We start from the raw sequence: 72,089 nt of genomic DNA, 5'->3' as shown, positions 1-72,089 counted from the left end.
GCCACCTATATTAAATGTCTAACCCCCTAATGTGAGCCCCCTACACCGCCGCCACCTACATTAAAATTATTAACCCCTAATGTAATCCCCCTACACCGCCGCCATCTATATTAAAATTATTACCCCCTAATGTGAGCCCCCTACCCCGCCGCAACCTATTTTAACTACATTACCCCCTAATCTAATCCCCCTACACCACCGCCACCTATAATAAATGTATTACCCCCTAAAATACTAAAATGTCCCTACCCTAAACTAAATTACAAATAGCCCTGAAAAGGGCCTTTTGCGTGGCATTGCCCCAAAGTAATCAGCTCTATTACCAGCCCTTAAAAGGGCCTTTTGCAGGGCATTGTCACAAAGTAATCAGCTCTTTTACCTGTAATCTGATCCCCCTACACCGCCACCACCTATATTAAATATATTAACCCCTAATCTGACCCCCCTACACCGCCGCCACCTATATTAACTATATTAACCCCTAATCTGACCCCCCTACAATGCCGCCACCTATATTAACTATATTAACCCTAATTATATTAGGGTTAATATAGTTAATATAGTTATTATATCATATATATTAACTATATTAACCCTATCTAACCCTAACACCCCTAACTTAATTATTATTGCAATAAATCTAAATAATATTAATCTTATTAACTAAAATATTCCTATTTAAAACTAAATACTTACCTATAAAATACACCTTAAGATAGCTACAATATAATTAATAATTACATTGTAGCTATTTTAGGGTTTATATTTATTTTACAGGTAACTTAGTATTTATTTTAACTAGGTACAATAGATATTAAATAGTTAATAACTATTTAATAGCTACCTAGTTAAAATATTTACCAATTTACCTGTAAAATAAATCCTAACCTAAGTTACAAATACACCTACACTATCAATAAATTTATTAAATAAACTACAATTATCTAAAGTAAAATATAATTAAATACACTAAACTAAATTACAAAAAAACCCCCACTAAATTACAAAAAATAAAAAAATACAAGAATTTTAAACTAATTACACCTAATCTAAGCCCCCTAATAAACAACAAAGCCCCCCAAAATAAAAAAATGTCCCTACCCTAAACTAAATTACAAAAAGTAATCAGCTCTATTACCAGCCCTTAAAAGGGCCTTTTGTGGCGCATTGCCCCAAAGTAATAAGTTCTTTTACCTGTGAAAAAAAAGAGCAACCCCCCCATTACAACCCACCACCCACACACCCCTACTCTAATACCCACCCTATCCCCGCTTAAAAAAACCTAAGTCTAACCCCAAGTGCTCCTTACCTGTCCTGAAGACCGGCGGAGAAGGTCCTGTTCCAGGCGGAGAAGTCTTCTTCCATGCGGCGACCTCTTCTTCTTCCAGGAACCAGCTGGCGTGGAGCGGAGGAGTTGAAGACCAGTGACCGCGGATCTGAAGACCGTCCTCCCTGGAACTGAAGACCGGCGATGCAGGAACTGAAGATCGGCGAGGCTGGATCTGAAGACCGGAGCCATGGAGCGTGGAGGATCCTCTTCATACGATCGCCGTCGTCCACTGAATCGGAATTCAAGGTACGCGATTAAAAATGGCGTCCCTTGAATTCCTATTGGCTGATTTGAGCCTTGAAATTCAAATCAACCAATCGGATGAGAGCTACTTTAATTCTATTGGCTGATTTGATTAGCCAATAGAATAAGAGCTACTGTAATTCTATTGGCTATTCTATTCGGGACCTTGTATTAGAAACTAAAAAGCATCCATGAGTTTAAACTTAAATAGAAGTTTTTTTGCTGTACATTTCTGTTAGCAAAAATGCTTCTAGTAAAATATATTACTGTTTATGTGATGACTTACACAGGACATATGAAAATGTGATCTTTATGTCCTTAACCTGATAAATTATATCCCTGAAACGGTAAAATCCCAGCTGATCATTTTTAATATTAAAATGCATTGATTTGCATTTCAGTTTTGACTACAATGTCCATTTATCTATAGACTTTATTCCCTCAACTTTGGCTTGCATTAGAAATCAACAAATTTCTGAGAGAAGTAATTGAATCTGATATATACACCAGTTGAGAGCCAGTGCTTTAGAGTATACTAGTCTTATCATAGAACACACAAAGTATTAACAATTCCAAATGGTTATTATTTGAAATAAATGTTCAATTTGCAATGATTCTTCACTGCATTATAATTTATAATAGCATAGAAGATAATATAATGCATTAATGTAATGTCTCTATGGCCCTAGTTGAGAATATGTGCTTTTTCCTATCCCAAATTCTAGCACATAATGCATTTATTTTGTGAGCTAATCTAATGTTTTTTAGTTAAATAATGTTAAAAACATCAACACAGAAGACATCGGAGACACAGAAAATGGACACTTTTATCAAAAGATTCTATGTGCATAACCAATTTCTATTAGAATTCCACTATCATGTCAATGCTGAATAGTTCAAATCCAGCCCTACAATCTAATGTAATTTGCATATGGTATTGTTGAAAATTTATCACAGCCATGCATATGAAGTAACCTGATTGATTAGTTGATGTGGGAGTCATGAAGTATATGCAGAATATTATAATTTAGCAAGCAATGCCTACGGCTCAACTGCTCTGTTCTTCAATAGTATTATAATTGAACATTTCAGATCAAATACTTTCATAGAAAAAGAGATTTTTTTTTATTTACCAGGACAAGACTTCTTTTGCTTTTCTGTAGATTACAGTCTTTAAAAATATAATGCTGTTAGTTAAAGGTTTATGTATACTATACAGCATGTTTATTTGCCAAGTATAATTGAACTGTGTGCACCCATAACACGGACATTCTCATTATGCACTCATTCTAATCACTTCTAACTGGTTCTCAAAAATACCCCAAAGGAAAAGAAGAAGAAAAAGTATTCTAGCGAGCACATTACATTTTCTTTTCTTTGTGAAATTTCAGATATATAAAAAAATGAATATGAAGGCGTCTAAGTAACTGAATATAACATTTTCATTTTTAATCCTATTGTGTAAGGAAATTAAAAATACCTAAATGCAAAACATAAATTATCTTACTATATTTTTATGTATTTTGCCCATAAAATTAGTTTACAAATTTTTTGGCGCCCGAACAGGGAAACATTTTTTTTATTAAACGTCTTGAAGGTTTAGCCTGTTTTCAATAACTATGCTCTTTTTATAAATTATGTTTTCTACAAAAAGAAAGAAAAATGTCACCTACAAGTACTGTGGATGACAAAGGATGTCATATATTGTTACTATAAAAAAGTTTTTCACATTGTGCATTCAAGTAAATTGATACCATTTATTAATTTAATTATATTTAAAAATGTTTCTCCCTTGGAGAAGGTGAATCTAACAGTTGAATCTGTGCACAACAGATTATAGTTTTGCTTTTAGCACTTAAAAATAGGAAGTAAATATATCATTTAGTAATCTTCCTATTTCCAAAAGAATAATATTGAGCAAAAATTGTATCAGAATAGCTGACTGAAAGTTACTCATCACAGTGAAGAACAGTTATCACAAGGTCTAATGTGTTAATATCACAAGGTCTAATGTGTTAATAAACGTGTTAAAAAATCTTTTAACATCTGGTAACATTAAATGGGTGATTTAAATTACATCTTTGGTGACAAACAATCCCATCAACTTCTTAAATCACATATATTGAATTATTACTTTGCCAATAAAGGGACATAACAATAAGAATCAATATTCACATCTTTGTTTTGTATATAAGTATTTTTGCAATATACTTGTATCAGAAAACATGATTCTAGCAAAACCTGCCACTTTTTCACATTCTCCATGCAGCAGTATTCGAAAACATCACTTACATGATATATGCCACTGATGGCTATCTGAGTAGACACAAGTGTTTAAATGATGGTGCATGTAGCATATGTGCATTAGCCATTGAAACAAATAAACGGCTAGATTACGAGTCTTGCGTTAGGGTTTAAAAGCAGCGTTGAGAGGTCCCAACGCTGCTTTTTAATGCCCGCTGGTATTACGAGTCTTGCAGGTACAGGTGTACCGCTCACGTTTTTGGCTAGATTCGGAAATACCGCAAATCCACTTACGTCAATTGGGTATCCTATATTTTCAATGGGACTTGCATAGCACCGATATTACGAGTCTGACCAAAAGTGAGCGGGACACCCTCTCCTGTCAAGTCTGGTACTGCATTTGAAAGTCAGTAGTTAAGAGTTTTACACTACAACTCCGTAGCATAAAACTCTTAACTAAAGTGCTAAAAAGTACACTAACACCCATAAACTACATATTAACCCCTAAACCGAGGCCCCCCCACATCGCAAACACTAAAATACATTTTTTAACCCTTAATCTGCCGAACCGGACATCGCCACAACTATAATAAATATATTAACCCCTAAACCGCCGCACTCCCGCATCGCAAACACTAGTTAAATATTATTAACCCCTAATCTGCCGTCCCTAACATCGCCGCGGCCTACCTACATTTATTAACCCCTAATCTGCCGCCTACAATGTCGCTGCCACTATATTTAATGTATTAACCCCTAAACCTAAGTCTAACCCTAACCCTAACACTCCCTAACTTAAATATAATTACAATAAATCTAAATAAAATTACTACAATTACCTAAATTATTCCTATTTAAAACTAAATACTTACCTATAAAATAAACCCTAAGCTAGCTACAATATAACTAATAGTTACATTGTATCTAGCTTAAGGCTTATTTAAATTTTACAGGCAACTTTGTATTTATTTTAACTAGGTACAATAGTTATTAAATAGTTATTAACTATTTAATAACTACCTAGTTAAAATAAAGACAAATTTACCTGTAAAATAAAACCTAGCCTAAGTTACAATTACACCTAACACTACACTATAATTAAATAAATTACCTAAATTAAATACAATTAATTACAATTAAATAAAATGATCTAAAGTACAAAAAAAAAACACACTAAATTACAGAAAATAATAAAATAATTACAAGATTTTTAAACTAATTACACCTACTCTAATCCCCCTAACAAAATAAAAAAGCCCCCCAAAATAAAAAAAGCCCTACCCTACACTAAATTACAAATAGCCCTTAAAAGGGCCTTTTGTGGGGCATTGCCCCAAAGTAATCAGCTCTTTTTACCTGTAAAACACTAACACTAACTCCTTGAAGATCACCCTACCGTGAGACATCTTCACCCAACCGGGCAGAAGTGGTCCTCAAGACAGACAGAAGTCTTCATCCAAGCTGGGCAGAAGAGGTCCTCCAGACTGGCAGAAGTCTTCATCCAGACGGCATCTTCTATCTTCATCCATCCGGCACGGAGCGGGTCCATCTTCAAGGCATCCGACTCGGAGCATCCTCTTCAAACGACGGGCGACGACTGAATTTCCCTTTAAATAAGTTAAAAGGATATCTGTAGCTGTACTTCATAGAGAAAACACACATGAAAGGTTTAAAAAGTTTCTGTTGTTTATTGTACTCAACCCCACCACTGCCGGCCCACTGTGAAGATATCTTTTATCAAGCAGTAACGTATTCACCGATCATCCAATACTTGTGTAAGCCATACGGCGAGAATCAAGCCTGGCCTTAAAAAAAGCGATATTTACAGTGTGCCGGCAGTGGTGGGGGTGAGAATAATAAACAACAGAAACCTTTTAACCCTTTTAGGTTCTTTTTTCTATGAAGTACAGCCACAGATAAAACACATTTTTTACAAGGATTTCATATTTAGGGCCAGAGTTTGAGTGGAGCACAAATGTTTGCACTTGCACTGACAAGTTGAACGTAAACACGATCGCTTGAGCGCAATCACATTTTACACTAGAATGATTACAGCGACTTTAGAGCTCTGGTTAACTCTTTTTGCAAAACTTAAAAATTGTACAAAACACATAAATACATTACAAAGTACAGTTACACTCATAACACCATCTAAAACAAATTATTAAAAAAATGATTGCACACAAAAGTTATAAAGGCTCAAACATCTCAAGTGTTAGGGAAAAAAAGGCAGACAAAGGGATTTAACATAGAGATACATACATATACATGTCTAAAGATGTTTTTATATATATATGGTGTGTGTGTGTGTATACATGTATTTACTGTATGCATTTATATGTGTATATGTATTTATAGACATATATACACATATAAACACATAAATACATATGTACAGACATAAAACATATATATATAAGTGTAGTGGAGCCTTTTGCAGTTAAAGGAACAATCAACACCAGGGGCGCGATCAAATATACGGCACAGGTTTCGGCGCAAGCATGGGAACCCGCGCAGCCCGTCATTTCACCTCGCACATCGGGGTATTACATATACTGTGCCGTTAGATGCTAAACTGGCGTAAGTAGGACAAACTGGCGATCTTCTGAAATGCGCGCAAATACACATTTTAGTCGTCGCAGGTAACTTACACCAGTATTTTTTCCACGGAAAGTGTCAATATAGAGTAGTTTTATGCAAATTAGGCTAACACACGTAAAAATGAACCGCGATTTCATATGAAAATGCGACACGTAATTACGCTATTCAAAATTCATATATAAACCCATATATAAAGAGATGAAGGTAATACAATTATGATTTCCCATTGTTCTCTCCTCCAAGTATTGTTGATTATTTTGAGAACACATTTTAAGTAAATAAGCAAGTATATGTCCACAATGTGATAAAGTACATACAAGCTCAATCCATTTGATTATGATGTGGCTTCAAACTATTTCAAATACACAACTAAACCTTAAAAAAACAATATCATAGTATACTGTCCCTTTAACCTTGAGATGCTGCTTAAATGTATGTGTTTGTTAAGGCTTCCAGTGAGTTACGTTGCTTTTTTAGTGGCGAGATGAGAATGGAGTAGATTTTCTGAATTCTGCACGCGTAAGTCCTTCCGCTGTATATTGGATACCAAATTGCGCGTCTGTTCTATGTTAGTCTATAGGTAAAAAAAATATGTCCGAAGGGTGAAATATACACGCGTAACTTGTATGCTACGCCGTACATGTAATACCAGAATCGCGTAAAATCTGGCGTCGCCGGCTTTTGCGGGCGATGCTGCATATGTAATGGAGGCCCAGAATATTTGTTGTTTAAAAAGAAAATCCCTTTATTACCCATTTCCCAGTTTTGCATAACCAACACAGTTATAATAATACACATTTTACCTCTGTAATTGTCTTGTATCTAAGCTTCTGCTGACTGCCCCCTTATTTCAGTTCTTTTGACAGATTTGCATTTTAGCCATTCAGTGCTCACTCCTAGGTCACTTCACGTGTATGAGCTCAATGTTATCTATATGAAACACATGAACTAATGCCCTCTAATGGTCAAAATGCATTCAGATTAGAGGCAGTCTTCAAGGTCTAAGAAATTAGCATATAAACCTCCTAGGTTTAGCTTTCAACTAAGAATACCAAGAGAACAAAGCAAAGTTGGTGATAAAAATAAATTGGGAAGTTGTTTAAAATTACATGCCCTATTTAAATCATGAACATTTTTTTTAGACTTGACTGTCCCTTTAAGTAGATGCAATATTCATATTTAATAAAGTGTTATACTGTGTATTTACTGTAAATATTTCACATCCCTATATTCCGCACATAGCAGAATATGTTCTAAGTCTTTCTAAATAGATATTACTATAAATATCTGTATACATCTATACCTAAATATAATCGTGTATATATAATATATAGGTATAAATATATATTGTACTAAAAAACATCAGATATATATAGAAATATTTATATATAAATAAATAGAACATATTCTTCCATGTGAAGAACGTTGGAATGTTAAATATTCATGAACTATTTGAACGAAAACAGCTTACTTTCAACTTGCAAAACCCAATGAGCGCAAAAAGCATACTTCTTTTGCAATTAAAGCCTGAGCAGGAGCGTTGATTAATGCTCCACTTGTAATCTGTCCCTTAACGTTTTCTAAGACTTAGTTTACAATCACTTTAAGTAATATTTCAGTCTACAATGCACGTTTGTCAATAATTTCTTTTCTTTTTTTTTATATTTACTTTTCATTGAGAGCTAGATATTTAAGGCTAACTCTAGTCTTTGGGACATCGGGCTATAAGTACATACAAATACATCATCAACGTTCATGCCTTTTTTTTCTTTCTGTATTGTGCTATGCTTAATACTGCTTCAATAAACCAGGTGGTTTACCCACTCATCCGGTTCCTGTTTCCTACTGTGTAGACCTTTGTGCATTAATCAACAGAACATAATCTGGGAAAGAGAAGTTCACAGGTTATTGTTCCATAGTGTGTAATTCTATAAACATTATTAAATTGATCCGCAGGATCAAAACACAAGTATCAATGTAAGCGGCTTTTATTCTATGTTATAAGGTACAGTGTCTTCTAGGTCAGCCTGGGCTAATGAATCTGAAAGCAAAGGAACAAAGAATATTTTCACAGAATAAATCAACCTTACTTGAAAATACCTGAAAATAGATTATTTTAGATCTGTACAAAGAAGGTATTGCATGTGAGATACAGACACACCATGACCAACATTACAAGCCCACACCACCAATGAAAGAAGTATGTTATGGTAACAACAATTGTGCATAATCCATATCTCTTGTGGTATAGTATAGTGTGCACTAAGCAATTCATGTTGAATAAGGTGAATGCATCATTTCTTTCATGTAATTGGCAAGAGTCCATGAGCTAGTGACGTATGGGATATACAATCCAACCAGGAGGGGCAAAGTTTCCCAAACCTCAAAATGCCTATAAATACACCCCTCACCACACCCACAATTCAGTTTTACAAACTTTGCCTCCTATGGAGGTGGTTAAGTAAGTTTGTGCTAGATTTCTACGTTGATATGCGCTTCTCAGCTTTTTTGAAGCCCGGTTCCTCTCAGAGTGCAGTGAATGACAGAGGGATGTGAAGGGAGTATTACCTATTGAATGCAATGGTCATCCTATCTATTTCATGGGTTCTCTGTTATCGGTCGTAGAGATTCATCTCCTACCTCCCTTTTCAGATCGACGATATACTCTTATATACCATTACCTCTGCTGATTCTCTTTTCAGTACTGGTTTGGCTATCTACTTTATGTAGATGAGTGTCTTTTGGTAAGTATGTTTCCTTTATTTAAGACACTCTCAGCTATGGTTTAGCACTTTATATTTAAAGTTCTAAATATATGTTTGTACTTATATTTGCCATGATTCAGGTTTATCAGTATATTTCCTTTTTGCAGACTGTCAGTTTCATATTTGGGAAATGCATATATAAAAAAAAAATATTCTTACCTGAAGTTTTCAAATTGACTCACTTTTCTAAATTGCGGGCTGTTAGGCTCGCGGGAGCGCAAAATGCTATAATTTATTGCGTCATTCTTGGCGCGAGACTTTTTTGGTGCGAGAATTACGTTTGTTGACGTAATTTCGTAATTTCTGGTGTCTTAGTTGGCGCTGAGTTTTTTCACGTAGTTGCGTCATCAACGCAAACAACGTTCGTGTTTGTTGCAGACGTTTTTGGCGCCAAAAAATATTTTGTCAGTTGTGGGCGTCATACTTGGCGCCAAACTTTTGACATTATTTAAGACTTCATTTTTTTTTTTGCTTCTGGTTTCCAGAGGCTTATTTTGTTTTGCATTTCTTTCCCATTCCTGAAAATGTCATATAAGGAAATTGATAATTTTGCTTTATATGTTATTTTTTCTCTTACATATTGCAAGAGGTCTCAAACTGACCCTGTCTCAGAATCTACTACTGGAATCCTGATGTTGGTTCTACCACAGCTAAGTGCATATGTTCTAAACTTGTGGTAACTGTTCCTCTGGCTTTAGTTTGTGATAGTTGTCATGACAAACTTTTACATGCAGTGAATGTAGTCCAGCGCTAGATTAGCACGGGTAGAGTATTTAGTTAAATTCTATAATTCGAATATATTGTATTTTGTGATTGGATAAATGTTTAATGTATGTACTGCAATGTTGTTATTATATATTTATTGTAGGTAATCCTAAGTATTTATCAACATTCAGTTAATAAAAAGATAGAAACAGGTATATACAACTGATATATATATAAACTTGTTGTCTAATGTGAACTTCTTATCTATATATATAAAAACTAATAAAACATTTGTATAATTAGACAGAAATTTAATAACTTGTTAAAAGCATACATAAAATAAAAAGGGACGTCTCCCTTATAACATCGATTTCATCAGAGAAAACAATTGAATAACTGTAGTATATATTTCCGCTATTTGATAATCAGGTACCTGTTATATAGTGTAACAAATGATAATGTCCAGAAATTGGATTAAAAAAACTTAAAGATCCAAACGAGATCACCTCCCCGCTATTGTGGCGGGTGTGTGTTACCGGTCCGTTAGTGAGAGACTGGTATTTAGAAATATGTCATGTGACTTTTCCTACGTCACACTTGTGATCGTAGCTGTTTCAATATAGTTGTAATGTAACCAGTGATCCTTGATATTCTGTCAAGTGCTTATTATGTTGCAATTTTTTTCAACTTTAATCTGTATGTGTATCAGAAGGTGTATTCCCCTATTTCGTGTGTAATTAGGGAGTCTTGGGGGAGATTGCAACTTACGCTGGTCTCTTGGCACACCTGATTTCTCTTTTAGTGTGGTCTTTGCGGTCACATTCAGTGACTTGGATGTTAAACTTTGCGGTCACGTGCAGTGACTATAATGCAATCCTCGCAGTGTGGACTTGGCGGTCACTTGTAGTGGTGGGAATTTAACTCGTGACCTTTAGGGTAAGAGAGGGAGATCTTAACCATTAGGCTATGTGTATCTCACTTTCTGTGTTAGCTTAGTGGACTTGGCGGTCACTTGTAGTGACTGTAATGAGGTCTTTGCGGTCACGGAGGTGACTAGTGGTGGGGTCTTTGCGGTCACAAGTGGTGACTAGGAGTAGAATCTTTAGCGGACATCAGTGATGTTATAAAGCAAGGTCTTTGCAGTCACAGATTGTGACTTGCATGTATTAACTTGCGGTTGTATCTTTGCGGTCACAGATTGTGACTTAAAAGTGGTCTTTGCGGTCACTAACAGTGGTGACTTAGAGGAAATCTTTGCGGTCACTAGTAGTGACTAACAGAATGATCTGTATCGTTGGAGATCAAAGTAAAACTTGGCAATCTCTCTGTGCAACTTAGTAGAGCTGATTAGAAACAAATGCAGGTTGTAACAACGTCCAGCTGCAATGTTGCAGGAGGTAATCAGCAAAGGAAGTCTTGTAGTAGTTTTCTTTCCTTTCTTGGCAATTATAACAGCAATCAAAATAAAAACATAAAGTGCAGAGTGACAACAGTGTCAAGGTCAACGTGTTTCGCCCTTAGGCTTTATCAAGACATGTTTGTCTGTGTCACCTGAGTCTATATATAGGGCTTAACTGGTTTGGATTGGCTATTCTATGTAATTTAATTAAAGGTGGAAAGTATAGATATATGGAAATTCAATATAAAGGTGGAATTATATAGTTGTGTGTGTCTACAAGAAGCTTATTGTTCTTCATTTGTTTTTGTTCTTTGTGTTGTAATAAATGAAAGAGAATGAATAGATCCTAGAAAGGTTCTTGTAAGAATGCAATAAACATTATTTAGAGAGTTCTAAATATATCTATATAATGTATAATGTATGTATTTGTATTGATTTTGATGTGCTTATAGTTGCTTGAATATTGAGCATATGTTAATTTTTAAATATATAAAACAAATAGAAATTATAAGTAAAGATTTTTTTAAAATAAAAAAGTTATGACTTAGTGAGTAATTTTTCAAAAAAAATAAAAAAATAATAATAATAAAAAAATTTAAAACTGTTTTCAGTATTCCCTTTTGTGATTGAACTCATGACCTTTTGGTAATTGAGCCGAGGGATCTTAACCATTGAACTCATGACCTTTTGGTAATTGAGCCGAGGGATCTTAACCATTAGGCTATGTGTATCTCACTTTCTGTGTTAGCATAGAATGGAGGTATTTATATATATTAGTATGATGTAAAATTATTATAAGAAAGGGGAAATATCTAGCTCTGAATTTAAGCCAGTTGGAAATAGTGTGTCCATATTGTAGATCATTTTTGCTTCTAACTTCAATAATTGATTTTCTAAATTTCCCCCTCTCCAATTAAGTTTTATCTTGGCTAGACCCCAGAATTTAAAATGTTTGAGATTGTTATTGTGAATGTCCCTAAAATGAGAATAGAGATGTGTGTCAAGAGTGCCTCTATCAATGCATGACAGATGTTCCCTAATTCTATCTCGGAGGGTTCTTGTCGTTTCACCTATATAGTACTTTTTACATGAACATTCAATTATGTATATAGTTCCTTTGTCTTGACATCTGATTGTTTCATCAATTCTGTATTTAAAGTTATTCACTTCTATTTCTTTTAGTTTGCTGCTGTATTTACAGGATCGGCATCCAAAGCATGGAAAGAAGCCTTTTATTTTATTTCCTTCTAAGCTTATATCTTGATTTCTTGTTTTTAGTGGTTTCAATTTGCTTGGCGCTAGTTTATTTTTTAAATTTTTTGCTCTTCTGTATATGATTTTTGGAAATTGTGTTACTTTATCCCCTATTATGGGATCCGTCTGTACTATGTGCCAGTGTTTTTTAAGTATTTTGTTTATTAATTTGTTATTGCAGTTGTAATCCGTAATAAATGACACATTTACCTCATTCTTTGTATCACCATGGCCTCTACTTTGTTTATTTCTATAAGATAGTAGATCTTTGCGGTCTATTTTATCTACCTCTTCCCTTGCTTGGTGTATTATTTTATCCTCATACCCTCTTTCTTTAAATTTATTTTCTAAGATTGTTATTTGTCTTTCATAGTCTAATTGTTTTGAACAATTCCTCAAAAGAGAAATCATTTTGTTCAAGTATAAATCTGATACCATTTAATATGAACTCTTGTTGTTCTTTCTTTAGAGTGGTATCTTTATCAAGATATTTTCTAACAAGAATCTGTTAGAAAATATCTTGATAAAGATACCACTCTAAAGAAAGAACAACAAGAGTTCATATTAAATAGTATCAGATTTATACTTGAACAAAATTATTTCTCTTTTGAGGGCAAGTTCTATAGACAAAGGACTGGGACAGCTATGGGTACAAGATTTGCACCCAGCTATGCCAATCTCTTTATGGGATATTGAGAAGAATCTTCCCTAGGCATGAGCTGGGTGCAAATCTTGTACTCTACAAGAGGTACATAGACAATGTTATTTTTATATGGAAAGGGGAACTGTCAGAATTAGAAATGTTAATCAATGACATGAACAATAATGATATGAATATTAACTTTACATATACTTTCAGTAAACAAAAAATTGTCTTCCTAGATCTAGATATAGAAATTATTGATAACCAATTAAATACGTCTACCCATTTCAAAGAAGTAGACACTAATAATTTCATACACTACAAAAGCTGCCACCTAGAAAGGTGGAAAAATAACATACCCAAAGGTCAATATCTGCCTATTAAAAGGAATTGTTCAAAACAATTAGACTATGAAAGACAAATAACAATCTTAGAAAATAAATTTAAAGAAAGAGGGTATGAGGATAAAATAATACACCAAGCAAGGGAAGAGGTAGATAAAATAGATCGCAAAGATCTACTATCTTATAGAAATAAACAAAGTAGAGGCCATGGTGATACAAAGAATGAGGTAAATGTGTCATTTATTACGGATTACAACTGCAATAACAAATTAATAAACAAAATACTTAAAAAACACTGGCACATAGTACAGACGGATCCCATAATAGGGGATAAAGTAACACAATTTCCAAAAATCATATACAGAAGAGCAAAAAATTTAAAAAATAAACTAGCGCCAAGCGAATTGAAACCACTAAATACAAGAAATCAAGATATAAGCTTAGAAGGAAATAAAATAAAAGGCTTCTTTCCATGCTTTGGATGCCGATCCTGTAAATACAGCAGCAAACTAAAAGAAATAGAAGTGAATAACTTTAAATACAGAATTGATGAAACAATCAGATGTCAAGACAAAGGAACTATATACATAATTGAATGTTCATGTAAAAAGTACTATATAGGTGAAACGACAAGAACCCTCCGCGATAGAATTAGGGAACATCTGTCATGCATTGATAGAGGCACTCTTGACACACATCTCTATTCTCATTTTAGGGACATTCACAATAACAATCTCAAACATTTTAAATTCTGGGGTCTAGCCAAGATAAAACTTAATTGGAGAGGGGGAAATTTAGAAAATCAATTATTGAAGTTAGAAGCAAAAATGATCTACAATATGGACACACTATTTCCAACTGGCTTAAATTCAGAGCTAGATATTTCCCCTTTCTTATAATAATTTTACATCATACTAATATATATAAATACCTCCATTCTATGCTAACACAGAAAGTGAGATACACATAGCCTAATGGTTAAGATCTCTCTCTCTCTAACCCTAAAGGTCATTAGTTCAATTCCCACCACATTCCTTTGTTGGTTCAGGTAAATGCTACTAAACATCCTTTACTACCACTAAAAACTATCTATATAGATTTTAGTCTCTTATGAATATCATCACTTCTTTCTCTATGGTCTTCATTTATACAAACAAAACCATATTGTAAATATAAATGTATATAAACATATATGTGTGTGTATATACATATACTTTCACTAATACATGTATTTCACTATATATAATGTTGAGGTAGATGTGGTTTAGTGGATAATACCCTCGGCTCAATTACCAAAAGGTCATGAGTTCAATCACAAAAGGGAATACTGAAAACAGTTTTAAATTTTTTTTTATTATTATTATTTTTTTATTTTTTTTGAAAAATTACTCACTAAGTCATAACTTTTTTATTTTAAAAAAATCTTTACTTATAATTTCTATTTGTTTTATATATTTAAAAATTAACATATGCTCAATATTCAAGCAACTATAAGCACATCAAAATCAATACAAATACATACATTATACATTATATAGATATATTTAGAACTCTCTAAATAATGTTTATTGCATTCTTACAAGAACCTTTCTAGGATCTATTCATTCTCTTTCATTTATTACAACACAAAGAACAAAAACAAATGAAGAACAATAAGCTTCTTGTAGACACACACAACTATATAATTCCACCTTTATATTGAATTTCCATATATCTATACTTTCCACCTTTAATTAAATTACATAGAATAGCCAATCCAAACCAGTTAAGCCCTATATATAGACTCAGGTGACACAGACAAACATGTCTTGATAAAGCCTAAGGGCGAAACGCGTTGACCTTGACACTGTTGTCACTCTGCACTTTATGTTTTTATTTTGATTGCTGTTATAATTGCCAAGAAAGGAAAGAAAACTACTACAAGACTTCCTTTGCTGATTACCTCCTGCAACATTGCAGCTGGACGTTGTTACAACCTGCATTTGTTTCTAATCAGCTCTACTAAGTTGCACAGAGAGATTGCCAAGTTTTACTTTGATCTCCAACGATACAGATCATTCTGTTAGTCACTACTAGTGACCGCAAAGATTTCCTCTAAGTCACCACTGTTAGTGACCGCAAAGACCACTTTTAAGTCACAATCTGTGACCGCAAAGATACAACCGCAAGTTAATACATGCAAGTCACAATCTGTGACTGCAAAGACCTTGCTGTATAACATCACTGATGTCCGCTAAAGATTCTACTCCTAGTCACCACTTGTGACCGCAAAGACCCCACCACTAGTCACCTCCGTGACCGCAAAGACCTCATTACAGTCACTACAAGTGACCACCAAGTCCACTAAGCTAACACAGAAAGTGAGATACACATAGCCTAATGGTTAAGATCTCCCTCTCTTACCCTAAAGGTCACGAGTTCAATTCCCACCACTACAAGTGACCGCCAAGTCCACACTGCGAGGGTTGCATTATAGTCACTGCACGTGACCGCAAAGTTTAACATCCAAGTCACTGAATGTGACCGCAAAGACCACACTAAAAGAGAAATCAGGTGTGCCAAGAGACCAGCGTAAGTTGCAATCTCCCCCAAGACTCCCTAATTACACACGGAATAGGGGAATACACCTTCTGATACACATACAGATTAAAGTTGAAAAAAATTGCAACATAATAAGCACTTGACAGAATATCAAGGATCGCTGGTTACATTACAACTATATTGAAACAGCTACGATCACAAGTGTGACGTAGGAAAAGTCACATGACATATTTCTAAATACCAGTCTCTCACTAACGGACCGGTAACACACACCCGCCACAATAGCGGGGAGGTCATCTCGTTTGGATCTTTAAGTTTTTTTAATCCAATTTCTGGACATTATCATTTGTTACACTATATAACAGGTACCTGATTATCAAATAGCGGAAATATATACTACAGTTATTCAATTGTTTTCTCTGATGAAATCGATGTTATAAGGGAGACGTCCCTTTTTATTTTATGTATGCTTTTAACAAGTTATTAAATTTCTGTCTAATTATACAAATGTTTTATTAGTTTTTATATATATAGATAAGAAGTTCACATTAGACAACAAGTTTATATATATCAGTTGTATATACCTGTTTATATCTTTTTATTAACTGAATGTTGATAAATACTTAGGATTACCTACAATAAATATATAATAACAACATTGCAGTACATACATTAAACATTTATCCAATCACAAAATACAATATATTCGAATTATAGAATTTAACTAAATACTCTACCCGTGCTAATCTAGCGCTGGACTACATTCACTACATATCAACCACTGTTTTCTTAGAGGGGAATACATTAGTCTAGCAGGGTCAATTCTCCAGCGCCTCATCTTTCTCACTACCAGTTTAAACTTTTACATGCAGACAATATTTCCATTAGTAGTAGCCCATTACCTGTTGCTGGTCCTTCAACATCTAATGCTTAGGGTATTCCTGTTAATGTGAGATAATTTGTTTCAAATTCCATTCAGAAGGCTTTGTCTGTCATACCGCCATCTAATAAATGTAAAAGGTCTTTTAAAACTTCTCATAAAGTTGATAAATTTTTAAATGACCGACAACATCCTGATTTATTTATCTCTGATGAGGATCTATCTGGTTCAGAAGATTCTGCCTCAGATATTGACACTGACAAATCTTCATATTTGTTTAAAATGGAGTATATTCGTTCCTTATTAAAAGAGGTGTTGATTGCATTAGATATGGAGGAGACTAGTCCTCTTGATATTAAAACTAGTAAACTTTAAATTTGGTTTTTAAACCTCACGTAGTTATTCCTGAGGTTTTTCCAGTTCCTGATGCTATTTCAGATGTGATTTCTAGGGAATGGAATAGACTGGGTACTTCTTTTACTCCTTCTTCAAGGTTTAAAAAACTGTATCTTTTTCCGACTGATAGATTTGAGTTTTGGGAAAAGATCCCCAAAGTTGATGGGGCCATCTCTACTCTTGCAAAGCATACTACTATTCCTACGGCAGATAGTACTTCTTTTAAAGATCCTTATGGATAGGAAACTTGAATCTTATCTAAGGAAGGCTTATTTATGTTCAGGTCATCTTCTTAGGCCTGCTATTTCTTTGGCGGATGTTGCAGCTGCTTCAACTTTTTGGTTGGAAACCATAGCGCAACAAGTACCAGATCATAACGTGTATAGCATTGTTAAGTTAATTAAACATGCTAATAATTTAATTTGTGATGCCATTCTTGATATCATTAGAATTGATGTTAGATATAATAGATATATGTCTTTAGCTATATTAGCTAGAAGAGCTTTATGGCTTAAATCTTGGAATGCTGATGACTTCTAAATCAACGTTGCTATCTCTCTCTTTCCAAGGTAATAAATTATTTGGTTCTCAGTTAGATTCAATTATTTCAACTGTCAATGGGGGAAGGGAGCCTTTTGGCCTCAGGATAAAAAATTTAAGGGTAAATTTAAGGCTGCTAACCATTTTCGTTCCTTTCTACAAAATAAGGAACAGAAACCTGATTCTTCCCCTAAGGGAACGGTTTTCAATTGGAAGCCTTCTTCAGTCTGGAATAAACCCAAGCCATTTAAAAGATCTAAATCAGCCCCCAAGTCCACATGAAGGTGTGGCCCTCATTCCAGCTCAGCTAGTAGGGGGCAGACTAAGATTTTTCAAGGATGTTTGGATCAATTCAGTCCAAAATCATTGGATTCAGAACATTGTCTCTCAAGGGTACAGAATAGGTTTAAAATTAAGTTTGAGAAGTTTCTTTCTCTCACATATTCCAGTGAACCCAGAAAAAGCTCAGGCTTTCCTGAAGTGTGTTTCAGACCTGGAGTTATCTGGGGTAATTGTGCCAGTTCCTTTTCAGGAACGGGGTCTGGGATTTTATTCAAATCTGTTCATTGTCCCAAAGAAGTAGAATTCTTTCAGACCAGTTCTGGATCTAAATATTTTGAATCATATGTAACAATACCAACATTCAAGATGGTGACTATAAGGACTATTCTGCCTTTTGTTCAGCAAGGGCATTATATGTCCACAATAGACTTACAGGATGCATATCTTCATATTTCGATTCATCCAGATCACTATCAGTTTCTGAGATTCTCTTTTCTAGACAAGCATTACCAATTTGTTGCTCTTCCTTTTGGCCTAGCGACAGCTCCAAGGATCTTTTCAAAGGTTCTCGGTGCCCTACTCTCTGTAATCAGAGAGCAGGGTATTGCGGTGTTTCCTTATTTGTACGATATCTTGGTACTTGCTCAGTCTTTACGTTCTGCAGAATCTCACACGAATCAACTAGTGTTGTTTCTTCAAAGACATGGTTGGAGGATCAATTTACCAAAAAGTTCTTTGATTCCTCAGACAAGGGTTACCTTTTTAGGTTTCCAAATAGATTCAGTATCCATGACTTTGTCTCTAACAGACAAGAGACGTCTGAAATTGGTTGCAGCTTGTCGGAACCTTCAGTTTCAATCATTCCCTTCAGTAGCTATGTGCATAGAGGTTTTAGGTCTCATGGCTGCAGCATCGGACACGATCTCTTTTGCTCGTTTTCACATGAGACCTCTTCATCTTTGTATGCTTAACCAATGTTGCAGGGATTATACAAAGATATCACAATTAATATCCCTAAATCCCAATGTTCGACTATCTCTGACCTGGTGGTTAGATCACCATCGTTTAGTTCAAGGGGCCTCTTTTGTTCGTCCAACCTGGACTGTGATCACAACAGATGTGAGTCTCTCAGGTTGGGGAGCTGTCTGGGGATCTCTGACAGCGCAGGGGGTTTGGAAATCTCAAGAGGTGAGATTACCAATCAATATTTTGGAACTCTGTGCGATTCTCAGAGCTCTTCAGTTTTGGCCTCTACTGAAAAGAGAACCATTTATTTGTTTTCAGACAGACAATATCACAACCGTGGCGTATGTCAATCATCAGGGTGGGACTCACAGTCCTCAAGCTATGAAAGAAGTATCTTGGATACTTGCTTGGGCAGAATCCAGTTCCTGTCTAATTTCTGCGGTCCATATCCCAGGTATAAACAATTGGGAAGGGGATTATCTCAGTTATCAGACTTTACATCCGGGAGAGTGGTCTCTTCACCCAGATGTGTTTTTTTTCAGATTGTTCAGATGTGGGGGCTTCCAGAAATAGATCTGATGGCTTATCATCTAAACAGGAAACTTCCCAGGTATCTGTCCAGGTCCAGGGATCCTCAGGCGGAAGCAGTGGATGCGTTGACACTTCCTTGGAATTATCAACCTGCCTATATTCTTCCAAGAGTGATTTCCAAAATCATAATGGAGCGTTTGTTTGCACTGCTGGTGGCTCCAGCATGGCCACATAGGTTTTGGTATGCGGATCTTATTCGGATGTCCAGTTGCCAAACTTGGCCAATTCTGTTAAGGCCAGACCTTCTATCTCATGGCCCGTTTTTCCATCAGGATCTCAGTGATTAATACTATGTTGCAGGCTCGTAAATCTGTTTCTAGTAAGATTTATTATAGAGTTTGGAAGACATATTTCATTGTTTTCTTCTCATAAATTCTCTTGCAATTCTTTTAGAATTCCTAGAATTTTACAGTTTCTTCAGGATGATTTAGATAAGGGTTTGTCTGCAAGTTCCTTGAAAGGACAAATCTCTGCTCTTTCTGTTCTGTCCACAGAAAAATTGCTAAACTTCCTGATATTCATTGTTTTATACAGGCTTTGGTTCGTATCAAGCCTGTCATTAAATCAATCCTCCTTGGAGTCTTAATTTGGTTTTGAAAGCTTTACAGGCTCCTCCGTTTGAGCCTATGCATACTCTGGACATTAAATTACTTTCTTGGAAAGTATTGTTCCTTTTGGCCATCTCTTCTGCTAGAAGAGTTTCTGAATTATCTGCTCTTTCTTGTGAGTCTCCTTTTCTGATTTTTCATCAGGATAAGGCAGTTTTGCGGACTTGGTTTAAATTTTTACCTAAAGTTGTGAACTCCAACAACATTAGTAGAGAAATTGTTGTCCCTTCTTTGTGTCCTAATCCTAAAAATTCTCTGGAGAGATCTTTGCATTCTTTGGATGTGGTAAGAGCTTTGAAATATTATGTTGAAGCTACTAAAGATTTCAGGAAGACTTCTAGTCTATTTGTTATCTTTTCTGGTTCTAGGAAAGGTCAGAAGGCTTCTGCCATTTTTTTGGCATCTTGGCTAAAGCTTTTGATTCATCATGCTTTTTTGGAGTCGGGTAAATCCCCGCCTCAGAGAATTACGGCTCATTCTACTAGGTCAGTTTCCACTTCCTGGGCTTTTAAGAATGAATCTTCTGTTGATCAGATTTGCAAAGCAGCAACTTGGTCTTCTTTGCATACTTTTACTAAATTCTACCATTTTGATGTTTTCTCTTCTTCAGAAGCAGTTTTTGGTAGAAAAGTACTTCAGGCAGCTGATTCAGTTTGATTCTTCTGCTTATAATTTAATTTTTTTTCATTATAAAGATTAAAACTTTTTATTTGGGTTGTGGATTAATTTTTCAGCGGAATTGGCTTTCTTTTGCCTAGATTTAGAGTTTTGTCAGTAAAGATCGGAATTAAGGTAGGAAAAATCTGATTGGCTGATTCAATCAGCCAATCAGATTGAAGTTCAATCCGATTGGCTGATCCAATCAGCCAATCAGATTGACCTCACATTCTATTGGCTGATCGGAACAGCCAATAGAATGCAAGGTCAATCCGATTGGCTGATCCAATCATCCAATCGGATTGAACTTCAATCTGATTGGCTGATTGAATCAGCCAATCAGATTTTTCCTACCTTAATTCCGATTGGCTGATAGAATCGTCATTTAAAGGAACCGTCATTCGTTGGGAAGTCGTCGGCCAGGATGGATGTTCCGCGTCGGAGGTCTTCAGGATGCTGCCGCTCCACTCTGGATGGATGAAGATATAAGATGCCGTTTGGATGAACACTTCAATCGGATGGAAGACCTCTTCTGCCCCGCTTGGATGAAGACTTCAACCGGATGGAGGACCTCTTCCCCGCTTGGATGAAGAATTCGGCTCGACTGAGTGAAGACGACTCAAGGTAGGGAGATCTTCAGGGGGTTAGTGTTAGGTTTTTTTAAGGGGGTTTGGGTGGGTTTTAGAGTAGGGGTATGTGGGTGGTGGGTTGTAATGTTAGGGGGGGTATTGTATTTTTTTTACAGGTAAAAGAGCTGATTACTTTGGGGCAATGCCCCGCAAAAAGCCCTTTTAAGGGCTGGTAAAAGAGCTGATTACTTTGTAATTTAGGATAGGGTAGGGCATTTTATTATTTTGGGGGGCTTTTTTATTTTATTAGGGGGCTTAGATTAGGTGTAATTAGTTTAAACTTCTTGTAATTTTTTTCATTTTCTGTAATTTAGTGGTTTTTTTTTATTATAGTTTAGTTTATTTAATTGTATTTTAGTTTAGCTAATTGTAGGTAATTTATTTAATTAATTTATTGATAGTGTAGTGTTAGGTGTATTTGTAACTTAGGTTAGGATTTATTTTACAGGTAATTTTGTAATTATTTTAACTAGGTAGCTATTAAATAGTTAATAACTATTTAATAGCTATTGTACCTAGTTAAAATAAATACAAAGTTGCCTGTAAAATAAAGATAAATCCTAAAATAGCTACAATGTAACTATTAGTTATATTGTAGCTATATTAGGTTTTATTTTATAGGTAAGTATTTAATTTTAAATAGTAATAATTTATTTAATGATAGTAAATTTAGTTCGTTTTATTTAAATTATATTTAATTAAGGGGGGTGTTAGGGTTAGACTTAGGTTTAGGGGTTAATAACTTTATTATAGTAGCAGCGACGTTGGGGGCGGGAGATTAGGGGTTAATAATTGTAGGTAGGTGGCGGCGATGTTAGGGAGGGCAGATTAGAGGTTAATACAATTTATTATAGTGTTTGCGAGGCGGGAGTGTGGCGGTTTAGGGGATAATACATTTATTATAGTGGCGGCGATGTTCGGTCGGCAGATTAGGGGTTAATAAGTGTAGGTAGATGGTGGCGATGTTGGGGGGGGCAGATTAGGGGGTAATAAATATAATTTAGGTGTCGCCGATGTTAGGGACAGCAGATTAGGGGTTCATAGCTATAATGTAGGTTGCGGCGGTGTCCGGAGCGGCAGATTAGGGGTTAAATTTTTTTATTATAGGGTTTGCGATGTGGGGGGGCCTCGGTTTAGGGGTTAATAGGTAGTTTATGGGTGTTAGTGTACTTTATAGCACTGTAGTTAAGAGCTTTATGTTCCGACGTTAGCCCATAAAACTCTTAACTACTTACTTTTTTTTGCGGTTGGAGTCTTGTCGGTGGAGGCTCTACCCCTCACTTCCAAGACTCGTAATACCAGCGTTAGGCAAATCCCATAGAAAAGATAGGATACGCAATTGATGTAAGGGGATTTGCGGTAGCCTCGAGTCGCGGAAAGAAAGTGAGCGGTAGACCGTTTCCTGCCTGACTCTAAATACCAGCGGGCGTTAAAAAGCAGCGTTAGGACCCCTTAACGCTGCTTTTTAACCCTAATGCAGAACTCTAAATCTAGCCGTTTATTTTCTCTAGTGACTCTTGCGTGGAGTTCCACATCTTGGGTATTTGCTATTCCATAAGTCACTAGCTCATGGACTCTTGCCAATTACATGAAAGAAAACATAATTTATGTAAGAATTTACCTGATAAATTAATTTCTTTCATATTGGCAAGAGTCCATGAGACCCACCCTTTTTATGGTGGTTATGATTTTTTTGTATAAAGCACAATTATTCCAATTCCTTGTTGATGCTTTTTGCTCCTTTCTTATTACCCAACTTCTTGGCTATTCATTAAACTGATTTGTGGGTGTGGTGGGGGGGGTGTATTTATGGGCATTTTAAAGTTTGGGAAACTTTGCCCCTCCTGGTAGGATTGTATATCCCATACGTCACTAGCTCATGGACTCTTGCCAATATGAAAGAAATTAATTTATCAGGTAAATTCTTACATAAATTATGTTTTCCCTGTGATTATACATTTATTTGGGGCGTGCACTAAAATAATTTATTCTGAATATGTGCAAAATCCTGCTCAAGTTGTGAAGTTTTTAATTTAGTTTTTTGCTATACATTTTCACTGTTAATTATTTTTTCATGATTCAACAAAAACATGCAGTTTTAAACAACTTTCCTATTCCCTTCTATTTTCTGATGTGTTCTCTTGGTATCCTTTGTTGAGAATTATACCTAGGTAGGTATGTATTACTGGGAGTCAGCTGCTTATTGGTGGTGGCACATATATTTATTTTGCAATTTGCTCCACAGGTGCGTTCAGCTAACTCACTATGCACTGCTTCTCTTTCAACAAAGGATACCAAGAGACTGAAGCAAATTTGATAATACAGGTAAATTGGAAAATTGTTTAAAATTGTATTCGCTATCTGAATCATGAAAACAATAATTTTGTGTTTTATTTCCCTTAAACACACGCGCACACACAGTCACACACTCCTTTGACCCGTTCCCATTTCCGCCCATTACCATATACATTATGTTCTTAAACTTACCGAAAACCATTTTTATTAATTAACCTTTGTTTTACATTTATTAAGCCATAACACATAAATTCATTTATTCATACAGTATTTAATGTACAATAGCAAGTGTTAAGAACTAGTACCAGTAGTAGTAGCAGGTTTCATAATAAATATGGGCAGAGTGATGCTGGCTGCTCGCTGCAATCATAGATGGTTATGTTCTCTGGTTGGGTTCACTAATACATTATTTGGTTTTAGCTTCAAACGGAGACCAGTAACTCTTTAATTTAATATATTTGCTAGTTGAGAGCTTTCTCTGCCTGCACAATTATAAATGGAGTTCATGAAATAAAATCATGACGTATATCTAACAATTACACATCACTGGCCAGTTTACAAGTGGCACGCTAATGATAGTGTGGGCCACGATACCCAATATTGCAGGACCGCGCTAACATTAATGCTCGACTTAATATTACAAGTCCACAGTAAACCACATTTATCAGAGAACGGTTAGCGTGGTCGACATCACTCTAGCAAAACCTATACTTTCAATGGGGATTGCAATCATGCTCATATTACAAGTTAAAAGTTATAGTTTGTGCTTGAGTCAAAACCGAAAACAGCACTAGAATATTTAGCACGGTGAGATCTGACGTAAAAAAGATGCACAAAACACATCAAAAACATATTAAACTAGAGTTTTATACTCATACATACACATTTATTAAAAAATATAATTTAAATATTAACAAAAAGGTTTTAAAAGGGTAAAAAAAAGGATATAAGGCAAAATATTTGACTGGAAAGGGCATATATATATATATATACCAGTTTGTCTACAGATACATTCACCAATCCAAAACACAAATACCGGGGTACTGTGTAATGTAATACAAGTTCCAATCCATTCACTCCAGAATAGACACTGCATTCACTGGATTCTGTAAATCATAAAACGTCACTTTTATTGAAGTTGGTTAAAATAACATATTCCCATATTTTAACCAACTTCAATAAAAGTGACGTTTTATGATTTACAGAATCCAGTGGGTGCAATGTCTATTCTGGAGTGAATGGATTGGAACTTATTATATATATATATATATATATATATATATATATATATATATATATATATATATATATATATATATATATATATATATATATATATATGAAACAAAAAAAGCGTGTATGTCAAAGGGTTAAAAAACCTCTCTTTCAAAACACAGAACTGCGCTCTAAATAAACCTATTTTTTTAAAATACAATATAAATATCTGGATGATGCCAAAATCAAAACATTCAAATAATCAAATAATATTGATTCATTGAAAATATGTAACAGAATGAAATATATAATGATAAGATAATAAATCACAATAAAAAGGATAAGTTGGTTGGATCCCACATAATAGTGCAGATCAATTGTAGGTGTCGGCTGCTGTATCTTATTAATCCTCCGGAATCTCACGGAGTAAGGTAGAAATCTAAAAAAATGAGAAAGAAAGCGCACAAAGGCACCTACATAGTGCAAATCAATTTAATTTAAACAATAATACAGGGGTATATTAAAACTGCTCCCCGTAGGGTATCTACTCACAAGAGTCAACCTCAAACTTGTGAGGTATGTTTGAGCATGTAGTTTGAAAGTTCCGCTCAGAACCGCTTGCTATGAAAGTGCTTAATCAAAGAAGTCAGGACAAATCCAACCTGAATGCCGGGTGTCGCTGTCTGTAACTCGAGATCTGGACAAGTATTTCTCCCGGCCTCTTATTCCACTCACATCCCTTTTTGGTAGGAGTTTTTTTGGGATACAATCTTTCTTGAGCAAAATGGTCCGTGCAGATACAAACACAGCTGATCGCAAATAGTGCTGGCAGAATGGTGAACCGCTGAGGGAGAGAGCTGAGATCCCAGGAACAATTAATGAGGATTCAGAATTCAGTCTGTGCTGATCCAAAGTGAGGCTAGAGTGATGATTCTCTGAGAATCATCACTCTAGCCTCACTTTGGATCAGCACAGACTGAATTCTGAATCCTCATTAATTGTTCCTGGGATCTCAGCTCTCTCCCTCAGCGGTTCACCATTCTGCCAGCACTATTTGCGATCAGCTGTGTTTGTATCTGCACGGACCATTTTGCTCAAGAAAGATTGTATCCCAAAAAAACTCCTACCAAAAAGGGATGTGAGTGGAATAAGAGGCCGGGAGAAATACTTGTCCAGATCTCGAGTTACAGACAGCGACACCCGGCATTCAGGTTGGATTTGTCCTGACTTCTTTGATTAAGCACTTTCATAGCAAGCGGTTCTGAGCGGAACTTTCAAACTACATGCTCAAACATACCTCACAAGTTTGAGGTTGACTCTTGTGAGTAGATACCCTACGGGGAGCAGTTTTAATATACCCCTGTATTATTGTTTAAATTAAATTGATTTGCACTATGTAGGTGCCTTTGTGCGCTTTCTTTCTCATTTTTTTAGATATATATATATATATATATATATATATATATATATATATATATATATACATACATACAGTATATATATATATATATATATACAGTATATATATATATATACACAGTATATATATGTGTGTGTGTATGTGAGTATATGTGTATTTGTGTGTTTATAGCTGTAAATATGTATGCGCACACACACGTATATATATATATATATATATATATATATATATATATATATATATATATATATATATATATATATATATATACATACATACAGGGAGTGCAGAATTATTAGGCAAGTTGTATTTTTGAGGATTAATTTTATTATTGAACAACAACCATGTTCTCAATGAACCCAAAAAACTCATTAATATCAAAGCTGAATAGTTTTGGAAGTAGTTTTTAGTTTGTTTTTAGTTATAGCTATTTTAGGGGGATATCTGTGTGTGCAGGTGACTATTACTGTGCATAATTATTAGGCAACTTAACAAAAAACAAATATATACCCATTTCAATTATTTATTTTTACCAGTGAAACCAATATAACATCTCAACTTTCACAAATATACATTTCTGACATTCAAAAACAAAACAAAAACAAATCAGTGACCAATATAGCCACCTTTCTTTGCAAGGACACTCAAAAGCCTGCCATCCATGGATTCTGTCAGTGTTTTGATCTGTTCACCATCAACATTGCGTGCAGCAGCAACCACAGCCTCCCAGACACTGTTCAGAGAGGTGTACTGTTTTCCCTCCTTGTAAATCTCACATTTAAAGATGGACCACAGGTTCTCAATGGGGTTCAGATCAGGTGAACAAGGAGGCCATGTCATTAGATTTTCTTCTTTTATACCCTTTCTTGCCAGCCACGCTGTGGAGTACTTGGACGCGTGTGATGGAGCATTGTCCTGCATGAAAATCATGTTTTTCTTGAAGGATACAGACTTCTTCCTGTACCACTGCTTGAAGAAGGTGTCTTCCAGAAACTGGCAGTAGGACTGGGAGTTGAGCTTGACTCCATCCTCAACCCGAAAAGGCCCCACAAGCTCATCTTTGATGATACCAGCCCAAACCAGTACTCCACCTCCACCTTGCTGGCGTCTGAGTCGGACTGGAGCTCTCTGCCCTTTACCAATCCAGCCACGGGCCCATCCATCTGGCCCATCAAGACTCACTCTCATTTCATCAGTCCATAAAACCTTAGAAAAATCAGTCTTGAGATATTTCTTGGCCCAGTCTTGACGTTTCAGCTTGTGTGTCTTGTTCAGTGGTGGTCATCTTTCAGCCTTTCTTACCTTGGCCATGTCTCTGAGTATTGCACACCTTGTGCTTTTGGGCACTCCAGTGATGTTGCAGCTCTGAAATATGGCCAAACTGGTGGCAAGTGGCATCTTGGCACCTGCACGCTTGACTTTTCTCAGTTCATGGGCAGTTATTTTGCGCCTTGGTTTTTCCACACGCTTCTTGCGACCCTGTTGACTATTTTGAATGAAACGCTTGATTGTTCGATGATCACGCTTCAGAAGCTTTGCAATTTTAAGAGTGCTGCATCCCTCTGCAAGATATCTCACTATTTTTTACTTTTCTGAGCCTGTCAAGTCCTTCTTTTGACCCATTTTGCCAAAGGAAAGGAAGTTGCCTAATAATTATGCACACCTGATATAGGGTGTTGATGTCATTAGACCACACCCCTTCTCATTACAGAGATGCACATCACCTAATATGCTTAATTGATAGTAGGCTTTCGAGCCTATACAGCTTGGAGTAAGACAACATGCATAAAGAGGATGATGTGGTCAAAATACTAATTTGCCTAATAATTCTGCACTCCCTGTATATATATATATATAAAGTTGCAGGGAAGCGGCACACGCTAACAACTCAGCCACCTGGTGCTCCGCAAATTATAAGTATACAGAATCACTGGATAGTTCCCACGGATGGCATCCGTATCTCCTGGGGTATCCACAGAGCAGGCACAGACAGGATTTTTTTAACAGCCTTTAATAGACAAGCAACGGCCAGACACCAAACGTTTCAGCTCTCGCAGGAGCCTTTAACAGACATAGTGTACACAACCCAGAACCCCCTCATATATACCATCCTCCAAACCCATGTTAACCAATCAGGCAGCCCAGGCAGTGCACACCCACTGAACACATCCATCACAAACAACACACGCTATCGGCAAAGGCGACCACGGGTGACGTCATCAGACTGCAAACATCTAGGCCAACATTGACGCAACCGGTTGTCATGGAGACAACCGTAAACAGCAATAACAAAGCTGTTCAAAAGTAGGACGGAGGAGGCGTGTCAACGCTGTCAGATCGAATCATAGACAAAAAACAAAGTGACCACATCTAATGCTCATAAACATCCATAAGGGACATTATAAAAAATCCATAAGGGACATTATAAATAACAATATGTTAAACAGTATTACTCATAGAAGTGCAACAAATAAGGGCTATGATAGTAATGCACTGGGATACCCTCTATACCCACACGGTATCAAGGTAACTCCAGAGTAACCAGAGCCAAAACTCTAGACATTTCATATCAGAATCACACATCCAAGGAGGGGCAAAAAGCCCACATTTCATATCAGAAGGAATAAAAAACTTTAATTGACGACTCCCAGTGGCCTCTCATTAGGCCCTATAGCAACAGTCAAAGTCAATATTAGTATTAAGTCCACGGAGGGTAACCGTGTCCAGATTGAATATTCAGCAAGCTTCCAGCTTAGTAGTAATGCCTGTGCCCTATCATCACCCGTCTTGGGCGAGGCACATGATCAAAAAGCCTAGTTCGCAGGGAGGAGACTGAATGGCCAGCAGCCAAAAAGTGGCTAGCAAACGGCTGTTCTGAAGTCCCCTGTCCAGAGCCTGATGTATGGCTGTTTTGTGATTGGCGAGTCATTCCCTGAAGGACGTCACCGTCTTGCCAATATCATACAAAGAATATGGACAGATGGCATACACAACAAACTCAGAGGTGCAGGTCAATCTGTGCTTAATGGTGAACCGCTTGTTTGTGTCTGGATGAGGAAAAGTGTTGCCAGTGATTAGACTGTTACAGGTCAAACAGTTTCCACACCGATAGCACCCTGATTTGCCCTTGGGTAGCCACATTTGTTTCTCATAGCAGTGTGTTGGTTCGTTCAATACCAGGAGATCCCTCAAGTTGCTCGCTCTCTTATATACTATTCGTGGTGCCGGGGAGTCAAAAAAGGGATCGCTGGTGTAGTGATGTCACGAACATAAAAATTTGGGTTCGCGAACGGCGAACGCAAACTTCCACAACTGTTCGCGAACGGGCGAACCGAGCGAACCACCATAGACTTCAATAGGCAGGCGAATTTTAAAACCCACAGGGACTCTTTCTGGTCACAATAGTGATGGAAAAGTTGTTTCAAGGGGACTAACACCTGGACTGTGGCATGCCGGAGGGGGATCCATGGCAAAACTCCCATGGAAAATTACATAGTTGATGCAGAGTCTGGTTTTAAGCCATAAAGAGCATAAATCACCTAACATTCCTAAATTGTTTGGAATAACGTGCTTTAAAACATCAGGTATGATGTTGTATCGATCAGGTAGTGTAAGGGTTACGCCCACTTCACAGTGACAGACCAAACTCCCCGTTTAAAGGGACAGTCTACACCAGAATTTTTATTGTTTTAAAAGATAGATAATCCCTTTATTACCCATTTCCCAGTTTTGCATAACTAACACATTTATAATAATATACTTTTAACTTCTGTGATTATCTTGTATCTAAGCCTCTGCAAACTGCCCCTTTTTTCAGTTCTTTTGACAGACTTGCAGTCTAGCCAATCAGTGCCTGCTCCAAGATAACTTCTCGTGCATGAGCACAGTGTTATCTATATGAAATACGTGAACTAACACCCTCTAGTGGTGAAAAACTGTTAAAATGCAATCTGAGGTGGGCTTCAAGGTCTAAGAAATTAGCATATGAACCTCCTAGGTTAAGCTTTCAACTAAGAATACCAAGAGAACAAAGCAAAATTGGTGATAAAAGTAAATTGGAAAATTGTTTAAAATTACATGCTCTATCTGAATCATGAAAGTTTATTTTGGCCTAGACTGTCCCTTTAACGCACTGCAAACAACCGCAAACAGTCCATTTGCACAAGGTTGGATACCAAGCTAGCCATGTCCCGTTCCTTGTCCTCACTGATGTCATTGACGGTCTCTTCCTCCACCCAGCCATGTACAACACCAAGGGTCCCCGAAAGATGACAACAAGCCCCCTGGGATGCCTGCTGTTTTTGGTCTTCCACCTCCTCAAAGCCACCTTCCTCCTCTGACTTCTCTTCTTCAGACTCCTCTGTCTGCGTTGCCTCTCTCTGCATTATTATAAGGTGTGTTAAGTAGTACTATTCCTATCAGTTTAATCCCTGTTACGTTCCCTATCAGAGGACATGTATATGGCATCGATTTTAAGAACCGGGAGATGGAAAAAGATGCTTGGTCGGTCCTCCTACTTCAAATTTGGGGCACTGCGCATGCAATCTAATGTGCCACCAGATAGGAGTGGTGTGTTAAGTAGTTCTATTCTTATCAGTTTAATCCCTGTTACGTCCATGTGTGTAATGCTGCCTGACTGAGACATATCCCTTTTATCTACATCCTCTGGCAATAATGGTTGCGCATCACTATCACTCATTTCTTCCAACTGATGTGTAATTAACTCCTCTGACAGATCAAGTGAAGCGGCTGTGGTGCTAGTGTTGGTGGTAGCGGCAGGCGGGCGAGTGGTAACTTGAGAGGTGCCCGAAGCTAAGCTGGAGGAAGATGGTGCGTCAAGGTTCCGAGCGGAAGCTGTAGAAGATTGGGTGTCCTGTGTTAGCCAGTCAACTATGTCCTCAGAACTGTTCGAGTTCGGGGTACGTGGCCTCTGAACACTGGGCATTATTCTAGGGCCAAAGGGAATCACAACACCATGAACACGACGGCCCCTGCGGGGTGGCCTGCCTCTGCCTGTAATTTTTTTTTCCGATTAGTGGTACTATGCGTGCAAGCTACTGTGACAACAGATATAAGTGGCACTGTGCACTGGCAGAAGTTGGCAGAGTAGACGCTGTAGGTCTGACACACACACTTGCAGACAACTAACTGCTATTCAATCTATTACAGTCAAAATTGTATTATTTTCTTTTAAATGTACACTACTGTTACACCAGATATGAGTTGCACTGGGGTGACACTGTGCCCTGGCAGGCAGGCACTGAAACGCACACGTGTGAAGGAAACTGACTGCTATTATTTAACACAGTCAAAAAAGTTTTTTTTTTTTTAAATCTACATTACTGTTACACCAGATATGAGTTGCACTGGGGTGACACTGTGCCCTGGCAGGCAGGCACTGAAACGCACACGTGTGAAGGAAACTGACTGCTATTATTTAACACAGTCAGAAAAGTGTTGTTTTTTTTAAATCTACACTACTGTTACACCAGATATGGGTTGCACTGGGGTGACACTGTGCCCTGGCAGGCAGGCACTGAAACGCACATGTGTGAAGGAAACTGACTGCTATTATTTAACACAGTCAAAAAAGTGTTGTTTTTTTTAAATCTACACTACTGTTACACCAGATATGAGTTGCACTGGGGTGACACTGTGCCCTGGCAGGCACTGAAACGCACATGTGTGAAGGAAACTGACTGCTATTATTTAACACAGTCAAAAAAGTGTTGTTTTTTTTAAATCTACACTACTGTTACACCAGATATGAGTTGCACTGGGGTGACACTGTGCCCTGGCAGGCAGGCACTGAAACGCACACGTGTGAAGGAAACTGACTGCTATTATTTAACACAGTCAAAAAAGTGTTGTTTTTTTTAAATCTACACTACTGTTACACCAGATATGAGTTGCACTGGGGTGACACTGTGCCCTGGCAGGTAGGCCCTGAAACGCACACGTGTGAAGGAAACTGACTGCTATTATTTAACACAGTCAAAAAAGTGTTTTTTTTTTTAAATGTACACTACTGTTACACCAGATATGAGTTGCACTGGGGTGACACTGTGCCCTGGCAGGCAGGCAGGCAGGCAGGCACTGAAACGCACACGTGTGAAGGAAACTGACTGCTATTATTTAACACAGTGAAAAAAGTGGTTTTTTTTACTGTTACACCAGATATGAGTGGTGGCACTGGGCAAGTGGGCAGAGTATATGCTGTGAGCCTGACACACACGCTGGCAGGCAGGCAACTGCAATTAGATTACACAGGAAAAAAAAAAGCAGACTGATGTTCTAGCCCTAAAAAGGGCTTTTTGGGGTGCTGTCCTTACAGCAGAGATCAGATGAGTCCTTCAGGACTGTAGTGGACACTGAATACACTAGCCTAGCTATTGATTTCCCTATTAAATCAGCAGCAGCTATACTGTCCCTCCTCTCACTAAGAATGCAGCTTCCGAATGAATCTAAAATGGATGCTGTCCAGGAGGTTGGAGGGTCTGGGAGGGAGGGTCTGCCACTGATTGGCTGGAATGTGTCTGCTGACTGTGAGGTACAGGGTCAAAGTTTACTCAATGATGATGAATAGGGGGTGGACCGAACATCGCATATGTTCACCCGCCGCAGCGAACGCGAACAAGCTATGTTCGCCGGGAACTATTCGCCGGCGAACTATTTGCGACATCACTACTCAGGAGAAGATCTGACAGTAGGTGAAGATGATCAAACAGAACCTCTTATTAGTATTGCCCAAGCCAGTGGTTCCTCTAAAGGGATTCTGAAAAGCTCAGCCAATCAGGGAGCTAGACCCAAAGTTAAACCAGTGTCTACAGCTTCAAAGGTACCCACATCCCAGGTTTTTCAGGGGGCCCAGGATCAATTTGAGGGAGGGGGAAACAGGGTACAACCACCCCAAATTGTTGCAGGCATAGGTTCCCTAATGGAATCATTATCAAAATGGGTGGGCAAATTCCTACAGCCATTGGTCCCTAGGCTACCAAGTTATATAAGAGATACCACTCAGGCCATATGTGTGATGGAAAAAGTGGTATGGAAAGAGGAGTACAGTTCGTTAACAGTTGATCTCTCAGTTGATGTGGTTTCGCTGTACTCCTCTATCCCTCACTCATATGTCTCCTGAGAGATCAAGTTTTACTTGGATTAGTTTCCTGATCTCTCAGCAGAGATGAAAGAGTTTACTGTGCGCTCAGTCAAGTTTCATTTGGAGCACAATTTTTTCATGTTTTACTACCTCCAGAGGTGTGGGACCGCTATGCTGGCTAAATTTGGAAGTATTGGAGCCTGTCCGTCTGGATATATCATCAAGTACATTCGTTATATTGATGATCTACTTATGATTTGGTCAGCAGGCCCAGAGTTGGGAAAGTTGATGATCTTAATGTCAATGATGTTGGAAAACAATTTACCTATGGGTGGTGTAGGGACACCATCTCTTTTTTGGACATCTCTCTCAAAGGCCTGCCTCAAGAGAACAGAGATGTCTCTTCAGGTAACCAGTTGCTGGTAACAGTCTGTTACACGGCAAAAGCAGTCACTCTAGACATGTCTTTAGTGGTATTGTTAAAGGTAAATTTATGAGGCTGTATTTCTTGAAGAGAGCAGAGATCTAAGAAAAATACTTAAGGAGAGGGGTTACCCTAAAGAGATGGTGGATAGGGCCCACAAAGCAGTGAGCAAAATGAATAGGACTGCTCTCCTAACTGGTATGATGAATAGGAGATGCGAGTCTTCTGAGAGACAGCCTAAACCAAAATTCATAACTTCTTATTCCAACCAATATAATGAGATTTGTAAGATCATTAAGAAGAATTATTTCCCCATACTTATGGGAGATAAGATAGAGGGAGGGTGTATGTTTGTTGCTAAACAGGCCGCATCCCTTGGTAACATATTGTCTCCTAGTATGCTCAGGGAAGATAAATTGCACAGTTCATGGTTAAACCATGATGGAACTTACAAATGTGGCAGACTTACATGTACGTCATGTGACCATGTTAAGATTTGTACATCCTTTAGGTCTCATCATACAGGAGATACATTTGAAACCAAGGGACGTGTTAATTGTAAGAGTACATACATCATCTACCTGATTAAATGTACCCTGTGCTCGAAATCCTATGTAGGTAGAAGCACTAGGGAAGAAGGAACCCGAGTCAGGGAACATTTGTCCTATATATCAGGTGAACGGCCATGTTCTGCATTGTCAAGGCACTTCCTGGATGTTCACAACCAGGATGTGACTAGTTTCAAATGGCAAGCTATTGAACAGATCCCTAAACCCCAAGAGGTGCTGATAGACTGGTCACACTATGTAGACAGGAGACCTACTGGATATTTAAATTTAATTGTCTGACTCCAGTAGGTTTCAACTCTGAATACGATATAATCAATTTTTGGCATCAGTGAATTCTGCCAATCTTTGAATTATTGCACTTAATGACAGGACATCATATTTCATAACTGTATCAATTTATATTAGGATGTAATAGTATTTTTGCCCCTAGATTCTCCATGTATTCATGGCGACTTTTTATAAAGAAATGTGCTTCTAGTCTGCACTGTCTATATGATCTGGTTAATCTGTCTGAGGTGTTATATGCCTTAATCTAGGTTAACTCTGGCACTAAGTCATTAACTGACATAGTGGTGTAGGTTTATTGCCCCTTAACTGACAGTTGCATTGAGAAGTAATGTATATATCCTTGAGAATTTGCTAATTAATACATTTTTCGCAGAGGACATATCTACATATGCCCTGAAATCCTCATGTTAATTGTAATTGGTGCTAGGGTTGTAGATCACTCATCCTGTTATTTTGGTAACTAACCAGTGTCATCTTTGATTCATTTTGGTTCTGTATTTACCTAATAAGGCCAAACCCCTAAATACAGCATTTCTTTCTTTCTTTCTTTCTTTCTTTCTTTCTTTCTTTCTTTCTTTCTTTCTTTCTTTCTTTCTTTCTTTCTTTCTTTCTTTCTTTCTTTCTTTCTTTCTTTCTTTCCTTACTTACGATTGCCTGTTTACTGGATTATTAACCATCACTTCCTAATGATAGTTTGAGTGTTTAGCTATTTTCATATGGAGATTTTCATGTGGGCATATTTAGATATGTATTTTTTCTAGCAATGTTACATTGATTAAATATGTGTTTAAGATAGTATGACATTGTATTATTCAGTGTTTGTCTTGCTTTGAGTCAACTATCTTTTATCCTTATAAATATTGATATGCTTATTAATTGATTAGGTTATTCCTATGCATGTTTAAGGTATTTACCCAATTCCAGTATAGATTGTTTTACAATTTATCATGTCCCCTTTAAACAGGTGCAATTTCTTAGCCAATGTTCTTAACCAATTAGAATGTTTTCACTCTTTTAAAAGAAAGTAACAGATGTGTTGGATTAAGTCTATGATTACGGTCTTTAGGACCGAAACCGGTCAGACTACTCTATGGCTTTTTTGTATGGCTTCATCTCTATTACCTCCTTGATATTTTTAATCATTTACTAATAAAGGTGATTTTTTTATCAAGTGGCTTTTCTGGACTCTCGTCCTTTTTTGCATTCAGACCCATTCCAAAAGGGCCTCAGGGGAGCCACTTCAAATCATAAATACATTGTCGCTATAATGACAATAGAATTGTATTGGGTTCGGCCTAGAGAAGATGTTATGCTGCTCATACATTGCCATATAAATATTGGCGTAGGATGGGACCATATTCAAACCCTTGGGTTTTACTGTTGGGGGGTTGTTTGTATTTTTTTTACAGGTAAAAGAGTTGATTTCTTTGGGGCAATGCCCCGCAAAAGGCCCTTTTAAGAGCCATTGGCAGTTTAATGTAGGCTAGGTTTTTTTTTTTTTTATAGGGCTATTAGAGTAGGAGTAATTCGTTTTTATTTTTGATAATTTCTTCTTTTATTTTGTGTAATTTAGTGTTTTGTTTTTTTGTAATTTAGATAATTGTGATTATTAATTTAATTTATTTAATTTTATTGTAATGTTTGGTGTTAGTATAACTCAGGTTAGGTTTTATTTTACAGGTAAATTTGTATTTATTTTAACTTGGTAGCTAGTAAATAGTTAATAACTATTTATTAACTAGTCTACCTAGTTAAATAAAAACAAACTTAATAGGTTTATTATAGCGGTGGTGTGGGCGGATGGCATATTAGGGGTTAATAATATTTAAATAATGTTTGCGATGCGGGAGGGCGGCGGTTTAGGGGTTAATAGGTTTATTATAGTGGCGACGATGTCGGGAAGCAGCAGAATAGGGGTTAATACATTTTTTAAGTGGTGGCGATGTCCGGAGCAGCAGATTAGGGGTTAATAATTTTATTATAGTGTTTGAGATGCGGGAGGGCCTCGGTTTAGGGGATAATAGGTAGTTTATGGGTATTAGTGTACTTTTTAACAGTTTAGTTATGAGTTTTATGCTACAGCTTTGTAGCGTAAAACTCATAACTACTGACTTTAGATGGCGATACAGATCTTGTCATTTTAGGCTGTACCGCTCACTTTTTGGCCTAACAGCAAAACTCGTAATACCGGCGCTATGGGAGTCCCATCAAAAAAGGAATTTTCTTAAAGTGCGGTACTGACGTTGCGTGACGGCCAAAAAAGTGTGCGGACAGCTATTCTGACAAGACTTGTAATAGCAGCAGTAGGGAAAAAGCATTGTTATGGGCCATAACGATGCTTTTTGAGTCATAACGAAAAACTCGTAATCTAGCTGACAGTATTAGACTAGAAATACTATTTCGAATTTGAATCTTACATTCAAATTCGAATATTACATTTTCAAAATTGAATGAATACATAGCTAAACATTTTATTATTTGAACGAATATTTTCAAATTTTATTGAAGAAAATTCGAAATAGAATGTTAGAAATTCGATTTGAATGAACGAATGTATCAAAATTTGTTTAAAATTTTGAATTTTTAGAAACATTTGCCCATCCCTAGTCTTTTCCTTGAATCCTTTATCAAAGATTCAGGCAGAGCTTCTACAGTACATCTACTAAATAGGGATACAAAAGTAGGTATTATAACTTCTCCTGGATTAAAAGAAAAGATGGAATTCGCTCCCTTTCTTGTGCAATAATAAAATCTACACAATAAAAACTTGGCTTGATATATTCTGGGTTTGCGGGAGCTATTATTCAGAATTTGGTTAACATGGTAGCTACATATATAAAGACTAGAAATGTACCAATATTTTTGTTGGCAACACGGGTTAACCTTACTGTAGGAGGGTACCCTCTCTGGAAAGAAAGTCTTGGCTTTGGATATCCCCCAGCCTGAACAGCTGAAACCTGCATCGGGAGGTAGGAAAAGATCTGGGATACGATAAGCATTCCAGGGTATAGGAGGATTCATCTGTACCACACGCTGTATTCATACCTCATATTCGGCTAGATTTAGAGTTTTGTCGGTAAAGACCTGCGTAGCTAACGCAGCTTTTTTTCCTACCACTGCTTCCAAACAACGCTGGTATTTAGAGTTGTCTGAGGGGCTGCGTTAGGCTCAGTGTAGCTCCACTTCAACCCTCAATACCAGCGTTGCTTACGGTAGCGGTAAGCTGGGAAAACGTGCTGAAAAGAAACCTAACACCTGCAAAAAAGCAGCGTTCAGCTCCTAACGCAGCCCCATTGTTTCCTATGGGGAAACACTGTCTGCACCAAACACCCTAACATGAACCCCAAGTCTAAACACCCCTAACCTTACACTTATTAACCCCACTGAGCTGGCTGAAAAGAAACCTAACACCTGCAAAAAAGCAGCGTTCAGCTCCTAACGCAGCCCCATTGTTTCCTATGGGGAAACACTGTCTGCACCAAACACCCTAACATGAACCCCAAGTCTAAACACCCCTAACCTTACAATTATTAACCCCTAATCTGCCGCCCCCGCTATCGCTGACCCCTGCATATTATTATTAACCCCTAATCTTACTCTCTGGACACCGCCGCAACCTACATTATCCCTATGAACCCCTAATCTGCTGCCCCTAACACCGCCGGCCCCTATATTATATTTATTAACCCCTAATCTGCCCCCCCCAATGTCACCGCTACCTAACTACACTTATTAACCCCTAATCTGCCGACCGGATCTCGCCACCACTATAATAAATGTATTAACCCCTAAACTGCCGCACTCCCACCTCGCAAACACTATAATAAATTGTATTAACCCCTTATCTGCCCTTCCTAACATCGCCGCCACCTACTTACAAATATTAACCCTTAATCTCCCACCCGCAACGTCGCCGCCACTATAATAAAGTTATTAACCCCTAAACATAACTCTTACCCTAACCCTAACACCCCCCTAACATAAATATAATTTTTATTAAACAAAATAAAATTCCTAAAATTAACTAAAGTATTCCTATTTAAAACTAAATACTTACCTATAAAATAAACCCTAATCTAGCTACAATATAACAAATAATTATATTGTATATTTTATATTTTAGGATTTATATTTATTTTACAGGCAACTTTGTATTTATTTTAACTAGGTACAATAGCTATTAAATAGTTATTAACTATTTAATAGCTACCTAGTTAAAATAATTACAAAATTAACTGTAAAATAAATCCTAACCAAAGTTACAATTAAACCTAACACTACACTATCATTAAATTAATTAAATAAATTACCTACAATTACCTACAATTAAATAAACTATTCTATAATACAAAAACAAACAAACACTAAATTACAAAAAATAAAAAAATATTACAAGAATTTTAAACTAATTACACCTAATCTAATCCCCCTAATAAAATAATAATAATAAAAAAATAATAAAAGATCCTACCCTATTCTACATTACAAATTAACCAGCTCTTTTACCAGCCCTTAAAAGGGCTTTTTGCGGGGCATGCCCCAAAGTAATCAGCTGCCTGTAAAAAAAAATACAACCCCCCAACATTAAAACCCACCACCCACATACCCCTATTCTAACCCACCCAAACCCCCCTTAAATAAACCTAACACTACCCCCCTGAAGATCTCCCTACCTTGAGTCGTCTTCACCCAGCCGGGCCGAAGTCTTCATCTGATGGGGCAGAAGAGGACATCCAGACCGGCAGAAGTCTTCATCCTATCTGGGCAGAAGAGGACATCCGGACCGGCAGACATCTTCATCCAAGTGGCATCTTCTATCTTCATCCATCCGACGAGGAGCGGCTCCATCTTCAAGACCTCCGGCGTGGAACATCCTTCTTCACCGACGACTACCCGACAAATGAAGGTTCCTTTAAGTGACGTCATCCAAGATGGTGTCCCTCGAATTCCGATTGGCTGATAAGATTCTATCAGCCAATCGGAATTAAGGTAGGAAAAATCTGATTGGCTGATTCAATCAGCCAATCAGATTCAAATTCAATCCAATTGGCTGATCCAATCAGCCAATTGGATTGAGCTGACATTCTATTGGCTGTTCCAATCAGGGCAGTAAAAGAGTGGAAAGAAAAGAACTATTAAGTGTTGTCAATTTGTCATTTACAGTGATAACAAAAGCACAGGAGACAGCACTATCAAAGATTTTAACCCTCAAAAGACATGGACTTATTTAATACTATAATTGATCTTAATAAGTATGTGAGGAAAGTGACACTCAAGAGACACTTCTCTAATGAGGATTCACAATCCATTGTTGATATTGATAGTATTGTTACTACCATTAATAGTGAAGATATTGGAAATGCAGACTCACTAAGATTTGATGAATTATGTGATATTAACAGTTTGAGAATCTTGGCAAGTGAGAGTCTAAGATATGATCCAGTCAGTGGGGAGAGCGTGTCCTATGAGGGGGCCGTGGATTCAGGAGTTTCCTCCCAATTATTCTTAAGGTTCCTCAGATGAGCATTCTGTTCTGAGGATTTGGTCTTCTGAGTTTGTCCCAGTTGGGATCTCTCAGTGGGTAGATCTCTTTCTGAGAAAGAGAGTTCCTCCTGCAAAGAGGGGAGGGTCTCAAGTTTGGTAGTGGGCGAAGGCCCACTACGACTCGTTGTCAGCTATCCACTCTCTGAGCATGCTTCTTCAGGAATGGATGTTTTCTTACAATCACACTTTGATCTGGCTATCCAAAGGGTTTCGAATGTTTGTCTCTGAATAGGGAAGCCGATCGAGAATCTCAGGGAGTCCGCAGCTATCCCAGGTTACCTCTTAATGGGTCATAGTTCAGGGATCCCAGGCAGAGCTAATGGATCCTTAACGGTACTTTGGGGGTCCAATTTAACCTTTTTCTTTTTGGCCATATCACACTTTTTTTTGAGGATGGCTCGATCCTAGAAGGAGCAGGTTTGTATTCACAGTTTAGGGTTTTTTGTCCCCATGGGGGTTTCCTTGTTGCAGGGATCTGCTTACTCAAGGTCAGATCTTATTCTTCTGATGCTGATCGCGAGAAGTCGCTAAGTCTTAGCTGAAAGAGGCTTTTTTTCTGAGGTTACGGTCCTCTCCTTCAGCGTGTATCTAGTCCCTCATCATCTATCATAGGTGTGGAGGGCTCCCCTTTGTTGAGAAGAGAAAGATTCGACCTGGCACTCTATCTGACTTACCAGGGGTCTTTCTTTGTTTTCCTCCAGGATGATCTGGTGAAGGGCCTTCCTAGCTTTTCCCTTGTTTGAGCAGTCTTTTTGGGGCAGCCAGCTGTAATAGCCTGATGGTTAGCTTAGCTTCCTAGCAAGCGGAAGTTTGCAGTTAAATCCAGCTGCAGTTCCTTGCACCTTGCATGTGGGCTCACAAGCAGCTTTTAAAATACACTGTTTGGTCTTTTACTCTACAGGCTCATTGAGCTTCCAGGCATTCAGTTCTTTTTGCTAGGGCACTAACTGCGGTCAGGCCGGTGAGTTCTATCTGCTGCTCCTTCTTGGAGTTTAGATTTAATTTTTAGGGGTTTGCATCCGGTTACTTTGGTACCTGTGCAGGAGGTGGTCTTTGAATTTTCTTCAATGATCTATTCCATCTGTAGTTTATTTTCTATGTGCCATAGTCTCTGTGTTGTAATCTGCAATACCTACTCCTTATTGGGGTGTCCTTTATAATGAGGCTATTTTACGAGATTAGTTAGGTTTTCTTTCTAAGATTGTTATTTTTATATGTCATATTCCTTTTTCAGGGGGAAAACGTTTTTTCCCTTTTTAGGGAATCATGCATTGATGTTTTTTCAGACTACAGAAGAATAATTAGTTTTCTCTGTTGAATATTCATATCTGGGAAATGCAAGGGTCTGAAGGCTTGGTCAACTTCCTTAATGTTATTGGAGGAGTGTATTTTGCTTGACATAGGAGGCAGCGGGGCGCTAGCCTCCTCAGAGGTTTGCGGCTCAGTTCAAGAGCAGTGATGTCATATTGGGTCTCTGGCATGAGATCTCTATGGTCCTGATTGTTGGATGGCTGATTGGGCCTCCTAGCATTCTTTTTTCCTTTTTTGCTTTTGTAGAAACAGTATTTGGGAGAATTGTTTTTTTTGGAGGCTGCAGTGTCCTCTGATTTGGGCCGCCTCTCCTTTTTACCCTCCCGTTCAGTGTCCTCTGTAGCTCGGGTATAATTTCCCATAAGTAATGAATGCAGCGGTGGACTCTCCCTGTATTAAGAAGGACAACATAAATTATGCTTACCAGATAATTTCCTTTCCTTCTGTACAGGAAGAGTCCACAGCTCCCAACCGTGTTCTCCGTTGAGCGGCCCTAAATTTTATTTGTTTTTCTTCTGGCACCTTTTTCACCCTGATATTTCTCCTACTGTTCCTTGTTCCTTCGGCAGAATGATTGGCGGATGAGGGAAGTGGGGGAGGTATTTAAGCCTTTGGCTGGGGTGTCTACTCTTTGCCTCCTCCTGGTGGCCAGGTTCAGTATTCCCATAAGTAATGAATGCAGCTATGGACTATCCCTGTACAGAAGGAAAGGAAATTATCTGGTAAGCATAATTTATGTTATAATATATATATATATATATATATATATATATATATATATATATATATATATATATATATATATATATATATATATATATATATATATATATATATATATATATAAGAATAATTAGAACATATTCTGCTATGTGAAAATGTGATTTAAATGTGATATAAACTTGATAAATAGCGCTCCACTGGTAATCTACCCTTCAATTAAAAAGCATTTTTGGGAGCAAATCTCCGAAAAGGTTGTAATCAGGGTCATAATAACTATTTATTTAAATATGTGCAGGTTCCTGTATCTTGGGTAGCAGCAGAGTTTGAAGCATATGCAAACTCCAGTTGCATTATTTGACATTTTCCTATCATTTAACAACTTCTGCGGAAGTGTGCACAGTGAATGCTTGATCAATGCAGAAGCTTATTTGTATATGTCACTAACTGGTCAGAGCAGAGGGAATACAATAGACACAATCTAAGAGGCTTTCAAGAGTTATGTCTCTGGAGCACAAAACAATCATTTTCTTGCCAACAACATGACAATTGTAAGTTATTTTCTATTTTTTATTTTGTAAGCAGCTTTTTCACAATGCAGTGCTTGATTACTGATATATAGTATGTAAGGTTGACAGGTGTCCGGTATTCAAGTGGATAATGCAATATTTTTGCAGACTGTTCAGTAAAATCTATACAAACATACTGGACACTTACTGTACATGTTAGCTAAATATAAAGGGTCTTCTATGTCTCTATGCAATACAAATGTGGCCCAAAAATAAGTAAAACTGTGCATTTTCTATTATATATTTTACAGGCAGCCATGGGGGTGTTAAATCATTGCTGTGAGTGTGCTCCTGGCAGTCAGAGCGGTTAAATCACTACTGCTTATGTGTCTTATGGAAAACTGAGAGGATAAAATGATTACTCAGTGGTTAAAATTTACATGGTGGTATCAAGGGTGGATCTTTTGAAGGGGCTTGTGTGACCCCATCTACCATCTGTGCCGAGTTACCCATTGGTTTTCCGGTATTTTTATGGAGCACAGTTGGAAAGCCTAATAGGATGCATTTATAAAAAATGAATTTCATGCTGATTTAAAGTTTCCAGTATTCATGGTAGCTGGGACAATTACTCTCTGCATTTCACTCTCTATGAGCTATAAAACACATTAGCAGCTAGTTTGCTTGGCTTATTCTCTGTCATTGACAATCTGAGTTATCATTAATGTCCCATCTATAATCACTTGTCAAGAAATAAATTTACATTCCAGTTCCTAGAAGGTGACATGTAAGCTGAAATCAGCTTTGTAAATGTGTTTGATGTAACTGGACAGATGCTTTTAGTGGGATATTATTTCGGTTGAGTGGATACTTTTGATATTTGTTGCTTTACGTAAATACAAGTGAGTGATTGCTGTCGTTTTTTTTTCTTTTTTTTTCTTAAATTAGTCTCAAGGTCAATATTAAATTCTGCAAATACTATTTATGTGCACAATATATAGAGCAGAATGCAATTAGTCAAATTTTGTATTTTTATTTAACCAAATCCTATTTGTCTTGATTGGCAATTGGTTTTAAAGCCTAAAATGTAATTTTTCTTATAAAAAGTTTTTGCTTGAAATATTTTTTATGTGAATCAATTTGTTAAATCTAGAAAACATGTTAATAATAATAATAATAATAATAATAATAATAATAATAATAATAATAATAAATTAATTATAATAATAATAATAATTGTTATTACTATTATTTATTAAAAAATAAAATTTTACTCCCTTTTTAGCTTTATTATTAATAATTATGAATATGTAAAATAATTATACTCTTAGTTACGCTATCTCCATTTATAATCTTTTTAAAAGGAAAGAACGAAAGAAAATGGTTTATCCTTTCTAATTTTACAATCTATCCCATTTCCTATATTAATTTAAAGAACCTTCATATATCCTGTGAAATATATAACTTTCTTAGGCCTAGATTTGGAGTTTGGCGGTAGCCGTGAAAACCAGCGTTAGAGGCTCCTAACGCTGGTTTTAGGCTACCGCCGTTATTTGGAGGCATTCAAAAAAGGGTCTAACGCTCACTTTTCAGCCACGACTTTTCCATACCGCAGATCCCCTTACGTCAATTGCGTATCCTATCTTTTCAATAGGATCTTTTTAACTCCGGTATTTAGAGTCGTTTCTGAAGTGAGCGTTAGAACTACTGTGCTCTAAAGTACACCAACACCCATAAACTACCTATGTATCCCTAAACCGAGGTCCCCCCACATCGCCGACACTCGATTAAATTTTTTTAACCCCTAATCTGCCGACCGCCACCTACGTTATCCTTATGTACCCCTAATCTGCTGCCCCTAACACCGCCGACCCCTATATTATATTTATTAACCCCTAATCTGCCCCCCACAACGTCGCCTCCACCTGCCTACACTTATTAACCCCTAATCTGCCGAGCGGACCTCACCGCTACTATAATAAAGTTATTAACCCCTAATCCGCCTCACTAACCCTATAATAAATAGTATTAACCCCTAATCTGCCCTCCCTAACATCGCCGACACCTAACTTCAAACATTAACCCCTAATCTGCCGACTGGAGCTCACCGCTATTCTAATAAATGTATTAACCCCTAAAGCTAAGTCTAACCCTAACACTAACACCCCCCTAAGTTAAATATAATTTAAATCTAACGAAATTAATTAACTCTTATTAAATAAATTATTCCTATTTAAAGCTAAATACTTACCTGTAAAATAAATCCTAATATAGCTACAATATAAATTATATTATAGCTATTTTAGGATTAATATTTATTTTACCGGTAACTTTGTATTTATTTTAACCAGGTACAATAGCTATTAAATAGTTAAGAACTATTTAATAGCTAAAATAGTTAAAATAATTACAAATTTACCTGTAAAAATAAATCCTAACCTAAGTTACAATTAAACCTAACACTACACTATCAATAAATTAATTAAATAAAATACCTACAATTACCTACAATTACACCAAACACTACACTATCAATAAATGAATTAAATACAATATCTACAAATAAATACAATTAAATAAACTAACTAAAGTACAAAAAATAAAAAATAACTAAGTTACAAAAAATAAAAAAATATTTACAAACATAAGAAAAATATTACAAGAATTTTAAACTAATTACACCTACTCTAAGCCAACTAATAAAATAACAAAGCCCCCCAAAATAAAAAAATGCCCTACCCTATTCTAAATTACAAAAGTTCAAAGCTCTTTTACCTTACCAGCCCTGAACAGGGCCCTTTGCGGGGCATGCCCCAAGAAATTCAGCTCTTTTTCCTGTAAAAAACATATACAATACCCCCCCCCAACATTACAACCCACCACCCACATACCCCTAATCTAACCCAAACCCCCCTTAAATAAACCTAACACTAAGCCCCTGAAGATCTTCCTACCTTATCTTCACCATACCAGGTTCAACGATCGATGCAGAAGAGCTCCTCCGATGTCCTGATCCAAGCCCAAGCAGGGGGCTGAAGATGTCCATGATCCAGATGAAGTCTTCATCCAAGCGGGAGCTGAAGAGGTCCATGATCCGGCTGAAGTCTTCTATCAACGGCAACTTCAATCTTCTTTCTTCCGGATCCATCTTGTAGACCTCCGACGCGGAACATCCTGCTGGCCCGACGGACTACCGACGAATGAAGGCTCCTTTAAGGGACGTCATCCAAGATGGCGTCCCTCGAATTCCGATTGGCTGATAGGATTCTATCAGCCAATCGGAATTAAGGTAGGAAAATTCTGATTGGCTGATGGAATCAGCCAATCAGAATCAAGTTCAATCCGATTGGCCGATCCGATCAGCCAATCAGATTGAGCTCGCATTCTATTGGCTGTTCCGATCAGCCAATAGAATGCGAGCTCAATCTGATTGGCTGATCGGATCGGCCAATCGGATTGAACTTGATTCTGATTGGCTGATTCCATCAGCCAATCAGAATTTTCCTACCTTAATTCCGATTGGCTGATAGAATCCTATCAGCCAATCGGAAATTCGAGGGATGCCATCTTGGATGATGTCCCTTAAAGGAGCCTTCATTTGTCGGTAGTCCGTCGGGCCAGCAGGATGTTCCGCGTCGGAGGTCTACAAGATGGATCCGGAAGAAAGAAGATTGAAGATGCCGTTGATAGAAGACTTCAGCCGGATCATGGACCTCTTCAGCTCCCGCTTGGATGAAGACTTCAGCCGGATCATGGACCTCTTCAGCTCCCGCTTGGATGAAGACTTCAGCCGGATCATGGACATCTTCAGCCCCCTGCTTGGGCTTGGATCAGGACATCGGAGGAGCTCTTCTGCATCGATCGGTGAACCTGGTATGGTGAAGATAAGGTAGGAAGATCTTCAGGGGCTTAGTGTTAGGTTTATTTAAGGGGGGTTTGGGTTAGATTAGGGGTATGTGGGTGGTGGGTTGTAATGTTGGGGGGGGGGGTATTGTATGTGTTTTTTTACAGGAAAAAGAGCTGAATTTCTTGGAGCATGCCCCGCAAAGGGCCCTGTTCAGGGCTGGTAAGGTAAAAGAGCTTTGAACTTTTGTAATTTAGAATAGGGTAGGGCATTCTTTATTTTGGGGGGCTTTGTTATTTTATTAGGGGGCTTAGAGTAGGTGTAATTAGTTTAAAATTCTTGTAATATTTTTCTTATGTTTGTAAATATTTTTTTATTTTTTGTACTTTAGTTAGTTTATTTAATTGTATTTATTTGTAGATATTGTATTTAATTCATTTATTGATAGTGTAGTGTTAAGTTTAATTGTAACTTAGGTTAGGATTTATTTTACAGGTAAATTTGTAATTATTTTAACTATTTTAGCTATTAAATAGTTCTTAACTATTTAATAGCCATTGTACCTGGTTAAAATAAATACAAACTTACCTGTAAAATAAATATTAATCCTAAAATAGCTATAATATAATTATAATTTATATTGTAGCTTTATTAGGATTTATTTTACAGGTAAGTATTTAGCTTTAAATAGGAATAATTTATTTAATAAGAGTTAATTAATTTCGTTAGATTTAAAATATATTTAACTTAGGGGGGTGTTAGTGTTAGGGTTAGACTTAGCTTTAGGGGTTAATACATTTATTAGAATAGCGGTGAGCTCCAGTCGGCAGATTAGGGGTTAATGTTTGAAGTTAGGTGTCGGCGATGTTAGGGAGGGCAGATTAGGGGTTAATACTATTTATTATAGGGTTAGTGAGGCGGATTAGGGGTTAATAACTTTATTATAATAGCGGTGCGGTCCGGTCGGCAGATTAGGGGTTAATAAGTGTAGGCAGGTGGAGGCGACGCTGTGGGCGGCAGATTAGGGGTTAATAAATATAATATAAGAGTCGGCGGTGTTAGGGACAGCAGATTAGGGGTACATAGGGATAATGTAAGTAGCGGCGGTTTACGGAGCGGCATATTAGGGGTTAATAATAATATGCAGGGGTCAGCGATAGCAGGGGCGGCAGAATAGGGGTTAAAAAGTGTAAGGTTAGGGGTGTTTAGACTCGAGGTACATGTTAGAGTGTTAGGTGCAGACGTAGGAAGTGTTTCTCCATAGGAAACAATGGGGCTGCGTTAGGAGCTGAACGCAGCTTTTTTGCAGGTGTAAGGTTTTTTTTCAGCTCAAACAGCCCCATTGTTTCCTATGGGGGAATCGTGCACGAGCACGTTTTTGAGGCTGGCCGCGTCCGTAAGCAACTCTGGTATCGATAGTTGAAGTTGCGTTAAATATGCTCTACGCTCCTTTTTTGGAGCCTAACGCAGCCATTCTGTGGACTCTCAATACCAGAGTTATTTTAAAGGTGCGGCCAGAAAAAAGCCAGCGTTAGATACGCGGGTCGTTATTGACAAAACTCTAAATCTAGCCGTTAATCTCTTCACATTTGGGAGAGGGAAATAACTTTTTTTTTGTCCATTTAGCCATTAGTTCAACAATGATTAAGATATAAATCAACAAATTCCTTTCATCTCTTTTAAGTAACTCAGGAGGTAAAAATGTAGTGAAGGCTGTCAAACTAAATACTTTTTATCTGCTTTACATTTATATCAAGCTGGTGTGAAATGCTTAAAGGGACAGTAACGTCAAAATTAAACATTCATGATTCAGATAGAGCAATCAATTTTAAGCAACTTTCTAATTTACTCTTATTATCATATTTCTTTGTTCTCTTGCTATCTTTATTTGAAAAGAAGGAATGTAAGCTTAGGAGCCGGCCCATTTGGGTTGTGCTTGCTGATTGGTGACTAAATGTAGCCACCAATCAGCAAGCACTATCCAGGGTGCTGATACAAAAATGGGCCCGGCTCCTTCGCTTAGATTCCTGCTTTTTAAATATAGATAGCAACAGAACGAAGAAAAATTGATAATAGGAGTAAATTAGAAAGTTGATTAAAATTGCATGCTCTATCTGAATCATGAAATAAAAAAAAAATGGGTTTACTATCCCTAAAGGGACACTAAAGTCAAAATGAAACACATCAGAGCATACAATTTAAAAAAAAACAAATTCAGTTTAATTCTATTATCAATTTGTGCTGTCTTTTAAAATGCAAATTTTCTGAGGCACCAGTTCCTACTGATTATGTGCAAGATTTCACATTGAATACGTATTCATCTTTAATTGGATGATGGCTATCATATGCTATAGTGGGCAGGGAAATATAAGGAATATTCCACTAACCAAATTAGATAATAGAAGTAAATTGCTTCATGCTCTGTCTAAATCATGAAAGTTTTGACTTTAAAAACTATTATTTGAATTTACTAGACACTTGGGGAGATTTACTAAGCAGTGGATGCTGCTATCTCCCAGCGTAGTTTTTAACTGTAGTTAAGAAGCAGCGGTCATTTAACGCCACAGGAAACACATTAAAGGAAAATTTTACATTATACTGTCACTTTAAGCTCCATGACATGGTGAAATCCTGACAAGTGTATGTCAATAGAAAGGTAAAATAACTAGTTGTAAGCAATTTAATACAGTCAGTCGGGTAAAATGGATCATTGGGAATATATTCAAGGGGAGAACACTGTCCCTTTAACTTACATTTATATATAGTCATAAGATTATTTAGTAAATAAATAGCTTTATATCTCTCATACTTATGGCTAAATTACAAGTGAGGCGCTATCTTAACATGCACCCGTAAAGGGGCAAATTTGCCCCTTTATAGGCACACATTAAATAACAAGTGGCTGGTTAATGCTACTGCAAGTTTTCAGTTTCACTATGTGCTAAGCACAATTAACCAGAGGTTAGACCACTGTTTAAAGATAAAAAGTTGCCCCACTTGCCCCCAAATAAGTACTACATAATAATATATTAATGCAAGCATTTTTATTTTTTCCAAAAAAATCTGCACAAAGCAGTTATAAAGGGTTAAAGTGAGGGGATGTGGGTGTTTGAAAAAAAAAAAAACGGCATCTAAAGTGCCTTTACATGGAGGTGAATGGGGGACTGTGTTTTCACTATAAATATATACTGTATGTATTTATTCATATACATTTATGTGTTTATATGTGTATATATACATATAAACACATAAATGTATATGAATAAATACATATATATTTATAGTATAGTTTAGTAAATATATATGTATATATTCATATACATACTGTACAGTATATATTTATTTATTGCTGCCGAACGCTGCATGATTTGCCCCCCCTGCACTGCACAAGGTAGCTTGCTGTGTCTGTCAGCATTAAAATGAGGCTCCCTTTGGAGCTGATGGAAGGGCAATGCGAACGCAAAGTCGCATTTCCATTGCGCTGCACATGTAATACCAGTGCACATTTATGTGAGTACGCCCTTAGTTGGACCTTAGTTGGACTTGTATAAAGTAAAATAAAGGGCCTCCCTATCAAATACTCCCATAAAGTCCCATTCATTATACAATTGCGAAAAAGTTAAATAATAGCTATATTTCAAATAGCAATTCCCCCCCACACAGAGTAAGACAAATGGTTTCTTCTTCTTCAGATTCCTAATTAATATATTAAAGGGACATTAGATGTTAAAAATGTCTACAATGCATTGCATACACTGTAGCACACATAGGTTATAGCTTGATGAGCAGTAAAAATTAGCTTTGGAAAGTATACAACCCCATGGGTGCTGCTTTACCTGCACTCTAATAATACAAAGCTTAGGTGCTAATATATTTTCTGAAAATACATACGGCTAGATTATGAGTTTTGCGTTAGGGTTAAAAAGCAGCGTTGGCCGGTCCCAATGCTGCTTTTTAACACCCGCTGGTATTACGAATCTTGAAATGACAGGCTCACCACTCACTTTTTTTGCCAGACTCGGAAATACTGCAAATCCACTTACGTCAATTGCGTATCCTATATTTTCAATGGGACTTGCATAGCGCTGGTATTACGAGTGTGACCAAAAGTGAGCGGTAGACCCTCTCCTGTCAAGCCTGATACCGCATTTAAAAGTCAGTATTTAAGAGTTTTACACTTCAACGCCGTAGCATAAAACTCTTAACTAAAGTGCTAAAAAGTACACTAACACCCATAAACTACCTACTAACCCCTAAACCGAGGCCCCCCACATCGCAAACACTATAATAAATATTTTAACCTCTAATCTGCCGAACCAGACATCGCCGCCACTATAATAAATATATTAACCCCTAAACCGCCGCACTCCCGTATCGCAAACACTAGATAAATATTATTAACCCCTAATCTGCCTGCCCTAACATCGCCGCCACCTACCTACATTTATTAACCCCTAATCTGCCGCCCCCAACGTCGCCGCCACTATATTAAAGTTATTAACCCCTAGATCTAAGTCTAAACCTAACCCCCCTAACTTAAATATAATTACAATAAATCTGAATAAAATAACTATCATTAACTAAATTATTCCTATTTAAAACTAAATACTTACCTATAAAATAAACCCTAAACTAGCTACAATATACCTAATAGTTACATGATAGATAGCTTAGGGTTTATTTTTATTTTACAGGCAACTTTGTATTTATTTTAACTAGGTACAATAGTTATTAAATAGTTATTAACTATTTAATAACTACCTAGTTAAAATAAAGACATATTTACCTGTAAAATAAAACCTAACCTAAGTTACAATTACACCTAACACTACACTATAATTAAATTAATTAACTTTAAATACAATTAATTACAATTAAATAAAATTATCTAAAGTACGAAAAAAACAAACACTAAATTACAGAAAATAATAAAATAATTACAAGATTTTTAAACTAATTACACCTACTCTAATCCCCCTAACAAAATAAAAAAGACCCTCCAAAATAAAAAATCCCTACCCTACACTAAATTACAAATAGCCCTTAAAAGAGCCTTTTCGGGGCATTGCCCCAAAGTAATCAGCTCTTTTACCTGTAAAAAAAGTACAAATACCCCCCCAACATTAAAACCCACCACCTACACAACCAACCCTACTCTAAAACTCACCCAATCCCCCCTTAACAAAACCTAACACTAACCCCTTGAAGATCACCCTACCTTGAGACGTCTTCACCCAACTGGGCAGAAGTGGTCCTCCAGACGGGCAGAAGTCTTCATCCAACCGGGCAGAAGTGGTAATCCAGGCGGGCAGAAGTCTTCATCCAGACGGCATCTTCTATCTTCATCCATCCGGCGCGGAGCGGGTGCATCTTCAAGACATCCGACAAGGAGCATCCTCTTCAAACGATGGCCGACGACTGAATGAAGGTCCCTTTAAATGACGTCATCCAAGATGGCGTCCCTTCAATCCTGATTGGCTGATAGAATTCTATTAGCCAATCGGAATTAAGGTAGAAAAAATCCTATTGGCTGATTGCATCAGCCAATAGGATTGAGCTTGCATTCTATTGGCTGATCCAATCAGCCAATAGAATGCCAGCTCAATCCTATTGGCTGATTGGATCAGCCAATAGGATTGAACTTCAATCCTATTGACTGATTGCATCAGCCAATAGGATTTTTTTTACCTTAATTCCGATTGGCTGATAGAATTCTATCAGCCAATCGGAATTGAAGGGACGCCATCTTGGGTGACGTCATTTAAAGGAACCTTCATTCAGTCATCGGCCGTCGTTTGAAGAGGATGCTCCGCGTCGGATGTCTTGAAGATGGACCCGCTCCGTGCCGGATGGATGAAGATAGAAGATGCCATCTGGATGAAGACTTCTGCCCGTCTGGAGGACCACTTCTGCCCAGTTGGGTGAAGACGTCTCATGATAGGGTGATCTTCAAGGGGTTAGAGTGGTTTTGTTAAGGGGGGATTTGGTGGGTTTTAGAGTAGGGTTGGTTGTGTGGGTGGTGGGTTTTAATGTTGGGGGGTTATTTGTACTATTTTGTTACAGGTAAAAGAGCTGATTACTTTGGGGCAATGCCCAGCAAAAGGCTCTTTTAAGGGCTATTTGTAATTTAGTGTAGGGTAGGGCTTTTTTTATTTTGGGGGGCTTTTTTATTTTGTTAGGGGGATTAGAGTAGGTGTAATTAGTTTAAAAATCTTGTAATTATTTTATTATTTTCTGTAATTTAGTGGGGGGTTTTTAGTACTTTATATAATTTTATTTAATTGTAATTAATTGTTTTTAATTTAGTTAATTAATTTAATTATAGTGTAGTGTTAGGTGTAATTGTAACTTAGGTTAGGTTTTATTTTACAGGTAAATTTGTCTTTATTTTAACTAGGTAGTTATTAAATAGTTAATAACTATTTAATAACTATTGTACCTAGTTAAAATAAATACAAAGTTGCATGTAAAATAAAAATAAACCATAAGCTAGCTACAATGTAACTATTAGTTATATTGTAGCTAGCTTAGGGTTTATTTTATAGGTAAGTATTTAGTTTTAAATAGGAATTATTTAGTTAATTGTAGTAATTGCATTTAGATTTGTTGTAATTATATTTAAGTTAGGGGGTGTTAGGGTTAGGGTTAGACTTAGGTTTAGGGGTTAATAACTTTAATATAGTGGCGGCGACATTGTGGGTGGCAGATTAGGGGTTAATAAATGTAGTTAGGTTGCGGCAACATGGGGGCGGCAGATTAGGGGTTAATAAATATAATGTAGGGTTCGGCGATGTTGGGGGCAGCAGATTAGGGGTTCATAAGTATAATGTAGGTGGCGGCGGTGTCCGGAGCGGCAGATTAGGGGTTAATAATATAATTTAGGTGTAGGCGATGTCGGGGCGGCAGATTAGGGGTTAACAAATGTAAGATTAGGGGTGTTTAGACTCGGGGTTCATGTTAGGGTGTAGACATAAATTTTATTTCCCCATAGGAATCAATGGGTCTGCATTAAGAGCTAAACACTGCTTTTTTGCAGGTGTTAGGTTTTTTTCAGCCGGCTCTCCCCCATTGATTCCTATGGGGAAATCGTGCACAAGCACGTTTTACCAGCTCACCGCTAACGTAAGCAGCGCTGGTATTGAGGTGAGATGTGGAGCAAAATTTTGCTCTTCGCTCACTTTTTTGTGGCTAACGCCAGGTTTGTATAAACCCGTAATACCAGCGATGTCTGTAAGTGAGCGGTGAGCATAAACTGCTCGTTAGCACCGCACCCCTCCTAACGCAAAACTCGTAATCTATGTGATAATCTTTAATTTTCCTTTAGCACTATATGAAAACCTATAAGGTAATTTAATAAAGATATACATTCTATAAAAAATCCCTCCTACTACTGTATACACAGCTGTCTCAATCAAAACTTATAACACTCCCCATTTATTTTTAGTAAAATCTTCTGCATTTTCTATTAGTTTTAAGCCTACTTCCTAGTTAAATTAATTCTCACTTGATTTAAAGCTGCTTCTACTCCTGTTTTCCATAGCAGTTTTAATTTAGTAAATTCTAAGATTAATTTTAAAAGTACACCATGGTATCTATTCTAGTATGCCACTATCATTACTCTCAATAAAATACTTTCATCTTTGTTTTTTCATTCTTCTGCTATTAAAACACAATTTTACCTGAAGTTTTCATATTGGTTTACTATAGAAGACTTAAATTGATTAATCTGGGGAATAATCTGACAGTTCTTTTGATTTTACTGTAGCTTCTAATGCCCTGTCTAGTAATCTATAAAACAAGGTGTCAGTCCTAGAGATAGATGTACACTTTAGGAGAAAGGTGTAATCTCTACATATCTCTAAATAGCTATCTATCTATCTATATATATATATACATATATATATATCTATATATATATATATATATATATATATATATATATATATATATATATATATATATATATATATATATATATGTGTGTGTGTGTCATTCTGTATGATTCTGGTGTTTTTCTTCTTCTGTGTAACTCTCTTATGGTATGTGAATAGAGTCCCTGTATATCTGTAACACTATTCACTAATTTCTGATGTTTTTCTTCTTCTGTGTAACTCTCTTATGGTAAGTGAATAGAGTCCCTTTATATCTGTAACACTATTCACTGATTTCTGATGTTTTTCCTCCTCTGTGCAACTCTCTCTTTTGATATGTATGTGAACTGAGAATATGATTAAAGTCCTGTATTTATTGTAATGTTATTTCAAATGCTCTTTTCTAATGTCTTGTCAATTGCCATGTGAAGTTAAATCTTTATCAATACTTGCTATTTTTCTTAAATGTATAGCTGTCTTGTGGCACAGCTTCAACCTCCTCCAAATGTCACTGTCTGATTATTTTAACTTATCTCACCCTGACCTGAATCAAACTGGCCTTTTAAACTGTCTTTGATGCAGTAATCAACCAATTTAGTGGACCTAATTGACTACCATGCCTATATATTTAACACTAGCATTTTTTAAGTTAGACAATTAAGCTAAGAATTTTACAAGGATTTGGCAAGGGACAATACACTAGGCAAGTACTACTGTAATATCCATTTTATCCTCGCCTCACTTCTGTCCTCATGAACTTCACCCTCCCAAACATGGGTGCGCCCTTGATCTGATTTTCAGCTATCGATGCACTCTCTCAAACTTTAAAAATTCCCCCTTTCCTCTTTCTTACCATCATCTGCTCACGTGTAACATCACAGCACTTCATACTGCTTTCCCTCCTTCTAACCCTAACACCAAACTCCACAGGAGCATTAAGTCACTAGATCAGCAACATCTTTAAAACTCTCTCAAACCTCTGCTTTCTTCCATCTCCTCCCTTTCCTGCCCTAACCAATTTATTTGCCAGTATAAGTCTATTCTTACAGTGGTCCTTCACAATTTGGCACCTCTTATCATAGCTCGAAAGTCACACACTCATCCTTAGCCCTACTATACTCCTCTGACATGCTACCTACGTAGATCTTCCCGCACTGCTGAGCGAGATTGGAGAAAACCCCCAGTGTTCAGCTGACTTTCTTCATTATAAGCTCATCCTAAACTCCTACTATTCTGCCCTTAACGTCTCCAAGCCGGAGTACTTCTCTACTCTTATCTCTACTCTTTCTTCAAACCCAAAACATCTGTTCTCCACTTTTAATACCCTTCTCGACCCTCCCCCACCTCCTATTTCCACATCTCTCTCAGCTCAAGATTTTGCCAAACAATTCACCAACAAATATCTCTCAACACACTACCAGTCTCCAAACCCCTCAACCTTTCATCAATGTCCAAAACCCACAAATCCACAGATTTAGCTGATTTGCCCCTGATACTGAGAAAAAATATTCTGCCCTTATATACTCCTCTCACTTCACTACCTGTCCCCTTGATCCAATCCCCTCACAAGTACTGCCCTCCCTCTATCCTACTCTTACTCCAATCTTTACACATATTTTTAATTCTCCCTCAGCACTGGTATTTTCCCTTATCTCTTAAACATGCACTAATAACACGTATCCTCCAAACATATTCTCTCGATCCATCATCCCTATCCAACTACCGCATTTTTTTCCTACCCCCTTGCCTCAAAACTTCTGGAAAGATATATACAAGTTTATCACATTTCCTCACATTAAACTCCATCCTTGATCCATTGTAATCTGGATTTTGCCGCCAACACTCCACAGAAACTGCAATAATTAAGATTAATAATGACCTAATTACAGCAAAATCAAAACTGGCTGCAGTCTTTGACACTGTTGACCACACTCTCTTGCTCAAACCCTCCAATCCTTTGGCATTTGTGACACAGCCCTCTTGTAGTTCTCCTCCTGCCTTTCTAATAAGACTGTTGGTGTAACCTTCTCTGGCATATCCTCTGACCCTTTACCCCTTTCTGTTGGGGTACCACAATGCAATATAATTTTTATGCTGATGATACCCAAATCTATCTCTCTGCACCAGACCTATCCCTTCCTTACTAACTTGTGTCACTGACTGTCTTCCTAAAATGTCATCATTAATTATCCTCTCACTAACTTAAGCTAAATCTCTCCTAAATGGAGTTCCTTATTTTCCCCCTTCTTCCAACATCCAACTTTCTTTAACTGTTGATAATAACATTATTACCCCAACCCCACATGCCCAATGTCTTGGGGTCACACTTGACTTAGATCTCTCCTTCACTCCCCACATCCAGTCTTTGGTCAATTCCTGCCACCTCCACCTTAAAAGCATCTAAAACATTTGTGACTTTCTCACACAAGACACAACTAAGAGTTTAATCACACTCTCATCATTTCCCACCTTGACTATTGCCACTCTATTCTCTCTGGCTTACCTATAAGCCATCTATCTCCCTTACAATCCATAATAAATGCCTCTGCTAGACTGATCTTCCTTACACGTCACTCTTGACCTGCTGCACCTCTCTGCCAGTCCCTTTACTGGCTTCCTCTAACCTCCAGGATAAAACACAAAATCCTGACTCTAAATTTCAAAACTCTCAATAACACTGCTCCTCCCTATATCGCCTACCTCATCTCCAGATACTCTTCCTCCCGTCATCTTCACACTGATGATGACCTCCTTCTTTAATCCTTTCTTGTTACCTCCTCACATTCCCGTCTACAAGACTTCTCGAGACCGGCCCCTATTTTGTGGAACTCTCTGCCTCACATTAATATTTTCTAATCTTAGTTCCTCTCCTCCTTTAGTTATCCCATTGAACCCATTTTGCATATTAGCCAATGAGCCCAGCTGCTTTGTAGATTACCTTCATGAGAGCTGATTTACAACAGTGAAACTCTTAGCCGGGTCCTCTATCCATTTGTCTCCCATAATTGTTACCTTGTATATTAGACCCATGTTTTTAGTGCTGCAAAATCTGTTTAAGCGCTTACAAATAACTGATAATAATAATAATAATAATAATAATAATAATAATAATAATAATAATAATAATGTTGTATATGGTAAATAGCAGCATTCAAGTAATTATTTCAAACACATGTTTTGTCCCATATTAAGCATAGATTTTCCTTACCAAAATACTAAATAAAATCAAATAGAGCAAATATTGTGATATAACAGGATTGGATATGGCTCGCATCTGCCTAGATGTGCGAATTGCTGATACATTAATTATATGACTCTTACCAGTATAGAACACCAAATAATCTCAAACACTTCCATGCATATTTCAAGCACAGCCTTCCTTGTGAGTTAAACCAGCATCTGACATCCATCTCCCAATGTACTGGCTGCTTTTTCAAGGATCTACTTCCATGTATATATTAAGCTCAGCCCTTTCCTAATCTACTGGCCGCTTTTTGAAGGATCTATTGTCAAGTTTATTTACAAAATTCCAACTTTTCCTTGTCCTTAAAAGACAGAAGTGAATCCAGCATTTGGCATCCATTTCCCAATGTACTGAATGCTTTTTCAAGGATCTACTTCCATGTATATTTTAAGCTCAGGCCTTTCCTTATGTACTGGCTGTTTTTTCAATGATCTATTGTCCAATTTATTTAAACATTTAAACTTTTCCTTGTCCTTGAAAGACAGAGGTGAAATATTCCATGGTAATAAAATAAAAGATTAAGCCATAAACTACTTTATCCTGATGGAAAAATTACATGGTGGAATTCAAGACAAAGCTCTCAAAGTAATGATTCTGCAAGCAGAAGGGATGACCAACAGAAAATAAAATTTATGGTACAATTCTGAAATAAATTTGTGCTTAGTTGCTCATTAGTATTTAAAATGTAAACAATGGTTTAATGTCTGTTAAGCTAATATGTCTTTTTTGCATATTACCCATAATCTAAAAAACACTACCCTTCCTGGTAAATTTGACATATGAAGTAACAGAGAAAACAGGGATTTGAACATTCGAGTTCTTTCAAGACTTTGTTCAATAATCAGTAGACTGTATCCATGCAACAATGATTGATTATTGTTCAATCAGTAGACTGTTTTTCTAGCTTTCAGAAAAATGTCAATGAGTGCTGTTGAAATCCTCTGTCTGTACTGCTCAAATGCTAAGCCATCAAGCAAAGGAACTGTAAGTTGAGATAATATACTAAACCATAGGCAAGTAAATTGTAGCAAATAAGTACAGTGCAGGTTAAATGGATCTTTTAGCAGGCAACTGACAGGACAGACATAGCAATATAATTTTATTTAAGATATTTCTTATTCTGAAACCTAGGCATTGGGGAAACAGAGGAAATATGTAATTGCTTTAAAAATAAAACCTATAGGCCTCTAGTTATCAATGTCTGTTGGACCTGATCCGACAGTGCGGATCAGGTCCGACAGACATTGCTGAATACGGCGAGCAATATGCTCGCTGTATTCAGCATTGCACCAGCAGCTCACAAGTGCAACGCCGCCCCCTGCAGACTCGAGGCCAATCGGCCGCCAGCAGGGGGTGTCAAGTATTCAATCGGGTTGATTTCCGCCGATGTCTGTCCGCCTGCTCAGAGCGGTGGACAGGTTATTGAGCAGCGGTCTTTGTGACCGCTGCTTCATAACTGCTGTTTCTGGCGAGCCTGCAGGCTCACCAGAAACACAGGGCATCAAGCTCCATTCGGAGCTTGATACATATGCCCCATAATATCTAGCAGATGAATGTGTCCTTCTTAAAGTCATAAATAGAAAGTCGCAGACTTTTATTTCCAGTTTCCGGTCCATGTTTTTTAAGTTCCAAGTGATTACAATCCAAGAGATAACACTATTTCCAAATTAGAATTTTTTTTTATTGGATCTAAGCAGAAAGCAGAAAAATCACCCATACAACGCATGGACGGCTTTAATGATCACAACCGGCAAAACCATAGTTTTCAACTTTTTTGTCAACAAATAAACACATCAAATATAATAGACCTAGGGGCCGATTTATCATCAATCTGTCCGACATGATCCGCTCAGCCGATTATGTCCGACAGACCGATGAATGCTGACAGCATACGCTGTTGGCATTTATCATTGCACGAGCAGTTCTTGTGAGCTGCTTGTGCAATGCCGCCCCTCTGCAGATTCGAGGCCAATCGGCCAATAGTAGGGGGTGTCAATAAACCCGATCATACACGATCTGGCGGATTGATGTCTGCAGCCTCAGAGCAGGTGGACGAGTTAAGCAGCAGCGGTCTTAAGACCACTGCTTCTTAACTGCTGTTTCCGGCGAACCTGAAGGCTCGCGCGAAAACAGGGGCATCAGGGACCATTCGGCCCTTGATAATTCGGCCCCAAAGGGTGTTTATGAAGTGCAAAACTGGCCTTTTTGACATGTTCACCTGTATTCCAAGAAGATTTGGAATAATTATATTATCTTGAGCATGTGCAATACAACCTGAAATGGGCACAAACACCATTTTATATCAGTATCTGGTCTAGACTCATTAAACCAATATTTAGCACGATTGTATATTCCTTCAGCAGTGGAGGGGTCAGACATTTACATATGTAAATGTATTTAATAGACATATATGTGATATCTCATACAGCTATCAAGATCTGCAGGAAATAGGAGAAAATAGAAATCATGTCCGCAATATCTATAAAAGGTGTTTAGCAATCACAGTAATTTCCTTTTCTTAAACTGAGTTTATATCAGCAATCAAATATTTGTGATTAGGATTTAACTGAGATCAGATGGATGTGTTATTACATTAAACAGAATTTGTTTTTTTAAATATCGCAATATACAATATCTAATACCTTATCTCACCATCTTCTTACAGCAATAGATCTTCTGCAAACACAAACCTTGTTCTGTACAATGAGGTTTGGAACTTTTGGCAATATGTGGAACCTAATCATTTAGTGGTTTTACAATTTACAGTGTAAGAAGTAAAAGTTTTACCCAGTACCTAGTATGTCCATATACAAATTATTTTCAGATTAATTAACACATCAAAAAAAAACTCTCTCCAATTGTAAAACATACACATACAGCGTTAATTAACCCCAAAAACCCATATCGCGTTTCAGTAATCTAAATCCATTAACAGCAGTTCAGAGTGCTGTTGTTGGAAAATGGAGATTGTATCTCATGTGAAATAATAATCTTGGCGTGCTTGACTCTTAAAGATTGTAATCACTTTGTTAAAGAAAACAAACCGTTTATCCGCAACGGAAAAATTGGAATTGACCCCATTGTTTGTTAGAATGCTACTTACTGAACTTTCTGCTCGATCCTGTCCTGACATTAATAAAGGAAATAAAAAATGCCCTGTACTCCAATAAAACACTTTTAAAAGGAGGTTTTTTTTTTCTATTGTCAATAAACACATTTTGTTTCTGCAACACTGGAATCTTTAAAAAAAAGTTAATTTCTTTTAAAGGACCTTTTTTAAATCTGCATTGCTTATCCACTAGTGCTTCCCATACCATATCTTTGAATTTGAATAAAAGTTTGAAGACTCATTCAGGCAAACATAAATCCCTGAAATGCATCTGGATTATATGAATAGGCCACCTGGCCCATTTGAAATTATGGCTAACAGGTTCATCCATTTGCAAACAGTCATTAATAGTAACAGACTAGATACAGAGACAAGAGAGGAACACTTTTATTCTGACAAGAAAACAATACACAGAAAATTCTTGAATTCTTCTTCTAAAATAATTTTGGCTCAATGATCATGTCTTCTAACTAATTCCCCAGAAAAACAATGTTAAAGGAACATTAAACTTCTGTGTACAACTACAATTGAAAGTTACTACTCACTATGCTTTTGCTTTCCTTCTTGTTTCTGCAACTCTCTTCAAAACCCTTCTCCTATTGTAATATCTTAACCCCTTGAGTGAGAACGACGGCTCTGAGCCGTCACAGAGTTTCCCACTCAGGTGCTTACGACGGCTCAGATCCGTCGCTAGCACTCTCCCACCTTGAGGGAGATCTGGGTGCTCCCACCCGCTCCTACCCCGGCAATCGGGCCTGTATAATTACAAGCATCGCCGGGGCTTCACGTTTTGTGTGACGTCACCATGCAACTTTATTAAAAAAAGACAATGGACAGTATAGGGAAAGGGGGCATGCTGCTAAGAAGCCTGTATCTCAGGCATCTAAATAGCTACAGACCCACAAGACCCACCGTTGGAAAGGTAATCACCTAACCTTTCCAACGGTTTAAGTATTGGGATCTGGGAAAATAAAAAATATTTAAAAAATGAAAACATAAAAAAAAACCTCAAATCAGCTTAGCACCCAGGTGGGAAAGTGCTTAGCACTCAAAAGGTTAAATTTGCCAGCTGGTGAAGAACCGCCTCTTTATATATGGGGTGCAACCATCTTGGAGCTCAGGCATTCTCACACCCAGCGACAAAAGTAGTGCATTTTGCATTTTGACATCTGAATAATAATTTGCTTCAGGTTAGGTTGGACAATACCGAGCAGGCACTTTACATTTTTTTCAGTGGCTTTATTGCTGATCTTTTGTTTTTAATATATTTTGTGAGAACTGTTTTGCTGAAGGCACAGGAGGAAATACAATAACACGGTGAGTAGTTACTTTTATTTTTTATTTGTGTTCGACAGTTTAATATCCCTTTAATGTAGTGAACCATAGATATATAAAGGAAATATATATTATTGAATATAGATAGGGGGCACCATATAGAAAATTTCTTAGAGAAAAGATATGTTGCTGAGTACTGAAAAAATATATTTGGAAAAAATCTGTGGAAAAAAGTGTGTATCTGTGTGGCAGAATTTTTGTTATAAATAAACAGAAATGTTTCAATGCTAAGGTGGTGTTTGTGTTATGTCTCAGACTGGTAAGTGATTCTGAGGTAGAATATAGTGGAATTGATAATAGTAATGGTAGTGCTTATATAACTTGGTGATGTGATACAATTTATAACATAAAAATAAAGGTAGATGGTCAAGTGAAAAAAACGGTGATTAATAATTATAAACTAATGCAAACCCAAAAGTGTCCATCAGTGATGCCAAAAATAAGATACAAGTCTTATGAAAGTTCAATCAATCAAACAGGCGAAATCCGTGCGGCGAGGCTGCTTCTCTTGGTGCTGTCGGTGAGTCAGAAATCTAAATGGTGAAGAGAAAAAGAGAGCGCCTCATAGTGCAGATATCTCTAGACAGGTGGGAAGATTTAGTATAAACCAAAAAACAGGTACTCACAAGTGGAGTGGCACTTTTCGTTAAAAAAGTGCATACAAGCAGGCTGACATTCTCTTTTTGATCTGATGAAACGGCCAGGAGCTAACGGCCGAGAAACACGTTATCAGCTCCAAAAATAAAACCCCTTTTTTCCAGTTACTCAGCCTGGATTGAGTTTTATTTCATTTTCTTGTGCAAAGAGACGCATATTCCAGCCCTATAACAGTTCTTACTGTTTACTGCTTAAGAGGTTCCGATTCCAACTGGAATAAACAAACAAACACCTTACCAAGTACGGCATCCAACAAAGGAGAGTTTGGGAATTTTGTCCTGGGATCGTAAGACATCGAGAGACCAGCACCTTATCGCTTTGGTCAGCGTGCTGACTGCTGAGAATGTCAGCCTGCTTGTATGCACTTTTTTAACGAAAAGTGCCACTCCACTTGTGAGTACCTGTTTTTTGGTTTATACTAAATCTTCCCACCTGTCTAGAGATATCTGCACTATGAGGCGCTCTCTTTTTCTCTTAACCATAGATATATATTGCGTCTTGGAAAATGAACAATCCAAATGGAAAATGAACAAATGGGAATTCTATTGACCAATTGCAAAATAATGTACTTGCATTAACTTGGTGATATAGGAATCTGAAAATAATTGTCCTTTTAATCTATCACCTAGATTATGCGTTTTGTGCCAAACATGCGAAAATAACGCCAAAAAATTGCGTTATTGCACTCTCCATAGCGCTGCCATTACGAGTTACTGAAAAACCTCCTTGTGCTGTAAGTTATGGTGCGTTAAGCTCCATACCGCACAAAGCCAAGGGCTGACTTGACGTACTCGTGCACGCTTTTCCCCATAGACATCAATAGGGAGAGAGTGTTAGAAAAAAAACTAACTCCTGTGATCTCGGAATGGAGATTACCATAATGCAACCCCATTGATGTCCATGGGGAAAATTAACCTAACATAACTATTCTAATAAAATAAAAAAATCTAAAATTACAAAAAATAATAAACACTAAATTACGAAAAATAAAAAACTCTAAGATTACAAAAAATTATAAACGAAATTATCAAAAATAAAAACAATTACACCTAATCTAATAGCCCTATAAAAATAAAAAAGCCCCCCAAATAAAAACACCCCCTAACCTACAATAAACTACCAAAAGACCTTTTGTAGGACATTGCCCTAAGTTAAACAGCTCTTTTACCCTAAAAAAATTACTAAGTCCCCCCTAAAAGTAAGCCCCCCACCCAACCAACCCCCCAAAATAAAAAAAAAATAACTCTAAAAAATCCTAAGCTACCCATTGCCCCTAAAGGGGCATTTGTAAGGGCATTCAGCTCTTTTAACCTGCCCAAAGCCCTAATCTTAAAAAAAAAGCACCCAAAAAAATCCTAACACTAACCCCATAAAATCTACTCACGGTTCTTGAAGTCCGGACATCCATCTTCATCCAGGTGGCGAGAAGTCTTCATCCAGGCAATGACACCTTCATCCATCTCGGGGACGTCTTCTATCTTTATCCCGGTGGCACAGAGCAGAGCTATCCTGTAGGGTGATTACATCCTGCGCAGAGTGTCCTCTTCATATGGTCACCGCTGTACACCGAAGTATAATGCAAGGTGCCCGTCACAAAATGGAGTACCTTGCATTCTTATTGGCTGATTTAATTCTTCAAATTTAAATCAGCCAAAAGGATGAGAGCTTCTGAATTCCTATTGGCTGTTTGAATCAGCCAATAGGATCCTATTGGCTAATTTGAATTTGAAGAATCAAATCAGCCAATAGGAATGCAAGGTACACCATTTTTAAACAGGTACCTTTCATTCAACTTTAGTGTACGGCGGTGACCGTGTGAAGAAGACGCTCCGCGCAGGATGTCATTATCCTCCAGGATAGCTCCGCACCACCGGGATAAAGATAGAAGATGTCCCTGAGATGGATGAAGGTGTCTCCACCTGGATGAAGACTTCTCGCCACCTGGATGAAGACTTCTCGCTGCCTGGATGAAGATGGATGTACAGACTTCAGGAACCGTGAGTAGATATTCTGAGGTTAGTGTTAGTTTTTTTTGGGTTTTTTTTGGGGGTGTTTTTTTTTAGATTAGGGCTTTGGGCACTTATAAAAGAGCTGCATGCCCTTTTAAAGGCAGTAAAAGAGCTGAATGTCCTTTTAAGGACAATGCCTGTACAAATGCCTATTAAGGGGCAATGGGTATTTTAGGATTTTTTAGAGTTATTTTTTTTTTATTTTGGGCGGTTGGTTGGGTAGGGGGTTTACTTTTTGGGGGGATTTACTAAGTTTTTAAGGTAAAAAGCTGTTTAACTTAGGGCAATGTCCTACAAAAGGCCCTTTTAAGGGCTATTGGTACATTATTGTAGTTTAGGGGGTGTTTTTATTTTTATAGGGCTATTAGATTAGGTTTAATTGTTTTTATTTTTGATCATTTCGTATATTATTTTTCGTAATCTTAGAGTTTTTTTATTTCTTTCATTTAATTAGCAAGAGTCCATGAGCTAGTGACGTATGAGATATACATTCCTACCAGGAGGGGCAAAGTTTCCCAAACCTCAAAATGCCTATAAATACACCCCTCACCACACCCACAATTCAGTTTTTACAAACTTTGCCTCCGATGGAGGTGGTGAAGTAAGTTTGTGCTAGATTCTACGTTGATATGCGCTCCGCAGCAAGTTGGAGCCCGGTTTTCCTCTCAGCGTGCAGTGAATGTCAGAGGGATGTGAGGAGAGTATTGCCTATTTGAATGCAGTGATCTCCTTCTACGGGGTCTATTTCATAGGTTCTCTGTTATCGGTCGTAGAGATTCATCTCTTACTTTCCCTTTTCAGATCGACGATATACTCTTATATATACCATTACCTCTGCTGATTCTCGTTTCAGTACTGGTTTGGCTTTCTACAAACATGTAGATGAGTGTCCTGGGGTAAGTAAATCTTATTTTCTGTGACACTCTAAGCTATGGTTGGGCACTTTGTTTATAAAGTTCTAAATATATGTATTCAAACATTTATTTGCCTTGACTCAGAATGTTCAACTTTCCTTATTTTTCAGACAGTCAGTTTCATATTTGGGATTATGCATTTGAATTATTCATTTTTTCTTACCTTCAAAAATTTGACTCTTTTTTCCCTGTGGGCTGTTAGGCTCGCGGGGGCTGAAAATGCTTCATTTTATTGCGTCATTCTTGGCGCGGACTTTTTTGGCGCAAAAAATTATTTTCCGTTTCCGGCGTCATACGTGACCCACAAGACCCACCGTTGGAAAGGTAATCACCTAACCTTTCCAACGGTTTAAGTATTGGGATCTGGGAAAATAAAAAATATTTAAAAAATGAAAACATAAAAAAAAACCTCAAATCAGCTTAGCACCCAGGTGGGAAAGTGCTTAGCACTCAAAAGGTTAAATTTGCCAGCTGGTGAAGAACCGCCTCTTTATATATGGGGTGCAACCATCTTGGAGCTCAGGCATTCTCACACCCAGCGACAAAAGTAGTGCATTTTGCATTTTGACATCTGAATAATAATTTGCTTCAGGTTAGGTTGGACAATACCGAGCAGGCACTTTACATTTTTTTCAGTGGCTTTATTGCTGATCTTTTGTTTTTAATATATTTTGTGAGAACTGTTTTGCTGAAGGCACAGGAGGAAATACAATAAAACGGTGAGTAGTTACTTTTATTTTTTATTTGTGTTCGACAGTTTAATATCCCTTTAATGTAGTGAACCATAGATATATATTGCGTCTTGGAAAATGAACAATCCAAATGGAAAATGAACAAATGGGAATTCTATTGACCCATTGCAAAATAATGTACTTGCATTAACTTGGTGATATAGGAATCTGAAAATAATTGTCCTTTTAAACTATCACCTAGATTATGCGTTTTGTGCCAAACATGCGAAAATAACGCCAAAAAATTGCGTTATTGCACTCTCCATAGCGCTGCCATTACGAGTTACTGAAAAACCTCCTTGTGCTGTAAGTTATGGTGCGTTAAGCTCCATACCGCACAAAGCCAAGGGCTGACTTGACGTACTCGTGCACGCTTTTCCCCATAGACATCAATAGGGAGAGAGTGTTAGAAAAAAAACTAACTCCTGTGATCTCGGAATGGAGATTACCATAATGCAACCCCATTGATGTCTATGGGGAAAATTAACCTAACATAACTATTCTAATAAAATAAAAAAATCTAAAATTACAAAAAATAATAAACACTAAATTACGAAAAATAAAAAACTCTAAGATTACAAAAAAATTATAAACGAAATTATCAAAAATAAAAACAATTACACCTAATCTAATAGCCCTATAAAAATAAAAAAGCCCCCCAAATAAAAACACCCCCTAACCAACAATAAACTACCAAAAGACCTTTTGTAGGACATTGCCCTAAGTTAAACAGCTCTTTTACCCTAAAAAAATTACTAAGTCCCCCCTAAAAGTAAGCCCCCCACCCAACCAACCCCCCAAAATAAAAAAAAAATAATTCTAAAAAATCCTAAGTTACCCATTGCCCCTAAAGGGGCATTTGTAAGGGAATTCAGCTCTTTTAACCTGCCCAAAGCCCTAATCTTAAAAAAAAAGCACCCAAAAAAATCCTAACACTAACCCCATAAAATCTACTCAAGGTTCTTGAAGTCCGGACATCCATCTTCATCCAGGTGGCGAGAAGTCTTCATCCAGGCAATGACACCTTCATCCATCTCGGGGACATCTTCTATCTTTATCCCGGTGGCACAGAGCAGAGCTATCCTGTAGGGTGATTACATCCTGCGCAGAGTGTCCTCTTCATATGGTCACCGCTGTACACCGAAGTATAATGCAAGGTGCCCGTCACAAAATGGAGTACCTTGCATTCTTATTGGCTGATTTAATTCTTCAAATTTAAATCAGCCAAAAGGATGAGAGCTTCTGAATTCCTATTGGCTGTTTGAATCAGCCAATAGGATCCTATTGGCTAATTTGAATTTGAAGAATCAAATCAGCCAATAGGAATGCAAGGTACTCCATTTTGTGACGGGCACCTTGCATTATACTTCGGTGTACAGCGGTGACCATATGAAGAGGACACTCTGCGCAGGATGTAATCACCCTACTGGATAGCTCTGCTCTGTGCCACCGGGATAAAGATAGAAGACGTCCCCGAGATGGATGAAGGTGTCATTGCCTGGATGAAGACTTCTCGCCACCTGGATGAAGATGGATGTCCGGACGGTACACCATTTTTAAACAGGTACCTTTCATTCAACTTTAGTGTACGGCGGTGACCGTGTGAAGAAGACGCTCCGCGCAGGATGTCATTATCCTCCAGGATAGCTCCGCACCACCGGGATAAAGATAGAAGATGTCCCCGAGATGGATGAAGGTGTCTCCACCTGGATGAAGACTTCTCGCCACCTGGATGAAGACTTCTCGCTGCCTGGATGAAGATGGATGTACAGACTTCAGGAACCGTGAGTAGATATTCTGAGGTTAGTGTTAGTTTTTTTTGGGTTTTTTTTGGGGGTGTTTTTTTTTAGATTAGGGCTTTGGGCACTTATAAAAGAGCTGCATGCCCTTTTAAAGGCAGTAAAAGAGCTGAATGTCCTTTTAAGGGCAATGCCTGTACAAATGCCTATTAAGGGGCAATGGGTATTTTAGGATTTTTTACAGTTATTTTTTTTTTATTTTGGGCGGTTGGTTGGGTAGGGGGTTTACTTTTTGGGGGGATTTACTAAGTTTTTAAGGTAAAAAGCTGTTTAACTTAGGGCAATGTCCTACAAAAGGCCCTTTTAAGGGCTATTGGTACATTATTGTAGTTTAGGGGGTGTTTTTATTTTTATAGGGCTATTAGATTAGGTTTAATTGTTTTTATTTTTGATCATTTCGTATATTATTTTTCGTAATCTTAGAGTTTTTTTATTTCTTTCATGTAATTAGCAAGAGTCCATGAGCTAGTGACGTATGGGATATACATTCCTACCAGGAGGGGCAAAGTTTCCCAAACCTCAAAATGCCTATAAATACACCCCTCACCACACCCACAATTCAGTTTTTACAAACTTTGCCTCCGATGGAGGTGGTGAAGTAAGTTTGTGCTAGATTCTACGTTGATATGCGCTCCGCAGCAAGTTGGAGCCCGGTTTTCCTCTCAGCGTGCAGTGAATGTCAGAGGGATGTGAGGAGAGTATTGCCTATTTGAATGCAGTGATCTCCTTCTACGGGGTCTATTTCATAGGTTCTCTGTTATCGGTCGTAGAGATTCATCTCTTACTTTCCCTTTTCAGATCGACGATATACTCTTATATATACCATTACCTCTGCTGATTCTCGTTTCAGTACTGGTTTGGCTTTCTACAAACATGTAGATGAGTGTCCTGGGGTAAGTAAATCTTATTTTCTGCGACACTCTAAGCTATGTTTGGGCACTTTGTTTATAAAGTTCTAAATATATGTATTCAAACATTTATTTGCCTTGACTCAGAATGTTCAACTTTCCTTATTTTTCAGACAGTCAGTTTCATATTTGGGATTATGCATTTGAATTATTCATTTTTTCTTACCTTCAAAAATTTGACTCTTTTTTCCCTGTGGGCTGTTAGGCTCGCGGGGGCTGAAAATGCTTCATTTTATTGCGTCATTCTTGGCGCGGACTTTTTTGGCGCAAAAAAATCTTTTCCGTTTCCGCCGTCATACGTGACCCACAAGACCCACCGTTGGAAAGGTAATCACCTAACCTTTCCAATGGTTTAAGTATTGGGATCTGGGAAAATAAAAAATATTTAAAAAATGAAAACATAAAAAAAAACCTCAAATCAGCTTAGCACCCAGGTGGGAAAGTGCTTAGCACTCAAAAGGTTAAATTTGCCAGCTGGTGAAGAACCGCCTCTTTATATATGGGGTGCAACCATCTTGGAGCTCAGGCATTCTCACACCCAGCGACAAAAGTAGTGCATTTTGCATTTTGACATCTGAATAATAATTTGCCATTACGAGTTACTGAAAAACCTCCTTGTGCTGTAAGTTATGGTGCGTTAAGCTCCATACCGCACAAAGCCAAGAGCTGACTTGACGTACTCGTGCACGCTTTTCCCCATAGACATCAATAGGGAGAGAGTGTTAGAAAAAAAACTAACTCCTGTGATCTCGGAATGGAGATTACCATAATGCAACCCCATTGATGTCTATGGGGAAAATTAACCTAACATAACTATTCTAATAAAATAAAAAAATCTAAAATTACAAAAAATAATAAACACTAAATTACGAAAAATAAAAAACTCTAAGATTACAAAAAATTATAAACGAAATTATCAAAAATAAAAACAATTACACCTAATCTAATAGCCCTATAAAAATAAAAAAGCCCCCCAAATAAAAACACCCCCTAACCTACAATAAACTACCAAAAGACCTTTTGTAGGACATTGCCCTAAGTTAAACAGCTCTTTTACCCTAAAAAAATTACTAAGTCCCCCCTAAAAGTAAGCCCCCCACCCAACCAACCCCCCAAAATAAAAAAAAAATAACTCTAAAAAATCCTAAGCTACCCATTGCCCCTAAAGGGGCATGCACCCAAAAAAATCCTAACACTAACCCCATAAAATCTACTCACGGTTCTTGAAGTCCGGACATCCATCTTCATCCAGGTGGCGAGAAGTCTTCATCCAGGCAATGACACCTTCATCCATCTCGGGGACGTCTTCTATCTTTATCCCGGTGGCACAGAGCAGAGCTATCCTGTAGGGTGATTACATCCTGCGCAGAGTGTCCTCTTCATATGGTCACCGCTGTACACCGAAGTATAATGCAAGGTGCCCGTCACAAAATGGAGTACCTTGCATTCTTATTGGCTGATTTAATTCTTCAAATTTTAATCAGCCAAAAGGATGAGAGCTTCTGAATTCCTATTGGCTGTTTGAATCAGCCAATAGGATCCTATTGGCTAATTTGAATTTGAAGAATCAAATCAGCCAATAGGAATGCAAGGTACTCCATTTTGTGACGGGCACCTTGCATTATACTTCGGTGTACAGCGGTGACCATATGAAGAGGACACTCTGCGCAGGATCTAATCACCCTACAGGATAGCTCTGCTCTGTGCCACCGGGATAAAGATAGAAGACGTCCCCGAGATGGATGAAGGTGTCATTGCCTGGATGAAGACTTCTCGCCACCTGGATGAAGATGGATGTCCGGACGGTACACCATTTTTAAACAGGTACCTTTCATTCAACTTTAGTGTACGGCGGTGACCGTGTGAAGAAGACGCTCCGCGCAGGATGTCATTATCCTCCAGGATAGCTCCGCACCACCGGGATAAAGATAGAAGATGTCCCCGAGATGGATGAAGGTGTCTCCACCTGGATGAAGACTTCTCGCCACCTGGATGAAGACTTCTCGCTGCCTGGATGAAGATGGATGTACAGACTTCAGGAACCGTGAGTAGATATTCTGAGGTTAGTGTTAGTTTTTTTTGGGGTTTTTTTGGGGGTGTTTTTTTTTAGATTAGGGCTTTGGGCACTTATAAAAGAGCTGCATGCCCTTTTAAAGGCAGTAAAAGAGCTGAATGTCCTTTTAAGGGCAATGCCTGTACAAATGCCTGTTAAGGGGCAATGGGTATTTTAGGATTTTTTAGAGTTATTTTTTTTTTATTTTGGGCGGTTGGTTGGGTAGGGGGTTTACTTTTTGGGGGGATTTACTAAGTTTTTAAGGTAAAAAGCTGTTTAACTTAGGGCAATGTCCTACAAAAGGCCCTTTTAAGGGCTATTGGTACATTATTGTAGTTTAGGGGGTGTTTTTATTTTTATAGGGCTATTAGATTAGGTTTAATTGTTTTTATTTTTGATCATTTCGTATATTATTTTTCGTAATCTTAGAGTTTTTTTATTTCTTTCATGTAATTAGCAAGAGTCCATGAGCTAGTGAAGTATGGGATATACATTCCTACCAGGAGGGGCAAAGTTTCCCAAACCTCAAAATGCCTATAAATACACCCCTCACCACACCCACAATTCAGTTTTTACAAACTTTGCCTCCGATGGAGGTGGTGAAGT

This window comes from Bombina bombina, chromosome 4 (genome assembly GCF_027579735.1).
Source record: "Bombina bombina isolate aBomBom1 chromosome 4, aBomBom1.pri, whole genome shotgun sequence".
Lineage (NCBI taxonomy): Eukaryota > Metazoa > Chordata > Amphibia > Anura > Bombinatoridae > Bombina > Bombina bombina.
The sequence above is the reverse complement of the archived record's forward strand: the minus strand, read 5'-3'. Positions refer to the sequence as shown.